General features: G+C 38.2%; 3 protein-coding genes, 3 non-coding genes and 1 pseudogene across 10 annotated transcripts in view; 5 read left to right on the forward strand and 2 right to left on the reverse strand.

Moving 5' to 3' along the window:
- Positions 1–1,193: 1,193 nt before the first annotated feature.
- Positions 1,194–15,800, reverse strand: LOC112696928 (uncharacterized). Its single transcript, XM_072197273.1, is given in 14 exon segments — positions 1,194–1,362; positions 4,282–4,390; positions 10,041–10,109; positions 10,280–10,395; positions 10,479–10,594; positions 10,673–10,734; positions 10,810–10,861; positions 10,962–11,046; positions 11,454–11,565; positions 11,656–11,727; positions 12,046–12,221; positions 12,305–12,355; positions 12,445–12,592; positions 15,330–15,800. Coding segments are annotated over 14 exon segments (1,410 nt in total). The 5' UTR covers positions 15,498–15,800; the 3' UTR covers positions 1,194–1,288.
- LOC112696915 (uncharacterized) lies at positions 9,046–21,339 on the forward strand. Of its 5 annotated transcripts, none has more exons than XM_025749870.3 (17): positions 9,046–9,219; positions 17,101–17,248; positions 17,338–17,388; positions 17,472–17,647; positions 17,966–18,037; positions 18,128–18,239; positions 18,649–18,733; positions 18,834–18,885; positions 18,961–19,022; positions 19,101–19,216; positions 19,300–19,415; positions 19,587–19,655; positions 19,801–19,858; positions 20,088–20,161; positions 20,480–20,567; positions 20,695–20,774; positions 20,936–21,339. In XM_025749870.3, the coding sequence occupies exons 2-17, from the start codon at positions 17,122–17,124 to the stop codon at positions 20,996–20,998; spliced, it is 1,401 nt and encodes a 466-aa protein (XP_025605655.1). In that variant the 5' UTR covers positions 9,046–9,219; positions 17,101–17,121; the 3' UTR covers positions 20,999–21,339. The 5 variants fall into 5 exon arrangements, with proteins under 5 accessions (XP_025605655.1, XP_025605661.1, XP_025605646.1 ...); XM_025749876.3 differs by lacking the exon at positions 9,046–9,219 and adding an exon at positions 16,112–16,661 and having other exon boundaries at positions 20,480–20,528; XM_025749861.3 differs by lacking the exon at positions 9,046–9,219 and adding an exon at positions 16,119–16,661.
- An 11,862-nt stretch (positions 21,340–33,201) lies between these two features.
- LOC112748855 (uncharacterized) lies at positions 33,202–34,476 on the forward strand. The gene has a single exon (XM_025797129.1). The coding sequence runs from the start codon at positions 33,202–33,204 to the stop codon at positions 34,474–34,476; it is 1,275 nt and encodes a 424-aa protein (XP_025652914.1).
- Positions 34,477–38,483: 4,007 nt separating this feature from the next.
- On the forward strand, positions 38,484–40,390 carry LOC112696948 (lysophospholipid acyltransferase 1-like; annotated as a pseudogene).
- A 16,258-nt stretch (positions 40,391–56,648) lies between these two features.
- On the forward strand, positions 56,649–56,756 carry LOC112712944 (small nucleolar RNA R71). The gene has a single exon (XR_003157991.1). It is a non-coding gene; the product is annotated as a small nucleolar RNA R71 (small nucleolar RNA).
- Positions 56,757–64,373: 7,617 nt separating this feature from the next.
- Positions 64,374–64,454, forward strand: TRNAL-AAG (transfer RNA leucine (anticodon AAG)). The gene has a single exon. It is a non-coding gene; the product is annotated as a tRNA-Leu (tRNA).
- A 7,590-nt stretch (positions 64,455–72,044) lies between these two features.
- LOC112714608 (small nucleolar RNA R71) overlaps positions 72,045–72,089 on the reverse strand; it is a 108-nt gene continuing 63 nt past the window's right edge. The window contains exon 1 of the small nucleolar RNA XR_003159308.1: positions 72,045–72,089. This exon is cut by the window's right edge and continues 63 nt beyond it. This is a non-coding gene — a small nucleolar RNA (small nucleolar RNA R71).

Raw genomic sequence — 72,089 nt, forward strand, 5'->3', positions numbered from 1 at the left:
TTCTCCCTTAATCATGCTTTCCAAGATTTGTTTATCTTCTAACAATCACCAATTATTCAATGCATGCATACATGTATCATGAGGTCTTTTCTTTAGGTTGTAATGGGGCTAGGGTCAAGGTAGGATCATATATGGCTAGTGGACTTAGGATTTGAATCTTTGATTAACTTAAACTTTCCCACCTAACCTATATAATGACCTATACAATTAAGTACTAATCTAACTACCCATTCCTCACTTTTTCACATACTCATGCATTTTCTATTCATTTCACAACACTTATGCATTGATTCTTATTGAGCTTCACTTTGGGGCATTTTGTCCCCTTTATTGCTTTTCTTTTTCTTTCTTTTTCTATATACATTTTTTTCTTTTCTTTTCTTTTTTTCTTTTTCACTTTTTCTTTTTCACTTTTATTTCTTTTTCTTTTCATTTTTCTTTTTCTTTCAAACTATATACAAGAATATCAATGCATAAGGTTTATACATTTAATCAATACATGAGTATGTACCCAATTCCCCAATATAAAAATACAAAACACAAACACCCTTTTATCCCAACCAATGTCCCAAAGTTTTTTCACTCTTGAATGACACTCACACTCACTAGCCTAAGCCAATCAAAGATCCAAATAAAGGACATTCATTGTTTTTCGCTTTAAGGCTTGTACTGTGCTAAAATAAGAACAAGTGGGTTAATCATAGGCTCAAATTTGGCTAACAAAGGAAGATAAAAGGTAAGGCCATTTGGGTAAGTGAGCTAATGAAATGATGGCTTCAATCATATAAATGCATGAATACAAGGAATAATAGGACATTAGATTCAAACAAATCAAATATTACAATCATAGAAAGAGAATAATGCACACAAGAAGGACGATAAGTGGTTATAAGATGTAACCACACAGTTAGGCTCAAATCTCACAAGCTTGTGTTCTTAGCTCAAAAACCATGTTCCAAAATAAATTCTTTCAAGCAAGTTCTACAAATTTTCTTTTTCAAATTGGTAGAGTGCCCTAAAACAGTTTCTTGGAAAGAAAATCATCACCCTAACTAAGTAGTCCTAATAAGAAAGAAGTGGTAAAAATATGTACAAATTCTAACTAACATGCAACCTATCATGCAATGCAATAGCTAATCTAACAAAGAAAATAAAAAATTTGGTGTTGAAAAGGAAATTTTTACCCATGGAGATCGGTCGACGACCTCCCCACACTTGAAGATTGCACCGTCCTCGGTGCATGCAAAGAAGAGTAAGGTGGATGGGTTGCTACAATTGATGAGCTCCTTCAAAAGGTTGTGCGGATGACTTGTTTGTTGCCCCATTTAAAAGCTTTTCCTTTCTCCTCTCTTGGTGGCCAACCTAAAAGGGAAGGAATGAAGAACGACAATTAGGCCTACAACAAAGATATCAAAACAAGTAGAATGTAGGCCGGGGCTAATGCCAAATAAGAGTAAGGTTCCCACTACATGTTGCTACGCATGTAAGTGAAAAAAAAACAATATAAGCTAATGGCATATTAACTAATACTCGATGTAAGAGTAAAATCGAAGCATGAAAAGCATATGGCACATCAAGTTCAAATAAGAAGAAGTTGGTCATGAAAGACAAGATAAGGTCATATCAATGCACAAAGACATAAGAGTCATACAAGATGAAGCATTGATTTAAAAGTTTCATCACCCAACAATATCAAATAAGTCAAGAAGCACCAAAATAATGTAAGAAAGTCTCAACAATTGAGTAGGAAAGTTCAACACCATTATTAAAATGGAAAACTTAGAAAATAAAATGAGAACAAGGTAGAAAAAAAACAAAATTAAAATGCAATGAATGAAAATAAGCAAATGCAATAAAAGAAAATGGAGGAAAAGAGAATTTTTTTGTTTTTTTTTGTATTTTATTTATTTATTTATTTATTATTATATTATTATTATTATTATTTTTATTAAAAAAAGATTTTTTTTATTTATATTAAAAGAGAAAAAAATTTTCTAAGAGAGGAAGAAGAAAAAAAATTAGAAAGAAAGAAGAAGAGAAGAGGAAAGAAGGAGAAAGGAGGAAGGAGAAAAGCAGGGAGCAAATCCGCGCGCGCACAGCGCGCTTACGCGTGGATGAGGTTGGGACAATCCGCGCGCGTGCACACAGCGCGCTCACGCGTGGATGCAGCATGGACGATCCGCGAGTGTGCACAGCGCGCTTACGCGTGGATGAGCTTGTGCTCCCAGCACAATGCTGGCACAACGCGCGCACAACTCTCTGGTGTTTGTACCAGAAGTTGCGGAAGTGCAATGTGCGCGCGTGCGCGCCGATGGCCTTTTTTTTTTTTTGCCCAAAAAGCAGAAAAGATGCCCAAGAGCTCCCTATAATGTCCAAAACTCTTCTTTATTCAATCAAATATCAAACAATTCACAAAAATACAATTTAATTTTAAGATTTATTCATCTACTACTAATGAATACAACATACTAACAATCCAATCTTTACAAACAAATCAATATGAAATGAAAATCTACCTACAATGGCAACTCAAATCACTTATTAAACAAAGCTAAAAGAGGATGGAAAGAGTTTACCATGGTGTGGTGTCTCCCACCTAGCACTTTTAGTTTAAGTCCTTAAGTTGGACATTTTGAGGAGCTTATTGTCATGGTGGCTTATGTTTGTACTCATCCTTGAATCTCCAAGGATCTTTGCTTCTCAATTGGTTGACAGAATTTCCAACCATCTTCATCAAGCTTGGGCAAAGTTCTACCCAAGATATGAGTCCCCATAGTTGGTCTTCATGTTGTGATCCGGGATCCCATATCTTATCTTCACACCCATCCGTGAGCTGAATTTCATGATTTTTTTTGTACGATTGGTTGACTTAAATGTGGTCGACACACAGAATTCTCTTTACTCCACCAATGCTTCCTTCTAGACCCATACAAAGTGATTCTTGTCCCAACATCATCCCTATACCTTGAAGCTTTGACCTTGATAAGCTTAACATCGACTTTCCAACCACTACACAACTCATTCTTACTTTAAATTCCACAAAGAGTTCTAAGTTGACCATCATTTTCAATCAAACCATATTCAAGTGAGAAAGTAAAGCTTAGGGATAAGAGTTTTACCCACTTGAATGTTGTGATGGATGGTGACTTGGGAAGGGAGACCTCCCCACACTTAGACAATGCAAGGTCTACTTCCTTGTGCTCTTCTTTGTGTATTTCCACCTCTTTGCGAGCTTCCTCGATTTCAACCTTTTCCCTTTTTCCACTTGGTTTGGTGTTGTCTTCAAGAACTTCATCTTGCCCAATGGGAGGTGATTCAATTTTGGATAGGAATTCATTAATGAATGAATTTATCTCTTGATCAACCTCTTCATATTCTTTAATTTCAATATACACCATGCCATTTTCGTTTTCCTTGGGAGGTTGTGCACACTCTTCTATAGTTTCAACTTCATGTCCAATGGGGGAGGATTCCATTGTAGAGAGAAATTCATCCATGATTGAATCCATCTCTTGATAAGCTTCTTCCAAATCTCCAACGATGATATGCCTTGGAGGTTGCGCACCCTCCTCAACATCAATATCAAGCTTCTCGGAAGAGTTCTCCGTGATGCTGCATTCCCATGGACTTTCAACATCTCCTAAATCTTCAACCACTTCTTCCTATTCTTCAATGATCATAGGCTCCTCCAAATGTTCTAACACAAAATTTGACTCCTCCTTTTCCACCGGATTTTCCAATTTCTCCTTCATGCTTTGCTCTTCTTTTGACATCTCACATGTGGTCACGGGAGTACCTTGAGTGTTCAAACATTGGTGGGCTAAAGTGTGCACCACCTTGGTCAAATTGGTCACAAACTCAAGTGTATCCCGCTTCATGGCTTCTTGCCCTTGAAGTAACGAAGTGAGAGAATCGTCTATTGGGGCTTGGGGTGAGTAAGAAGGTTCATTATTTTGGAGGGAGGGCTCATAATAGGAAGGTGGTTCTTCTTGGTAAGGTTGTGGAGATTGTGTGTATTGAGGTGGTTCATGGTAGTAATCTTGATAGGATTGTAGTGGTTCTAAGGGCTCTTGCTCAAAATGGTCATAAAAGTATGGTATGGATGATTGGTCATATGATGGATATGGATTATAGGAAGGTGCTTGGTATGGAAAGGCTTGTGAGAATGGTTGAGGTTCATGTTGAGGATGAGATTCATAGGCATATGATGGTGGTTGTTGAGTATCACAAGAAGAGTCATCATAGCCATTAAATTGACATGCATTAGGATGGGAATTATACCTATAAGTATCCGGAGGTTGTTGCCAATAGGAGTGATCAATTCCTTGAGGCTCCTCCCATCTTTGAGTGTTCCATCCTTGGTACATGTTAGCATTGAAGTCCACATTTCCTACAATACAATTAGAACCAAACTCAAAGCCAAAGTAAGAATTCATAGTGAGAGAACAAAATAAAACTAACAAAAATTAAGAAACAAACAAAAGATAAACCTATTCACAATATTCACATACGTACAATAACCAATAACATAACACCATTGCAATTCCCCGGCAACGGCGCCATTTTGATGATTAGATTTTTGACGGTTTAGAATTTCACTAATGAAATCTCGTTGTAAAGTATAGTCTCTAAACCAATCAATAATCCTTTCATACAAAAATTTATTTGTCACAAGTACAAACCCCTAAAATCTATAAACCGAAGTATTTAAACCTCGGGTCATTCTCCCTAGGAATTACAATAAAGTGTCTTGTTATTGGTTGTGAGTTATTTTGGGATTTTGGATAAGAAGCATGAAAAGTAAACGGCAATGAAAATAAACTAACAACTATAAAAGGCTCTTGGCAAGGTATGAAAATTAGAAGTCCTATCCTAGTTATCCTCCTCAATTGTGATGAGAATTGTTCATTGCTCCCACTTAGTTAACCTCTAACCATGGAGGAAAGTCAAGTGGATGAATCAATTTGATTCCTCAAGTCCTAATCAACTCCTAAAGGAATGACTAGCTTTAGAGGCATTCAAATCAATTGGCAACCTCTAATTATCAATCAACAAAGGAATTAGATAACTCAAGAGTCACTAATTACTCTACCTAGGCCAAGAGGAACAAAACCTACACTAAAATCCAACCAAGCATTTCATCAAACACTTGGAAGGCATAAAAGAAAAGCATAGTAAATTGAGAACAAGAATAGAATCTAACAACAATTATGGTGATGAGCGGATAATTTGTACACTTTTTGGCATTGTTTTTAGTATGTTTTTAGTATGATCTAGTTAGTTTTTAGTATATTTTTATTAGTTTTTAGTTAAAATTCACTTTTCTGGACTTTACTATGAGTTTGTGTGTTTTTCTGTGATTTCAGGTATTTTCTGGCTGAAATTGAGGGACCTAAGCAAAAATCTGATTCAGAGACTAAAAAGAACTGCAGATTCTGTTGGATTCTGACCTCCCTGCACTCGAGGCGGATTTTCTGGAGCTACAAAATCCCAATTGGCGCGCTCTCAACGGCGTTGGAAAGTAGACATCCTGGGCTTTCCAGCAATATATGATAGTCCATACTTTGCCCAAGATTTGATGGCCCAAACCGGCGTTCAAAGTCACCCTCAGAATTCCCAGCGTTAAACGCCGGAACTGGCACAAGAATGGGAGTTAAACGCCCAAACTGGCACCAAAGCTGGCATTTAACTCCAAGAGGAGTCTCTACACGAAAATGCTTCATTGCTCAGCCCAAGCACACACCAAGTGGGCCTGGTAGTGGATTTTTATGTCATTTACTCATCTCTGTAAACCTTAGGCTACTAGTTCTCTATAAGTAGGACCTTTTACTATTGTATTGAGATATATGGGTAGTTATCTTTGTTCTGATGCTATCTTAGATCATTGGGAGGCTGGCCATTCGGCCATGCCTAGACCTTGTTCTTATGTATTTTCAACGGTGGAGTTTCTACACACCATAGATTAAGGTGTGGAGCTCTGCTGTACCTCGAGTATTAATGCAATTACTATTGTTCTTCTATTCAATTCCGCTTGTTCTTGTTCTAAGATATCACTTGTTCTTCAACTTGATGAATGTGATGATCCGTGACACTCATCATCATTCTCACCTATGAACGTGTGACTGACAACCACCTCCGTTCTACCTTCGATTGGGTGAATATCTCTTGGATTCCTGATACACGATGCATGGTTGATCGCCTGACAACCGAGTGCTCGCCTGACAACCGAGCCAGCCATTCCGTGAGATCAGAGTCTTCGTGGTATAGGCTAGAATTGATGGCGGCATTCAAGAGAATCCGGAAGGTCTAACCTTGTCTGTGGTATTCTGAGTAGGATTCAATGACTGAATGACTGTGACGTGCTTCAAACTCCTGAGGGCGGGGCGTTAGTGATAGACGCAAAAGAATCACTGGATTCTATTCCGGCCTGATCGAGAACCGACAGATGGATAGCCGTGCCGTGACAGGGTGCGTTGAACATTTCCACTGAGAGGATGGGAGGTAGCCACTGACAACGGTGAAACCCTTGCTTAAGCTTGCCATGGAAAGGAGTAGGAAGGATTGGATGAAGACAGTAGGAAAGCAGAGAGACGGAAGAGACCAGCATCTTCATACTCTTATCTGAAATTCCTACCAATGAATTGCATAAGTATCTCTATCTTTATCTTTATGTTCTATGCGTTTATCACCATATTCATTCGAGTCTGCCTGACTAAGATTTACAAGGTGACCATAGCTTGCTTCATACCAACAATCTCTGTGGGATCGACCCTTACTCGCGTAAGGTTTATTACTTGGACGACCCAGTACACTTGCTGGTTAGTTGTGCGAAGTTGTAGTGATCACAATTTCGTCCACCAAGTTTTTGGCGCCGTTGCCGGGGATTGTTCGAGTATGGACAACTGACGGTTCATCTTGTTGCTTAGATTAGGTATTTTTTTCTTCAGAGTTCTCAAGAATGAATTCTAGAGTTTCATGATGATCTGTTGAAGTCTGGCTGGCTGTGAAGCCATGTATAATTTCATTGGACCGAGGTTTCAACTTATCATCACAAGAGCTTGTTGATTTCTATCAATCTTGCTGTTGGAGCAGTGATCTGCTAAGGCTTGGCTGGCCATTGGCCATGTCTAGTGTTTTGGACCGAAGCTTTCTTTGAAAGCTTGGCTGGCTGTGAAGCCATGTCTAATTCCTGGACCGGAGTCTTAGACTAAACATTGCATGATTCCTGGAATTCTAATTAAGAATTTTGATATCTTTATTTTCTTTTTCCACTTAATTTTCGAAAAAAGCACAAAAAATTTACAAAATCATAAAATCCAAAAATTTCTTGTTTGAGTCTAGTGTCTCATATTAAGTTTGGTGTCAATTGCATGTTTCTGTTCTTCTTGCATTCATGCATGTGTCTTCATTAATCTTCAAGTTGTTCTTGATGATTTCATTACTCTGATCTTTAATTCCTCTTGACTTGAGTGTTTATGTGTCTCATATGCATTCTCATTAGTGTCAGTAGTATACAAATTGCTAAGTTTGGTGTCTTGCATGCATTATTATTTGATTTTAGTTGCATTTTGATTATTCCTCATTATTAAAAATCCAAAAATATTTTTAATTTGTGTCTTTTCAAGTCAATAATACAGAGAATTGAAGATTCAGAACATTCAGCAGAGGAATTGCACACAAAAAAAAACTGGGCGTTCAAAACGCCTAGTGAAGAAGGACAGACTGGCGTTTAAACGCCAGCCAGGGTGCCTGGCTGGGCGTTTAACGCCCAAAAGGGTAGTAGTTTGGGCGTTAAACGCCAGAATGTGCACCATTCTGAGCGTTTAACGCCAGGATGGCACAAGAGGGAAGATTTTGTTTTCAAATCAAATTTTTTTTAGTTTTCAAAATCTTTTCAAAATCAAATCTTTTTCAAATCATATCTTTTCAATCAAATCTTTTTCAAAATCAATTTCTTTCTATTTTCAAAGATACTTGCTATCAATTAATGATTTGATTCAACATTTCAAGTATGTTGCCTTTTCTGTTGAGAAAGGTTTAATGTTTGAATCATATCTTTTCTTGATAGCCAAGTCATTAATTTTTAAAATCAAATCTTTTTTTTAAAATATTTTTCAAATCATATTTTCTCAATCACATCTTTTTAAAATCAATCATATCTTCTTAACCACATCTTTTTCAAAATAACTTTCAACAAAGAATTAACAACAATCAAGGAAATCACAATTATCATGAATTACCTCAAATTGCATTATTGGAAGAGGAAATAAAAGAACAACAATCTATCCAAAACAAAATGAAGAATTACAATTATTAAAGCACATAACTAGAAAGAGGAGGAGGAGAAGATTAAGAATTGGTAAAAGAAAAGTGAATCAAAGCATGAATTAAACCTAGATCTAAGAAGAGAGATTAACCTAAACCTAATCCTAATTCTAGAGAGAAGTGAGAGCTTCTCTCTCTAGAAACTAACTCTAAACTAATCCTAATTATGCTATATGATTCCTAGATTCAATAATTGATTAATTGATGCCTTCCCCTCAATCCTTCATCCTTTTATTCCTTTCTCCTAGCAATTGGCGCCAAAAATGGGTTCAGAAACCCTCTCAAATCGCCCGGCACGTGTTGCATTAATGAAGTCATGTGCGGTCATCGACGCATGCGTGCACGGTACGCGTGCGCGTCCCTGGCCGATTCTGCAATGTGCGCGCGAGCGCCTTGTGCGCGTGCACGTGCATGGCTGACTTTGCTTCTTTGACTTTTTATGCTTCTCTCCACTTGCATGCTTCCTTCCTTGCTTCCTTTGATCCATGCCTAGCCTATTTCAATCCTGGAATTACTAGCAAACACATCAAGGCATCTTATGGAATCAAGGATGAATTAGAATGCATCAAAATAAGGCTTAAAAAGCATGTTTTTACACTTAAGCACAAATATGGGAGAGATAACAAAACCATGCTAATTCATAGGCTAAATGTGACAAAAGGTTATCAAAATACTCTAAATTCAATACAAGATAAACCCTAAAAATGGGGTTTATCAGTCGTCTTCGTTCGCGTTCTTCGTCGTTCAAGTTTGCTCGGCGTTCACCATTCGCGTTCACTCGCCGTTTACCGTTCGGGTTCGCATTCGTCTGGAAGCCATGTTGCCTTGCTTCAAACTCTGCAACCAACTCGCGCGCTCCACCTAGCCGCCGAACTGCTCTCTTTTGTTGCCGCCGTGAGTTCCCTAAACCCACCACCAGACAATACACTCACACAACACCAATAATCTGCTTCAAACTCTGCAACTTCTTATTTCTATTACAATAAGTAACTATTTGATTTGGCAGTGGTTTGGATTTTTTTCATAGACTGAATTAAAGTATACAATAGTTATGTTCTCTTCTCTATCACATTGATACTAAGCTTTGAATTCTCTTATTTCGTTTCAAGTTTACCGCACTCAACATGTTTGATGAAATGCTTTAACCATATTTCCGGTTGGTTTTATCAATTCTAGCTTTTAGAAACTTAGTAAGTTGATTTCACGTGAAATTAGAATAATTGGATCTTAGTAATTAGGAAATTTTAGCTGCACAAATAGCACCTTTGTAGAAAACATATTAGCATGATGATTCCACTTGCACTAGTGTTCTTCTGGTAAATTTTAACTGTTAGTGTGAACTTATTAATTTGCTAATTGTTCTGGTGTTCTTATTCTGTTGTTCTTCTGTTATTTTTATTTATTTATTTTTGTTGTGATTTTCTGTTCTTGAACTTGTTAAGTTGATAATTTGCTAAATTGTTGGGCTGCTGTTGTTTTAATTTGCTAATTTGTTAGGTTTCTGTGATTTAATTTGTTGGATTTTCTATTTAGGTCTTGTTCTTGTTTATTTGCTAAATTGTTTAGAAACCTAAAATATAAATACGTCCAGCCAAATAAGTAAAGAAAATTGTGTTATGAGGACTAATGAATAAATATGAATGCATAAGTTCGAAGCCAATATGAAAACCATCAACAAGAATACATGGGGAAAGAATGCCAAATATTAGACAAACCTCCATATCAAGCCTAGGATATGTATAGGTGAACACAATCTCTTCAACACACCTACGCACCCCTTGTGCCTATGGAAACGCAAAGGAAAATAACAACAACAATAAAAATATCAGTTGGTATCTAGTTTGTACAATGAAGCATCTAATTACTCAAGAAAGTCATAGCTGCACATATTTGATGCCATTAACCAATTGCTCCCAAAAAATAGCATGCCTCAATACAAATGAGACTTCCATACCTTATGTTTTTGCAGCAACTGTTTAAGCTGCTCCCATCGAACAATATTAATGTCTTCTTTTGCACTAGAAGACCGCCTACTTTCTTGCCACTTTCCTCGAAGTTCAGAAGCAATAGCTGCAAATACAATTTACTCATTATATGCCAGATGATAGCAGGAAATCCACAAGCATCATCATACAGTGATAGGATAAAAATACATTGATCAGAAATCATCTCTAGGATCTTTTCATATCTCTCCTCGCTAGAAAGTAAATTTTGACTTGTAAGCAGTTTTGTCTCAAAATATTCCTTGAGAACTTCAGTATATGATCTCCTACAGATATGAAATGTTATTTAGGACATTGAATTATGGATTTAGCTAGGAAGGTCAGTTATTCACTATCGAACTTACGCCAGAAAGGGATGCAGAACTTGACCCATCAAGGAAACCTTCTTATAGTTATTTTAATTTCCCTGGAAAGAATATAAATCAAAGATATACTTAATACATGACTCGTAAACTAGATTATTAGTACAAAACTATCATACCTTGTAGACACGAAAATAGTCTGCAACTGCTGCTCTCTGCTCATTAGTCAACCTGTAAGTGTAATGGTAACATTTGAAAATATGATTATGGCCCTTAGTAGCCAAACCAAACCAAAAACAAGTTTTAACTATATAGTGTCTCATGGCCTCACCGTCTTGCCTTTCTATCACAGACCCAACAATGTACACCACGCCGACCACTATATACCCAGAGAATATGTCTAAACCCAAAGTCATCTGAAAGAATAAATCAACACAATAATTAAGCTAGAGTGCATCAGAAGACATTACTTCCAAATAACTATCTGACAGTAGGGGTGCACATCGGTCAGGCCAGGCCGAGTTTAGTTAGACCTGGAACCGGCCCTAATATAGCATTGGGTAAAAAAAGCAAATCCAACAAAATATGCCTCGGGTCTGGGCCGGGTTTCAGGTGAGCTGGGTCTTGAACACCCCTATCTGACAGCACAAAGAATGGTGCATAGACAATAGAGGGATATACAATAGTAGTATACACAAGTAAATGTTAGTAAAGGCCAAAGAGACAACTTTAGTCTCGCACTTTCATTTCAAACAATGTATAAATCACAAATTCTACGCTAGCTTTCAGTCTTTCACAGTATGTATAAAATGCACAAAATTACCTCTTAAGGAAGTATCTATTACTTTGACAGCTACAGTCATTAATGGCCAGCAATTGAGACAAACATCAGCACCTGAGCAGCAGTATCTAACATCATCATAATCTGACATATCCTACACATGATAATTAACCAACAAATGTTAAGAATCCCACAAAGAAGTAGAAAAACTCACAAGTACATTTTAATTTGAAGAGCTTCTTACTATATCAAAAATTAGCTCCCTCTCAACCGGAGTGAGAACATTATCTCCAGCATAAGCATTCCTACGTGCAGGCTGTAATACATTTAAAATAGACATCAGAATTCTTCCAAAAGTATCCTACATTAAAGATTTTAGGTGGGGTATTTATGAGTTGGTGTGCTATATTTATTACTCCCCTATATGTTGCTTATTTCTCTGGTCACAACACCCAACAATTCAGACAATCAGTAATATCATCTTTCTCTCTTTCGTCTAGTTAGTAGTTACTCTATTATTTCCACTGAATAACCATGAATCTTAACACAGACTATTTAGTGAATTCAAAAATATATGCATCAATATCCTTCAGGATTAAGAGAGAATTAAAAGAAACAAGCTTTCATATCTTACGTTGAGGTTGTAGATGGGTCCAATATCTATCTTTAACGGGCACTTGTCTTTGATGGAGTTTTCAAGTTCGGTGGCACTATTGAAGGTATTGTAGCGCACAAATATATCGTTATCTAGGGTGTACGAGAATTCCCTTCGTCCCAAGTAAGATGAATCACAAGCAGGATGCTTCCCATCTACAAATACAAAAACAAAAATATAAAAAAGATTAAAAGAAAAGATTATGACAGTAGACTGGTAGAATGGAATTTAAGCTTACCGTTGCCGTATGACATCCATCTATATAAATCAGCATGAGGAAACAGCTTACCTGAGGTCCAAAATATCAATGAATAAGCATAATTATATAATTATTATGAAATTTTAGGAATAATGAAATAGGAAGAGAAATTAAGTTACTGTAATATATTTTCAGATAACTGGGGTTGAACTCATTAGGAAGGGCCGCGATTTGGCCTTGCTGAGGCAGTTTTGGTTCATCAATGAGCATGTCATCGCTTTCTTTATAAGCTCCTTGGCGAGTCATTTTGCGGCGGTTGTTGGGGATCTGAAATTGAAGTGTGGAGATGTAGAAGACTAAGCGAAAACAGCTTAGAGAGACAGCGGAAATAGCAGATTGGAGCAGATGGCAGGAACCAGGGGTATTTGTGATGCGAATTGGCTCGGTTTTGATAGGAAAAACCATCTGATCCTATCGTACCGAATTTAATTGGATTGGTTTGGTTCAAATTTTTTGGTTTTTAAAACTAGTTTAAAATCCTAACATGTCCAAATCATGTTTGATGTACTAAAAACCTGTTTTTATGCTATTTTTCGCCAATAAAATGAAAAAAAAAACCAATATATGAGAAGTAATAACGTTAAATTTCATAAACTGCAGTCTACAATCATGGTTCTAAAAATCGAACCGGACCGACCGGTTCAACCAGATTAACCGGGAACCGGTCACCTAGCCGATCCGGATAAAGCCAGAAACCGCTTGACAAAAAACCGATAAAAAATCGGTCGAACCTGCGGTTAACCGGTGAACCGGTAGAACCGTCCGGTTTTTTAGCTGGTTTTTGGTTAGAATACTCCATCAAAACGACGCCGTTTTATACTTTATTTTAAAAAAAAACCTAAATGGCTACCCGTCCCCCAAGACCCCCAACCCACTCCCACTCCCCCTCCCACTCCCACTCTCACCCCTCTCGGCGTCTCCTCTTTCAACAGTCAAACTGAAGAAAGCTTGAGATTGAAAGAAGAGGAAGAACCCTAGCCACCCACAGTCACCCAGCCCGTAGCCACCGCAGCCCCCAGAGCCCCGCATTGTTTGTCGTCGCTGAGCCCTTCTCTCCCTTCTCTCTCTCGCGCTCTTTTGTCTCTCTGTCGCTGCTTCGCTGCTCCTCGCCGTGACTTGCAGCTAGCCACTTTACCAGTTGAGTTTACCCTAAATCCCTAATCTCCCTAATCTCCCAAAATCTTCGAAGAATGCTCCACTGCCACTGCCACTCACAACCATAAGCTCGAGGCTGGAGCATCTGCATATGACGGATAACCGATGCCGTGAAGAACACTCCCACTCCCACTGTCACTCACCGTCACAGGTTTTGGGTATCTGGCTTCTGGGTTTCTGGCTTCTGGGTTTCTGGGTTTAGGTCGTGCTGTTTTCTGGCTTCTAGTAGTTCTTCTCTTCAGTTAAGTTCTGTGTTTCTGACTTCTGTTCGCTGTTTTCATTTTTTGTTCTGGGCTTCTATTCTCCTGTTTTTTAATTTTTTAATTTTGTTTTTTATATGATTAATCAAATGTTGAATAAATTTGTTGTATGTTGAATTTGAGAATAAATTTGATGTATGTTGAATTTGAAAATTCTGCTCTGCTCTGTTCTTCAATTTTTTTATCTTTTTAATTTTTTTATCTTTTCAATTTTTTTTATCTTTTGGTGGTACTTATTAATTTTGTTGATTGTTGATTTAATTGTTTAATTGTAGGGATTATGATTTCTTGAGTTTGTTTTTTGAACTTTTGATGCCTAATGTAATTCAAAATTTTTTGTTTTGAACTTTTTGATGCATGTATTGTTGGCTTCTTGATGTGATTAGAAATTTTCTGTAAATCTGTTCATCAATCAATATTTAATTATTGGTTGTATTTAATTTGTGTAAATTTGTGTTTGTAAATTACTAAATTGTAGTTGTTATTAACTAGAAATTTTTATTTTTGAAGATTGTTAAGAGTAGTTAGTTGGATGGCTTCTAATTGGTACTCTTCTAACTGGTGGATAATAATTTCAATACCCGATGACACCAGGTTCTTCTCATAATTCAAAGTAAGAGTACCAAAAGAGTACTAACTAGAAGCCATCCAACTAACTACACTTAACAAAGATAGAACAACTAGATAGTGATCAAGTATTACATATATTAATTTTTAATAATTTTATTTAATATTTAATTAAACCGGTTGAATCTGGTTAAACTCCGGTGGGACCATAAAACCAGTGAACCAATTGTCTTACCGGTTCATTGACCGGTCCGATTCTCGCAACCTTGCATACACCACAGTAACTAACAAAATTCAAAGTTCAACAAATAAAAAACATAGTTCTTGATTTAAACTCAAGTTCAGCAATGACAAAGCAAAAACAAAGGTTTTCATAGTTTCCATTTGAATTTTCCAACCACATTTTAATTATTCCATTCATTCACTTGAAGGTCTTGAAGTTATAACCAAGGTTGCGAGAATCGGACCGGTCATTGAACCGGTTAAGTAACTGGTTTAATGGTTCAATGGTTCAACCGGGGTTAAACCGTAGTTGAACCGGTTTAATTAAATATATAATAAAATTTATTAAAAAATTAACTCTCCCATATGTAAATTTCTGTAAGTCAATCAAGCACTCTCCAAAACATCCAAAACATGTATCCAACCTAAGAATCACAAGCATAATTCAACTAAATCATATGAAGCCATATAGTAAATTCAATACAGAGTTGTGGCATTGTTTTTATTTTGAATCAATAACAGCAAAACAACAATTCACCAAAACAAATACAACAGATTGAATTTAAAAATCAATCTCAGCCGAATTAATAAATTAAACAATTGAATTTATAACTCAATCTCAGTAGAATTAATTCAATTCGAACGGACTGAATTCAAATAAAAATTCAAAACATTAATATCTCAAAATTCAGCAGAATAATCAATATACATCATATGCATGATCAGAATAAATTTCAAATTTCAGAGGGATAGAGTCAGGGAGATAGAAACAGGGAGAGTTAGAGACTGAGACTTGAGACCTGAGAGGCATGAAGGCTTGAAGCAGAGAAGAAGAGACTTGAGACCTTAGACCTGAGAGGGTTGAAGCAGAGACTAGAGACTTGAGACACGATGAAAGGTAGTCGCTTTGACTGCGAGACTCCACGCGAAGAAGAGAAGCAACGACAGTGAGACACAGTTTGGAGCATAGAAGCAGAAACGACGCCAGCGAGGAGGGGAGAAGCAGAAATGACGAGGGGAGAAGCGGCGACAACCCAGGGCGAGGAGCAGAGAAGCAGTGACGACCCACGGCAAGAGCAGCAAAGTTGCGACGACCCACGACGACAGAGAGAGCTCGGACAGAGAGAGCGACAGAGAGAGAAGGGAGAGAAGGGTCCGGTGATGGGTTTGAGCTTAGAAGTGGGATGGTGGGTGGTGGCTGTTCTTCGAATTCGAAGAGAAGAGAGGATTGGGTGGGATTAGGGTTTTCTACTGGTGTGAGAGAGAGACGGAAAAAGGGGTGGGGTGGGGTGCTATCAATTATCAGCAAGGTTCAGAAAACCGGACCGATCATCGAATCGCTCTAGTTCGATTAGTCTAACCATTGTTGTAAGAACCGGACCGGACCGACCGGTTCGACCGGAAAATCGGTGAACCGGACCCATAACCGGTCCGGTTGAGTGATGTAACTGGATAAGGAAGAGAGCTGTTTCGAACCGGGTTGAACCAGCCGGTTTTGATGAAAACCGGAAATTGGCGGTTTCTGGTTAACCGACCGGTTCGAAAATGTTTTTTTTTTTTATTCCTTTTCCAAAGCGAAGTCGTTTTGGTTTATTTTTTAAAAAAAAAAAAAAAAGAAAAGCCCTACGGGCTACCAAAACCCACCCCCACCCCAGTTTCCACTTTCCCCTTTTCCCCCCAACCCTAACGGCGCCTAACCCTATCAGCCCTCCGCGTCACCTCACTCACCCAGCCGCCAGCCGCCCGCTGCCCGCCGTCATCCTCTTCGTCTCACTGCCGGTCTGAACTCTGAAGGAACCAACTCAACCAAGGAAGTAGGAACAGGACAGAGACAGACCCGCGGCTGTTAATCATCGCCGTCGCCGTTGCCGCGCCGTCGCCCTCGCCCTTGCTGCGCCGTCGAACTCGCCCTTGCTGCGCCGTCGAACTCGCCCTTGCTGCGCCGTCGAACTCGCCGTTGTCGCGCCGTCGCCCTCGCTCTTGCTGCGCCGTCGATCTCGCCCTTGCTGCGCCGTCGAACTCGCCGTTGTCGCGCCGTCGCCCTCGCCCTTGCTGCGCCGTCGATCTCGCCCTTGCTGCGCCGTCGAACTCGCCGTTGCCTCGCCCTTCTGCTCTGTGACTCTGTCAAACAGGTTAGCTCCAGTTCTGTAATCTGCTTCTGCTCTGTTCTGCACTTGAAGTTTAATGATTGTTCTGTGAAATGCATTACACCCGCTCTGTTCTGCATTGGTATGACTGCAGTTTATGAAATTTAACGTTGTTACTTCTCATATATTGGTATTTTTTTTTTCATTTTATTGGCTGAAAATAGCATAAAAACAGGTTTTTAGTACATCAAATATGATTTGGACATGTTAGGATTTTAAACTAGTTTTAAAAACCAAAAAATCCGAACCAAAACCAATCCAATTAAATTCGGTACGATAGGATCAGATGGTTTTTCCTATCAAAACCGAGCCAATTCGCATCACAAATACCCCTGGTTCCTGCCATCTGCTCCAATCTGCTATTTCCGCTGTCTCTCTAAGCTGTTTTCGCTTAGTCTTCTACATCTCCACACTTCAATTTCAGATCCCCAACAACCGCCGCAAAATGACTCGCCAAGGAGCTTATAAAGAAAGCGATGACATGCTCATTGATGAACCAAAACTGCCTCAGCAAGGCCAAATCGCGGCCCTTCCTAATGAGTTCAACCCCAGTTATCTGAAAATATATTACAGTAACTTAATTTCTCTTCCTATTTCATTATTCCTAAAATTTCATAATAATTATATAATTATGCTTATTCATTGATATTTTGGACCTCAGGTAAGCTGTTTCCTCATGCTGATTTATATAGATGGATGTCATACGGCAACGGTAAGCTTAAATTCCATTCTACCAGTCTACTGTCATAATCTTTTCTTTTAATCTTTTTTATATTTTTGTTTTTGTATTTGTAGATGGGAAGCATCCTGCTTGTGATTCATCTTACTTGGGACGAAGGGAATTCTCGTACACCCTAGATAACGATATATTTGTGCGCTACAATACCTTCAATAGTGCCACCGAACTTGAAAACTCCATCAAAGACAAGTGCCCGTTAAAGATAGATATTGGACCCATCTACAACCTCAACGTAAGATATGAAAGCTTGTTTCTTTTAATTCTCTCTTAATCCTGAAGGATATTGATGCATATATTTTTGAATTCACTAAATAGTCTGTGTTAAGATTCATGGTTATTCAGTGGAAATAATAGAGTAACTACTAACTAGACGAAAGAGAGAAAGATGATATTACTGATTGTCTGAATTGTTGGGTGTTGTGACCAGAGAAATAAGCAACATATAGGGGAGTAATAAATATAGCACACCAACTCATAAATACCCCACCTAAAATCTTTAATGTAGGATACTTTTGGAAGAATTCTGATGTCTATTTTAAATGTATTACAGCCTGCACGTAGGAATGCTTATGCTGGAGATAATGTTCTCACTCCGGTTGAGAGGGAGCTGATTTTTGATATAGTAAGAAGCTCTTCAAATTAAAATGTACTTGTGAGTTTTTCTACTTCTTTGTGGGATTCTTAACATTTGTTGGTTAATTATCATGTGTAGGATATGTCAGATTATGATGATGTTAGATACTGCTGCTCAGGTGCTGATGTTTGTCTCAATTGCTGGCCATTAATGACTGTAGCCGTCAAAGTAATAGATACTTCCTTAAGAGGTAATTTTGTGCATTTTATACATACTGTGAAAGACTGAAAGCTAGTGTAGAATTTGTGATTTATACATTGTTTGAAATGAAAGTGCGAGACTAAAGTTGTCTCTTTGGCCTTTACTAACATTTACTTGTGTATACTACTATTGTATATCCCTCTATTGTCTATGCACCATTCTTTGTGCTGTCAGATAGGGGTGTTCAAGACCCAGCTCGACCTGAAACCCGGCCCAGACCCGAGGCATATTTTGTTGGGTTTGCTTTTTTTTACCCAGTGCTATATTAGGGCCGGTTCCAGGTCTAACTAAACTCGGCCTGGCCTGACCGATGTGCACCCCTACTGTCAGATAGTTATTTGGAAGTGATGTCTTCTGATGCACTCAAGCTTAATTATTGTGTTGATTTATTCTTTCAGATGACTTTGGGTTTAGACATATTCTCTGGGTATATAGTGGTCGGCGTGGTGTACATTGTTGGGTCTGTGATAGAAAGGCAAGACGGTGAGGCCATGAGACACTATATAGTTAAAACTTGTTTTTGGTTTGGTTTGGCTACTAAGGGCCATAAACATATTTTCAAATGTTACCATTACACTTACAGGTTGACTAATGAGCAGAGAGCAGCAGTTGCGGACTATTTTCGTGTCTACAAGGTATGATAGTTTTGTACTAATAATCTAGTTTACGAGTCATGTATTAAGTATATCTTTGATTTATATTCTTTCCAGGGAAATGAAAATAACTATAAGAAGGTTTCCTTGATGGGTCAAGTTCTGCATCCCTTTCTGGCGTAAGTTCGATAGTGAATAACTGAGCTTCCTAGCTAAATCCATAATTCAATGTCCTGAATAACATTTCATATCTGTAGGAGATCATATACTGAAGTTCTCAAGGAATATTTTGAGACAAAACTGCTTACAAGTCAAAATTTACTTTCTAGCGAGGAGAGATATGAAAAGATCCTAGAGATGATTCCTGATCAATGTATTTTTCTCCTATCACTGTATGATGATGCTTGTGGATTTCCTGCTATCATCTGGCATATAATGAGTAAATTGTATTTGCAGCTATTGCTTCTGAACTTCGAGGAAAGTGGCAAGAAAGTAGGCGGTCTTCTAGTGCAAAAGAAGACATTAATATTGTTCGATGGGAGCAGCTTAAACAGTTGCTGCAAAAACATAAGGTATGGAAGTCTCATTTGTATTGAGGCATGCTGTTTTTTTGGGAGCAATTGGTTAATGGCATCAAATATGTGCAGCTATGACTTTCTTGAGTAATTAGATGCTTCATTGTACAAACTAGATACTAACTGATATTTTTATTGTTGTTGTTGTTTTCCTTTGCGTTTCCATAGGCACAAGTGGTGCGTAGGTGTGTTGAAGAGATTGTGTTCACCTATACATTTCCTAGGCTTGATATGGAGGTTCGTCTAATATTTGGCATTCTTTCCCCATGTATTCTTGTTGATGGTTTTCATATTGGCTTCGAACTTATGCATTCATATTTATTCCTCAGTCCTCATAACACAATTTTCTTTACTTATTTGGCTGGACGTATTTATATTTTAGGTTTCTAAACATATGAACCATTTGCTCAAAGCACCCTTCTGTGTGCACCCAAAAACAGGTATGTTTTCCATATCAACTTTTTCTTGATAGCAAGTTGTTGATTTAAGTGTCTATTGACTCTTAAGTCATATTTTTGTTGTTAATTTGTAATTGCTATAAGAATATTAAAAGAGAAAATTTATCCTCCTTTGTTTCGGGTTAGATAGTGCATCGTCCCTATGAAAATAGGGATAAGTGTGTTAGTTAGTTAGGGCTTATAACATGCCATGGCTATTTCTTCCTTGTAGGCCGTGTTTGTGTCCCCATCAACCCAAATAATTGTGAAGAATTTGATCCCACAACGGTGCCAACCCTTATCCAGGTACAACTACAATGACTATCTTCTTACTTAACTAAAATATGCACACTATAATGGTTATCTTCATCCTTCTGGAAAGGAGGGTTGGATTTATTTTGCCAACTATTTGCCAAACTTGAAATATGAGGAGTATTCTATAAATAGTTGAATACTTGGGAATTGCTGCACTTTAATGTTGTCTCTTCTGGTCCCACCCTTTACTAATGCAATTTACCATGTGGAAGTGGTTGAACTGAAAAAAATGCTTGAACTTATTCACATTACTGATTACTCCATTTGGATGATGTATGTTTAATATTTGTGAAAATTTTAAAATTGCAGCTTTTGGAAGAGCTGAATAGGGAGGGCTTGAGGTCTGATGTTGAAGGAGGTTTGTTTGATACTCTGACAATACTTAGGTTTCTTTCTGGTAGAATTTTTGCATGTCATGGCAATAATTAGTTTTCCATGCATATAATTATTGTTCTATTTTTACATCTTGTTCAAGAATCAAGATTTTCCCAACTAATGGCTTTCGTCACCTTGACTTATGGCAGAATGGAATAAAACTTCACTTGCAAATGCCATCAAGCTCTTTAGGTCATCCTTCCTTCAGCCATTACTGAAAATTTGCAAGGTTTGAATCAGTTCTTCATTCTCTATTAAGTATTACCTATTTCTAGCTTGACAACAATGTGGCACGTTTTAAAATGCTTTTGGAATGTCTGCAAAAATGAGAGAGGAAACGCAAGTTGCATTTTGTTTCTTGTGCATTGCTAACTGTGAAATAATATTCAGGAGGAAATGGAAAGCTCCTATAATGCGAAACTACAGCAGTCGAAGAATCTCCTTAGTTGGTAGTCTCACTTCCATGATTGGCCATGTTCCTTTTGGAAGCCCATTTGAATTTAAATGGGGGTCAAGTCATTCTTGAGAACATGTAAGCTATAACACAAGCATTGATAAATTATGTATAGTCGTTGAATTTCGATATTATTATTTTAGGCTTCATCGGATAGGAGTTAGTATGGGATTGTATTTGGATGCTTCATCATAAGGACGTATGAAAGGGAAGGGAGATTCTGGGTTTCAGGTCTATGTAATGTAATGCATAACTCAATTACAAGTTATAACATAGATGCGTGCATGAGATACTAGTTCCATTTACAAGTTATAACTTATAACACAGATGCTTACATGAACTACTAGTTTCTTTTTCACCATAGTATATGACCTGTAAATGGGTCCTAGACATGCTTTACTATCATCTTAAACTCGAATGAATAATTTATGATGTAGGATTTTGGAAGAATGCGCCATATGCTATATGGATTATTATTTTTGTATAGACATTTAACCTAATTTATATGTGGGAAGTGTTGGATTAAAGACCACACTAATTGCAACAGAAAATAGCTGTTAAAAAAATTTATAAAAATTTTAGATATTAAAAATTGGGATTTTTTAATTTAAATTAGGAAAAACAACCATTTGTATCCATGAACTTTACGAACGCTGACAAAAGTACCCATTAAAGAAGGAAACTAATCTTGTATCCATCAAAGATGGATTCTGTACAATAAAAGTACCCAAATTCTGAATTTATGTTGATTTTTTAATAAAATTTTAAAATTACCCTCATCCTTTATTTTCAACCCCTTCTCTCTTTTTTTCCAAATCTCAAAACACCTTCATTGTCATTACCTTAACCACCTTTTATTCTCTACTACTCTACTAACCACTACCGTCGCCATTTTTCCATGTTGACAATGACAAAGACAACAAGGCAACCAGGCAATCCATCCGTTTCCACGCAACGCTAGATGGAGAAGCTCCGGAAGTGAGACTGAACTGAGATCCAGCGCGCAAGGTCTTGTGGTGCGATTCAACTCCTCCTAGGTCCACTTCAAGCTCATGGACTCCATGAAAAAAGGTACTATATTTACAACAGTACAAATTACAAATTTATTATATAATTAACAAAGTTGAACTTTCTCATTCTCCCAAATCACCACCATCATGTGCAAGATTCCTGTGTTACTCACATGCGACCCCACCAAAGCAATCTTGCCAAAGTTTTAATTTTTAGCATCCAAAGGTGCTTCTCCTTCTGACATTGTATTGAAAGTGATGGAGAAAGGGTGGTGATGGTAATGGCGGTAATAGAGTGTTGATAGGATTTGAGATTGAAAAAGTGATGATGAAAAGTAAAATTAAATGTTAGAGTGAAGTTGTTGTTTATGGCTGTGACAGTGGAGAAGGAGGAAGATGAGGCTGATGGTTGGTGACGGTGGCGGTGATGATGGTGTTGGTGAAGGTGGTAAAATTGATGAAAAGAATAAAGAGAGGGTTGAAATTTGCTGAAAGGGGTATTGAGATTAGGGTTAGAAAAATAGTAATTTTGGATTTTTAGGTATTGAGATTAGGGTTTTTAGGCAATAAAAGTGTTTGAGGTTTGAGAAAGAAGAGAGGAGGCGTTGAAGATAATGGTGAGGGGTAATTCTGTAATTTTATTAAAAAGTCAATATAAATTTAGGATTTGGGTACTTTTGTCGTACGGAATCCATCTTTGATGGATACAACATTAGTTTCCTTCTTTAATGGGTACTTTTGTCAGCATTCGTAAAGTTCATAGGTACAAATGGTTGTTTTTCCTTTAAATTAAATATAGTATTTACGAAAATAAATAAATGTTGAAGTAATTACAAAAATACATTCTCAGTCACATTTCGAATAGAGGGTCTTTATTGAAAATGACCACATCTTAGATGCACAGACCCTATTTTGTGATAGAGTTTTTACGGGTCATATATCTCAGATACAACTGTACTTGCAATGCTATTTTCACTATAAATTCTTAATCGACAAATTTTCGCCCGTCAGGGTCGGTGCATTCGAGATATGCGCGATTGCGTATATAAGTCACAGCATCAGGGAAGAACGTGGATTATAACAATTTTTTTTCCAGATTTGTGAGCTTTTGGACGTGGGAAATCGAGTTCCTTGACAACATATGACCCCCCGACAATATTTTCGCGAAGGAGACATCAATAGATTGAATAATATTTAGCACGTAGCTGGAGCATTGGACTTTGAGGTTGGTAGTTTAACATTTTTTATTGTTAGTAATAAGGCAAGCAATGCATTCGTGAATCGTACCTGGAAGACACTCCTGCAAAGCTTGTAAGAGCACAGGAATCTTGTTATACGACTCTTCCCAGTTGCCATAGATCTTGGCAATTGCTTTCTGCTTTGCCATCCACACCTTTCGATACGAGGGCTTGAAATGGTAACTCTGATGGACAACACTTTGCAACACTAGGATAGACACCAATAGGTCAGTCTTTATCATAGGTAACATGACCTTGCAAATCAAACCACTATTCAGCTGAGCATGCCCTGAGACATGGTAGATTCCAGACAGGTATGTGATCCACCGAACCGACGTACCTCCCTGCAAATTTCGCTCGGATGTCAACATCATGCATAACAAAAAAAACTAACGTATAGAGTCTAATGCATCCAAAATATAACGTAAAATATACGAGTAATTCAAGTTCTGTCGTAATGCCACACGAAGACTCCATGGACAACCATTGGTAAATTGCTTGCATCAACAATGATATTTAAGCCCATCTGACTCCAGAACTCTGTACTTCGCATTTCGTCGAATACTATAGTTCTTCACCGCCATTAGAACTGCTTCTCGGTTCCTGAACCGATGCCCAACTTGGAATTCCACCCCACCGTCCATGTTGTAATCCTCCCCGTTTCCAGGGTTCAAAAGATTGTCCGCCTGCATTGCATCCAAGTTCAACGTCTGATAATGGCTAGGACCATCTGATAGTCGAGGAATGGCCAAAGGGGGAGGCAGCAGAAACCTACCAACACCACCGCTGGGAGTCTCTGGTACAAACTCATCTTCGGACGCTGTATCGCTTGATGACCTGGACCCGGCAACATAGGTTGAATCGCCCTTACTGTTGTCCTCGTCTGCACTACCACAAGGCTGGGCATAGTGGATCGGTACCGCCTTGAGTGGCACAACTTCAGGAGTCGAAAGAGACAGCCCACCACTAACAACTACGTTACGGATCGCAGCATACAACTCCATCACATGTTGTGGGATCAGCCGTGCATGTACGTTGAACATTACCATCACATGCTGATCCCCATCAATCCAAAATAACCAGTTGGTAAATCCACCGTTCGGAAGCACATTCAGAAATCTATATGCAACCTGCCCAACCTCTTTTGTTCCTACTCCTCCCATATTGCTAAGCAAGATTGTGTTTAGCGCATCCAGGCTATCAACCCAGTAAGTGCGCAACATGACAATCTTGTCAGACTCAAAAATTACTCCTTCATCAGCGTGTCTGACTATCCCATTGGGATAAACCACCACAAAGAAGAATTGGTTATTCTCCATCAGAACAAAACGGAGAGAAGAGAAAGAGAAGAATGGTTTGTGAATTGTGAGGAGAGCTATTGAAATGGTCTCTATAAATAAACTTGGTCTACAACATATCTTGGCTGCAGAGACATCTATACCATAATACACATATCCTGGGTGTTGAGACCCTAATTATAATTTTGACTATATCTCGGATGCTGAGGGTGGCATTAGGAAGCTGGGTTTATCTCGGATGCACTGACCCCAACCACGAAACGAGCATATCTCGGATGCACAATACTTGATATATGCTCATGTTCATATCACGGTTACATATGAGATATGACTCGCAGAAACCCTATCACAAAACAAGGTTTGTGCATCCAAGATGTGGTCATTTTCGACAAGGAACCACAGTATCTGAGATGTGACTGTGGATGTATTTTTATAATTATTTCAACGTTTATTTATTTTCATAAATACTATATTTATTTAATTTAAATAAAAAAATCCTTGTGCCATTAGGTTACCCAAACAGTGTTAGGAGCAAAGTTCTGAAATTCGAATCGGTCAGCGAATTGTTCTAGTTACCAGTTTATTTAGTGGTTCAATCAGTTCAACTGTAATTCAATTAAAATAATTGAATTATAATAAAATAATAAATAAATACAAAAAATACGAATACAAATAATTATGTTAAATTATAATCTTTGACTATGATTTTTATAATAATGTGTATTGTAATTATAATCATTTGGTTAATATCTATCTATTAGCAACTTATAATTTTAAACTTGAACTAAATTTATTAAGAATTTTAAGATTTTAATTATTTTAGTTTTTTCTTTCAAACACAATATATATTTAAATATATATTTATTTTAAATTATATGTATTATAATTTATTTATATTAATATTTTAAATAAATATATAACTTATGAGCTTTTGACAGTTGGTCTTGAAATAACTTGCCTCTTTGCAATGATGACATATGACTTTACTTAGATTCTTCTTTTGCTCATTTGAACTTGATTTCTTACACTTGCCTTTACTCCTCATTAGCCTTATCAATTTTTTAGGAAAAAAAATTTCATCATCCGAAATACTATCATTGGAATCATCATCCAATAATTTAATTTTTGATTTTAGGGCCACTCCTTTTTTTTTGTGTCTTGCTTAGTATGTATGGTTTCATATGCTAGAAATTTGCCTCTCAACTCATCATAGGTTAAAGGATTCAAGTTGTTGCTCTCGGCCACCATAGTAGTTTTGGTTTCCCACTCTTTTTTATAGACTTCTAAGGACTTTTCTCATAAGTCTTTGTTCAGTGTGGGTCATACTCATAACATCCAAGCTATTTATGATGATTGAGAATCTCTTAAACATTTCATCAATGGTTTCTTCATCCTTCATGAAAAATATTTTATACTCTTTTCACAGCATATCAATCCTTATTTCTTTGACTTGTTTGGTACCTTCATTTGTGATTTGGAGTTTATCCCAAATCTCCTTTGCCGTCTTGCATCTAGATACCTTCCAATACTCCTCGAAGTTGATAGCATGGTACATCAAGTTAATGGCTTTTGCATTTAACTCCACCTTCTTCTTGTCATCAATATTCCATTCGTCTTTTTCTTTTGGAATCACTACTCCTTCAACACTTGTCTTGGTAGGAACTTAAGGACCATTTACAATGATATTCCATATGTTCTAGTCAATGGATTGAACAAAGATCCGCATCTTTTCCTTTCAATAGGCATAGTTCTTCCCATTAAAAAAAGAAGCCTGTTGTTTGATTGACACTCTGTTAAAGTGTAGACCACTACATAGCATCCAAGTTGTTAGTCATTAGACCTTTCCTCCAAGTTGTAATGTTTGATTCTTGAGACCTAGTTTTTGATACCAATTGAAGGTTCTTGATGGCCTACAGAAGGGGGGGTTGAATCTATGACTTTCTTTTAAACTTAATTAATTGTGCCCAACACCAGAAATTGAAACTTAACTTCTGTTTTGTCTACGAAATGAATTATGCAGAAGATAATTTTATTTTATCTCATAAATCGTGAAAAATAGAATCAGAACATAGAGAAAGAAGATGACACAGTCATGTATCCTGGTTCAGTTGTCTCGTGCAATACAACCTACATCTAGTCTCCACCACAACAGTGGTAAAAGTTTCACTATCATATCAAATATTACATACACCAATTTCCTAAGATTCAACCGAATCCTATCTGAGATAAATCAAGCTTCAACCTAAACTTGATTTGGCCAGACAACTTCCTAGACTCTCAACACACTAAGTGATTACCCAACTTAATAAGGGATACAACTTAGACATCAGAAACAAAACAGAAATACAATCAAAGGGATCTGAAATAAAGGTATCTCTCGCATTCTTTTCTCTTAATGGCTTTTTTTTAAATGCCTCTCTTTTATGCCATTTACTACTTAATATAAATAAAGAAAGATACAACATTAAAATAGAATACTCAATGATAAACCATGAAAGAGATGATGTTTAATAGCGTTGACGCTATAAGATGAACCGGATTTAGCACTTTCTGATGAAACTCTCTATCTTGTCAAAATATTTTTTTAATGTAAAAACACTATCCAAAATGTTGAACTCTTACAGGGAAGCTCTCAATGAAACTCAAATTCTGGTTCTCTCTCCTTGAACAGAAATAAAGATTATTTTCCTATTTATATGAGCTCTGTTTCCTCAGCTAAAGTTTGCTTCACAAGTCAACTCCTTAAATCTTGAACCAACTGAGATCTTACCTCTTTTTTCTTTAATCAACCCCAAAAATCAAGAATTTGAATTCATAAATAAGTAATGTTATGAAGGATGAGTACCGGTAGTTTTATAAATCTTAGATTCTTCAATGAATTTGCCACATTCAAGTCCTTAATCTTATGTTTTAGCTCGAAGAAATTATTTTAATCATTGATTCACAGCAGAAAAAAATAGTCACCACTTTTTTTATATCATTCGAAATGATGGTGAAAAGAAAAAAAAACAACAAATAATTGACTTATATGTTAATAAAAATAAATTACTTTTTTTTTTAATTGTGCTTAATTTGTTTTTTTTGATATTGATTTGACATAGCTTCCTTGATTAGCTTTTTCTTTTTTCCTCTTTGGTATTAAAATGAAAAAATAAAACTTTTTTTTTCTGTGTATTACTTGAAGACACCAAAGTTCCACCATCATCTATTTGCTTCTTCTCTTCCTGAAGACAATAGACTGGACTAGTGGTTTAGTTCATTGTGCTGTGATTTTGGTTTGGGCTGCATACTGATGTTTTTTACTTGAGCCTACATCACTAAATAACACATCAAAAACACACTTGAATTATCAACTCAAATAATACTATATTTATCATCATCAAAATGTTTTTATTTGTTTGTTAAACTCAACGATAATTTAACTTAAGTACTAATTAGCGTCTCATTCGAAAGTTTCTCTTGAAAGTACCTATGCCAAGTGTCAACCAAACCTTGTTGGTCAATTCTAAACCACCCTTAGCCATGCGTGGATTCCTTAGCCACAAGAGACCCAGCCTAACACTAAAGAGTAAACAATTACAGCCATATAAACAGTAATATATTTTTATAACGTGCTAGTTAATATTAACTCTCTTAATATTTCTCATCGAAGTTTTGTAACTTAGAATGAAACGTGTGTGTAACTTTGTGTTACTAATTATACTTAATAATCTTCATATTATCATTATTTCATATTTCTTAATATAATAAATCGTAGAAACTACTAAATAAAATTAAAGTGTGATAACGTACTTATCACAATAGCTTGCGTAGATGTCAACATTCATATCTTCATATATCCATGGGAGGTTTGAATTTTCAGTCACTTGAAAACGAGTGACAAAACCATTTATAAATCACAAAATAATAAAATCAAGAGAAAAAGAAATACAAATTTAAAACAATAAATAAATATATAAGAAGAAGAATATGTCATGGGATATACCAAAAGACCAAGATTTTGTTGCCATTTTTCTATAGGCTAAACAAGGCATCTCTACCCTAGCCTCCACAGGACTAGAATCCTTTTTCAGTGTTTCTCGGTCAGTGGCAGATCCAAAAATTTTATAAGAGGGGACAAATTAAATATAAAATAAATTAAAATATAACATAATAAAAAATCAACAAAATATAAATTATAGTATATAGGTCAAAATTAATAATTATATTATATAAGAATTAACATTCAACTATACATACTTTAAATTTTGGTATTTTTAAATTTGGTCTGTGATATTTCATATAACTAAAATTATCAATTTATCATCTGAAAGTAAATTTTAAAACATTCTCTTTTTTAACCTATACAATCATGTAATCTGTTAAAAATTCATCTTTCATCTTGTTTTAAAATATTATTTTAATAATTTTTATTGTTTAAAAAATTTATTCAATTATTCCTGTTGTCATAGAAAAAGTCAAAATAACTTTTTTATAATTATTACTTTTTACATTGATCTAAAATTATTTTTTTCAATAACTTTTTAATTATTTATATATTTATACGCTTTTTATTATTTTTTAAACCTATTTATTAATTACTACAAATATATTATAATACACAATATAATTTTGTTACGGCCTGGCCCAGACAGCAGACGGCCCGACCCGACCCGTCGACTACACGACCCAAAGGGTCGGGTCTGGGCCATAGGCCCCGGCCGGACACGGGTCTCTAACAGCTCCTCTACAGCTGTGCGGAGGAAGCTTCTGGGAAGGTAGGTCTGCTCATGAAGGACCCACCTCTGACACGGTATATAAGGGGAGGGTCCTACCCCTTCCCCGAGGTACGTCTGATACCACCTTTTCCCTTTTCACCTGCGCACGATACTGACTTGAGCGTTGGAGTGTCATTGCAGGTGACACCCCCTCTCTCCACAACGAGAGCTCGGCAACTCGGCTAGCACACCCCGGCTCTGCGACACGGATCAAGGCGTTCCCACCACTCAGAACCATCACCCGATCTATCCGGTACCCGAAGAACCGAACATTGGCACCGTCTGTGGGGATACCTGAATGGACATCGTGCAGGGTCCGGGGAACCATGGCCGCGCAGCGGCCCGGAGGGTGTAGCCTCCGTCGTTTCTCCACGAGAGTGACACAGGTCCCCCCAGCGACGTACCGAGCCACAACAAAGAACCCGAGAAAGACGCCCCTTCGGGAGAACTGGTAGTGACAGCGCTAGGATAATGCAGGAACTGCGCCATCGGGTGCAGAACCTGGAGCGACAACTAGCGGATCAGGAGCAATATCAACGAACTTCCGACCCAACATACTCCCCATCTCCCGAAAGTCGAGAAAGAGCCTCCCACCGAAGTCGTTCCCGGCACGCCCCCACCTCTAGAACGGAAGTGGAAAGTAGCCGGGAAAACTCACCTAACCCGAGGAGACGACTTGACACAGTCATCTATGCCCGAGGGAAGCAAACGCGCACCACGAGGCGAGAACGTGAGGACGGCGAAGAGAGATCTGGGAGGACACGACGACCCCTTATAATGGGCGCCACCCCATTTCATCGTTCCATCCTCGAAGTCTGGTTGCCAAAGCACTTTGACAAACCAACGGACGTGAGGTATGACGGAACCCAAGACCCATTGGAGCATCTCACGGCCTTTGAAGCTAGGATGAACCTAGAGGGAGTAGGAGACAAAGTAAGATGCCGCGCCTTCCCGGTCACCCTAGCAGGAGCTGCGATCCGGTGGTTCAACAGCTTCCCGCAGGGTTTGGTGACCGGCTTCTCCAACATTAGCCGTGCCTTCCTAGCACAATTCACCACCAGAATCGCGAAGGCAAAGCACACCATCAATCTCCTCGGCGTGACTCAGAGGACCGGCGAGCCGACCAGGAAGTATCTGGACCGGTTCAACGATGAATGCCTGGAAATAGAGGGGCTAACCGACTCCGTGGCTAGTCTTTGCCTGACAAACGGCCTCCTTAATGAGGATTTCCGAAAACATTTGACCACGAAGCCGGTCTGGACGATGCACGAAATCCAAACCGTAGCCAAGGAATACATAAACGACGAGGAAGTCAGCCATGTTGTGGCTGCCAACAAGCGGCAGCCCTTCTACAATCAACCCAGGCAGCACGGTAGCGGAGAAAGACGGAAGGAACACGCCAGAGACGGCGGACCGAGCAAGACATCCAGGTCATTCCCACGAGTCGGGAAATTCACCAATTACATTCCCTCACCGTCCCCATCATGGATGTCTATCAACAGATAGCCGAGAAGGGGATCCTGTCGAAGCCATGACCTCTGAAGGAACGGACAGGGGGAAACAAGAACTTGTATTGTGATTACCACAAAGGCTACGGCCACAAAACACAGGATTGTTTCGACCTGAAAGACGCACTGGAACAAGCGATCAGGGACGGGAAACTGGCCGAGTTCTCCCACCTCATCCGGGAAACCGAGGAGGCGAGATCGTGACTGCAAAGGAGAGGACAAAACTCGCGCGGCAAAGCGACGCCACGAGTCAGAAGATAATAATCATGGCCTTACCATCGTGAACGTGGTAACGGCAAGAGACGCGGCTCTGAGATCGAAGTCGGCGCAGAAGAAGGATGCCAAGGTCCTCGCGGTCTCGTCCTCTAGCACCCCGCTAAATCCGAAGAGGACCCCGCCCATATTGTTCGGACCAGACGAGAAATGGTTCGAGGAGATCTCGGAAAACCCACCAATGGTCATCACGGCCAGGGTGGGAATGGGCCTGGTCAAAAGGATCCTTGTGGACACCGGTTCCGACTCGAACATCATGTTTCGCAACGTGTTCGACGCTTTGGGCCTCCGGGATGCCGACCTGAGAACCCACCAGCACGGTGTGGTAGGCCTAGGCGACCACTTCATCAAGCCTGACGGAGTAGTGACCCTACCTGTGTCCGTAGGGTCAGGCCAAGAGAGAAGATCGGTAATGGCGGAGTTCGTGGTCCTCCGAGACTTGACGGCCTACAACATCATCATGGGGAGGAAGACCATCAATGACCTCGAGGCAGCGATCAGCACGAGAATGTTGGTGATGAAGTTCATCATGGATAGAGGGGCTGTGGGATCCATTAGAGGGGACCTAGAAACGGCAGTCGCTTGCGACAACGCCAGCCTCTCCCTGAGAAAGAAGTCTAAAGAAGCGTCAGGAGTGTTCCTCGCCGGCCTAGATGTTAGAGTCGACGACAACCCTAGACCCGAGCCAGAAGAAGATCTGGAAAGGTTTAGGGTCAGAGACTTTGAGGAAAAGTTCACGTTCGTAAACAGGAACCTCCCACATGAATTGAAGGAACCCTTGGTGGAAATGATCAGGGCCAATGGTGATCTGTTCGCTTGGATGCCAGCCGATATGCCGGGGATAGACCCCCAATTCATGTCACACTGCTTGGCCGTAAAGGCGGAAGCCCGGCCAGTGGCTCAAAAGAGAAGGAAGATGTCACAGGAAAGAGCGGAGAAGGTGGTCAGGCAGACGGCCAGTCTCCTCGAAGCGGGGTTCATCCGGGAACTGGAATACTCAACGTGGCTGTCGAACGTAGTCCTGGTAAAAAGCACAACGGGAGATGGAGGATGTATGTAGATTATTCCGATATCAACAAAGCATGCCCCAAAGACTGCTACCCCTCCCCAACATTGACGCGCTCGTCGATGCAGCGGCGGGTTACCGATATCTGAGCTTTATGGATGCCTACTCCGACTACAATCAGATACCGATGCACCGGCCCGATGAGGATAAAACAGCATTCATAACACCGGGAGGAATCTATTGCTATAAGGTGATGCCATTTGGCCTGAAAAACGCGGGGGCCACATACCAAAGGCTAATGAACAAAATATTTGACAGTCTCATAGGCAAGATGGTGGAAGTCTACGTGGATGATATCTTGGCAAAGACTACACAGCCTGACGACCTCCTGAGCGACTTGGGAAGTGTCTTCGCATCCCTCCGACAACACGGCATGAGGCTCAACCCGCTCAAGTGCGCCTTTGCCATGGAGGCCGGAAAATTCCTAGGATTTATGATAACCCAAAGGGGAGTGGAACCCAACCCTGAAAAATGTCAAGCGATACTCCAAATGAAGAGCCCGGGATGTGTCAAAAACGTCTAGAGGCTGGCAGGAAGGCTTACCGCGTTGTCCCGCTTCCTTGGAGCGTCGGCATCGAAGACCCTACCATTCTTCAACCTGATGAGAAAAGGAATAGCGTTTGAATGGACTCCTGCATGTGAGGAAGCATTCAACCACTTCAAGGAGATCTTGGCAACACCCTCAGTACTCGGGAAGCCCAAGGCCAGAGAACCCCCTATACCTATACCTGGCCATAACGGGGGAAGCCCTTGCAGCGGTTCTGGTGGGGGAAGAAGGAAAAACTCAACAACCAGTCTACTTCGTGAGCAGAGCGCTGCAAGGAGCGGAGGTCAGGTACAGCAAACTGGAGAAATTAGCACTGGCACTCCTGACCTCTTCCCGTAGACTGAGACAATACTTCCAGGGCCACCAGATTGTCGTGAGAACGGACCAAGGAATCCGACAAGTACTCCAAAAACCCGATTTGGCGGGGAGAATGATGACTTGGTCCATTGAACTCTCCCAATATGATTTACGATACGAACCCCGACATGCGATTAAGGCACAAGCGATGGCAGACTTCCTGGTAGAAGTGACAGGAGACCCAGCCGAAGAAATGGGCATACGGTGGAGGCTCATTGTAGACGGGGCCTCCAACCAAGCGTCCGGAGGTGCCGGGATCATTTTGGAAAGGCCATCCGGGGTCATATACGAACAATCGATCAAGTTCGAGTTCCCCGTATCGAACAACCAAGCAGAGTACGAAGCCCTCTTGGGAGGCTTAGCCCTAGCCAAGGAGGTCGGGGCAATGAGGCTGGAAATATGTAGCGACTCACAGGTCGTTACCTCACAAGTGATTAGAAGCTACCAAGCCAGAGATTCGTTGTTACAAAAATACTTAGAGAAGGTCAGAGAGTTGAGCAAGCTATTCGAGGAGGTCACGATCCAACACGTTCCAAGGGAAAGGAACACACGGGCAGACCTCCTATCCAAGTTGGCAAGCACGAAACCAGGATTCGGCAACCGGTCTCTCATCCAGGGCATGGCGAAGGAGCCAACAGTCGCCCTCCACTTGACAAGGCTAAGCCCCTCCTGGTTGGATCCCATCGCTAACTTCCTGGAAAGCGACAAACTCCCTGATGACGAAAAAGAAGCTAAAGTATTGAGAAGAGAGGTAGCCAAATACGCGATCATTCAGGGACAGCTGTTTAAAAAAGGACTCAGCCAACCCCTATTAAAGTGCCTACATCCCGACCAGACGGACTATGTACTCAGAGAAGTCCATGAAGGGTGTTGCGGCCATCATATCAGGGGCAAAGCCCTAGCGAGGAAGCTTATCCGAGCCGGATACTACTGGCCATCAATGATGGAAGATTCCAGAGAATTCGTGAGAAAGTGCATCAAGTGCAAAGAGAACGCCAACTTTAACAGAGCACCGGCCTCCGAGTTATGCTTGCTAACGTCCTCCCGACCCTTCTCACAGTGGGGAATCGACCTCTTAGGACCTTTTCCGGTTGGTCCGGGGCAAGTCAAATATCTCATCGTTGCCATTGATTACTACACCAAATGGGTAGAAGCCGAACCACTGGCCAGCATAACCTCATCCAATTGCAGAAAGTTCATGTGGAGGCAGGTGATAACCCGATTTGGCATTCCGAAAGTCGTCATCTCAGACAATGGGACGCAGTTCATTGACAAGAAGTTTGCAGAATTCCTCTCCGGTCTGGGCATAAAGCAGAAATTCTCCTCGGTAGAGCATCCTCAGACGAATGGGCAAGTCGAGTCCGTGAATAAGATCATCTTGTTGGGTCTTAAGAAGCGACTGGATAATAAAAAAGCTGCATAGGTCGACGAACTCGCCTCGGTCCTCTGGTCTTACCGAACAACCGAACAGTCATCCATGTGAGAAACACCCTTTCGCTTGACGTACGGGGTGGACGCGATGATACCCGTGGAGATCGGCGAACCGAGCCCACGGGTACTTCTGAAGGGAGTGGAAGAAGCAGTAGAGAAGGACCTAGCGGATGAAGCCAGGTAGAAGGCCCACCTGTCCGAAATAGCGCTGAAGCAGAGAATGGCCCTGCGCTACAACGCCAAAGTATTAAGGAGGGAATTTGAAGAGAATGACCTCGTCTGCGACGCAACGACATCGGGCTGTCGGCTCAAGGGGAAGGCAAACTGGCGGCAAACTGGGAAGGTCCCTACAGAGTCAAGGAAGTGATTGGAAGGGGTGCCTACAAACTAGAGAAGCTCGACGGTAAAGAGGTCCCGAGAACTTGGAATGCAGGTAACTTGCGAAGATTCTATTCCTAGCTCAAACACGCCGATCTGGCGACTTAACGAGCTCAGTAATTTATTTATTCATCTTTGACTAATACTCATCATGACAATAGACTTGCTTAGTTACCGGTTAACATTTACTTGTCAAAATTACCTCTTCATTGACCTCTCTTCATTTTGCATAACAAGTTCCACATAGCACATGTTAAATGGAACCACGATTCGGCACCCCGGGACTGATCACCCCGGGAGCCAACCAAACTTAGGCCACGACAAATGGCCACGACAACGCTAAAGGCCACGACCCGGCTTCACCAAATTACCAACACAACGGTTAATCAAATGCAATCGACAACGTAATACCGACAAAGCGATGACAAAATAAAACGAAGATCTACCAGATAATCGAATAAAGTCGACTAAGCGACAAATGTAGCACAACAAACTAGTTCAACAATATTTACAAACAAAAATAAAATCGTACACAAAATCACTTCTTGGGCATGTCAACAATCTTGCCATCCTTGATGGTCTTAAAGACGCCAATTATCGAGGTATCGAAGTCAGGAGCTATGATCTTCACCTGAGCCTTAAGAGCTTTTTCAGTCATCATGATTGCACTCTTTCCCTGCTTTACGACCTCCTTGTACTTCCCCTACCATGCAGCAGCCTCAATCCAAGCAGCCTCGGCCAAAGAAACGGCCTCATCACGTTCCCTTTCCAAGACGACCACCCGACCTTGAGCGGAACTCACCTGGCCCTCTAAGGTCATCTCTCGCTCAATCAGTCGGGAAACGGTGGCGTCGGAAGCCTGTAATTTCTCCTCAACTATCAAGGTCTTTTCCTCGGCATCTTGGAGCTCCTCAGTAACTTGGGAAAGTTGCTCCCGAAGGTTTTGACTTCAACCTTGAACTCATTGTTGGCCTGAACAGCAGTATCGAGCTTCCTCCGCATCGCCTGAATCCCCGACCACTCGAATTCGGCTTTCCGAGCAATCGCCGCACCACGAAGAAGGGGGTCCGATACATCCACCTTGCTTGCCCAGAGAAGTTGGCCCCATGAAAGTAGTCCTCGGTGCCCGGAAGAAGCTGAGAGTCTATGAAATTCCCAGCGTCGAAATTTCTCTCCATCATAGTAAGAGCTCCCTCAGGACTAGAGGACGACCTCTTTCTCTTCGGGTTGCCCACGACTCTCATATCAACCTGAAACTGCAGACTGGGGGTCGAGTCGTCATTAACATCATTGGCCTCATCTCGGAGGGGAGACACATGGGCGCCCTCAAGATTTTGGACCGGCACCTCGGCAATATGAGGATGAGGCGACTTCTCACTTTCGTTTTGCTCACGAGAAGCCTCCTGATCCTCGTGGGTCGCCTCACCCTCGCTATCGTCGGCAAGAAAACTCTTGTAAAGATCTTCAAGGCCAGTCACCTCGGCAGACATCCCCACTACAACACAGAAGGAAATCGGTTAGTCTCAAGCTCGGTAAAGCAAATCGAAGCCAAAGGTCAAAAAGAAAATGCAAGTTATAACTACTCACAGACATAACCCCTGGCGACCTCCCAGTCACCCATCAGTAAATGAGGGTTCACGTGATTCTTCCCAAAAATGGCGAACAACACGTCGGCAATCTTTTTATCCACATCGGACATGTTCTTATGGGTCACCTTGATAAGAGAATTAGACCCCGTCCCGAAACTCCAATACGTCGGGATGAGGCGTTGCCCTTCCAACGACAGCCAGAAGGGATGGTGACCTTTGATAGGATGCACTTTGAAATACTTGTCCTTAAACTCATGATAGGAGTCCTCGAACAAGCCAAAGATCCTCCGGCCCTGGGCAGAACGGAAGGACATGAATCCTTTCTTTGCTTTCCCTTGATTGGAGGGGTTTGTAAGGTTGAAGAGAAAAAGAAAAACATCTACAGAAACCGGCAGCTCTAAGAATTCGCACACCATCTCAAAACAGCAAATGGAAGCCCAGCTATTCGGATGCAGCTGCGACGGTGCCACGGATATCCGACCAAGAAGTGCCATTTGAAAGGGAGAGAAGGGGAGGCGAACCCCCAGCTGGGTGGACATGGCCTTGTAGAACCAGATCCAGTCGGGTATCCGGGGAGAGTTAAGGTTAAGTTCGTACAACCGCTCGTGAGAGGCAGGAACGAAAACATCGTAGTTAACCTCCTCGTCAGTTCCCCCACACAAGTACTCGTCTTGGCAGAATTTGGTCAACTCCTCCTCGCCCATCTGATTCGGAGAGTCCTTTACGTCGGAAGTCACCCAAGCGTAGGGGTCATAATCCACGGTAGAGGCGGAAGCTCGAGAAATGACACGAGGCATACCTACAGTGGGGTACCACTCAGTTAGTCTAGGAGGTCGGGAGTCCGGAAAAAACCCAGGAACTACATTTAGCCTAACCAAATAACTAAGATCAAGCATGGTTAAAGCAGAATTTAAGAAAAAAGTCAAAAACCTAGGAAGACAACACCCTGGAATGGCAACCCCCCTAACGCACCTATTTGACACTACACTCAAACATGCAAATCAAACAAGCAGCATGCATATAGAAGAATTATCAATCGGGACAAAGCAAACAGAAAGCAAAGAAAAAGGAGAAGAGTGCTTACCTGGTAGGAAGCAGAGAATGATGGATGCTCGAAAACGCGAAGATCACAGTAAAAAATTCAAAAAGGAAGAAGTAAAATACAAAGAAATCAAGAAGGAGAATGAATAAGGAAATGGAATGAAAGCGAAACGTCCAAATGGGGGGGATTAAGAAACTGTTTTGGAGCGCGAAAGGCAGGGGCAGAAGAGTCTTTGCTCACAGGGTTCAAAACAACCCATTATGAACATTAAATGCCCAACACGAAGAACGAGGCGACAAAGGGCTATCCCCAACAACGAACTGACACGCGCATAGGAAGCACGTCCCATCTACGAGCGGCCGACTTGGCGACATCGCTTGAGAAAAAACTTAACGCGCCAACAACGGCGTTCACGACCATTGTAAGCGCATGGGGGCACTGTTACGGCCTGGCCTAGACAGCAGACGGCCCGACCCGACCCGTCGACTACACGACCCAAAGGGTCGGGTCTGGGCCATAGCCCCCGCCTGGACACGCGTCTCTAATAGCTCCTCTACAGTTGTGCGGAGGAAGCTTCTGGGAAGGTGGGTCTGCTCATGAGGGACCCACCTCTGACACGGTATATAAAGGGAGGGTCCTACCCCTCTCCCGAGGTACGTCTGATACCACCTTTCCCCTTTTTACCTGCGCACGATACTGACTTGAGCGTTGGAGTGTCATTGCAGGTGACACCCCCTCTCTCTACAACGAGAGCTCGGCAACTTGGCTAGCACACCCCGGCTCCGCAACACAGATCAAGGCGTCCCCACCACTCAGAACCATCACCCGATCTGTTCGGTACCCGAAGAACCGAACAAATTTATACATATTAGGTTACTAACTTGTAAATTTTTTTTAGTATGTAACATAAAAATATATTTAATCTATAATATATATATATATATTAATTATATAGTAATAATAAATTAATAGTGCTAACATTTAAAAAAAAATTGGGGGGATCATGGCCAACTTAGGCCCCCCTTGGATCCGGCACTGTGACCTCAGTGGCCCATCTCCAAAACACAGCTGAGAAACAGTTATATATGCAAAGAGAAAGGTAATTAGAATCTCTAACATTGATTATTGGGGTAAGAATTTGATGAGGTCCTTTCTTTTCATAGAAAGCCTCATTACTATAGAGTTAATTAAACAAATTACTTATGAGGATAGTAGTGGAAGGAAGAATAGTACAAGAAACAAAACCGATGGCCTTGATTACTAGTAATAGAAATTAGTAACAGATAGTGATGATTTTAGTCCTAATCTTTTTTCCATTATTGTGCAGATTTGGAGCAAAGAAGCGAAAAGGCCATCACCATCACCATATGGAGCAACCATTCGGGCCCTTATCCAAGCTGATTTCTGCATGGCCTTGTATTTGTACCTAGTCCCTTATTTTCTTCTGTCCAGGTTTACAGAGCCTATATACCAAGAATGGGCATTCTGGAAAAAGTTTGGTTACCAATATATGTCCGGCTTCACGGCACGTTGGAAGTATTATTTCATTTGGTCGGTTTCAGAAGCTTCTATTATCATCTCTGGTCTTGGTTGGTGAATTCGTCTCCACCAAAGCCAAGATGGGATCGAGCAAAGAATGTGGATATTTTAGGTGTTGAGTTTGCAAAAAGTTCTGTTGTGATTCCAACTGTGTGGAATATTCAAGTCAGCACATGGCTTCGTCATTGTGAGTTTCTTATTATTGAGTTTTGCATTCTTTTTCTTCAAGTAGATCAAAGCCAATCTTTCAAAAGTTTGGCATGAAACTTGATTTAGGTAGGTCTTAGGCTTAGATCGCATAGTTACAACTTGCAAATTCTGAACATCATTAATTTTTTTTCTTCTCTTAGCCTGTAAGTCAAGCTAGATTCAGAATATGAAATTGTGAAAATCTTATTATGCTATCGTTTGTATTTCGCGCTAGATGTTTATGAGCGGCTTGTTCAGAGTGGTAAGAAACCCGGATTCTTTCAGTTACTTGCTACACAGACCATCAGTGCTATTTGGCATGTGAGTAAAACTTACACTGCATCTTGATTGATTTTTTTCCCAGTTACTTGCATTGCAAGTTAAGTCCTTTGCTTTGTTGTGCTGGTAAGTTGTATTGTTGAATCTACGCTTTATAACATTCTGGCTTTATTATTGCAGGGGGTGTATCCTGGATACATCATCTTCTTTGTTCAGTCGGCGTTAATGATTGCTGGTTCAAGAGGTAATACATTAGAATAAGCTAGTACGCTTTTCTCTTATTTTTTAACATGTCATGATGTGTTTCTTTTAAAACAGCCATTTACAGATGGCAGCACGCGACGGCCCCATCAATGGCAAACGCATTCGTGTTTTTGAATTTTGCTTATACACTTGTCGTTATAAATTACTCTAGCATCGGTTTCTTGGTTAGTTTCTCCCTCCCTCTCCAACCCTTCAGTTTAGTCGCTTATACTTCACAGTTTTAACTCATTCAAATTTGGTGTTTTAATAGTGTTCTATTGTTTCTCTGAATTTTGAATAGGTGCTAAACCTGCACGAAACTCTTGCCGCATTCGGACGTGTGTATTATATTGGAACTATTCTTCCCATTTTAATGATTCTTCTTGGTAAAGTAATCAAACTCAAGAGGCCTGCAAGATCCAAAGCTCAAAAAGAGCAATGGGGTAGACATTGCAATTCAATCTTCATGAAGTTTTTGATATGGGATTAGAATAGTGTGAGAGTCTGAGAGAATGCATTTCAATCTTCCATGGGTTCCTACCCTAGTTGGCATTCAATGTTTTGTAACATCTGCTTTTTATTCTTCACAATTTGGTATTTAATTGTATTTTTAAAAGCTGTTATTGAAGAAAATAATGATTCAAACATCTTGAATTTCTGTAATCTCTATGCTTGTTAACTCCTGACTCCTTAGAAGTTAGAATTACTTCAAGGTGTTCTATTTTTCAAATCTCAGCTGCAGATAAAAACTTGAACTCTCGTATAACTTTTTGTAGTGCGAGGAACTCCGATCCATTGTAACATACCATAATTATGTCTACATCTATATGCATATGTAAACCTCACTTGAAAATTGTATTTAATGTAAAATGTAATGCATCATTACACAAGTAATAAGAGTACACCTATTCTCATTGTTGTTCATTAAACAATCATAATTATACACTTAATTTCTATTCCGTTAATTTTCCAATTGAGTACACCACTGAGGCGAACAAAAACAATGCTGAAAGATGCCAAAGACAAAAGAATCTCTGAAAATAAAAGATTAATTAAGTTTAATTTGACAAAAACCATCAAACATCAACGGATTATGTTTCTAATAGAAAACATGTGAGTTACTTGATAGAAGAGTTTAGACTTTAGAGTTTATATGACAAACTTAATCCATTAAAAATTATGTGACGTTATTAATTAAAATAATATTTGACATGTTAAAAATTAAAAAATTAGTCTATAGTATTTAATGTTGTAAATCACGTAAAAAAATAAAATTACACAAAAAGTGTAAAGAGATTGAAACTTAAATTAGTTATAAAAAAAATATAAAAATCACTATTAACTTATAAATTTTTTAATGTGTCCTAAGAATATATTTTAAAAATATTATAAAAGATTTTTACTAAAAGTTATTAAAATATAATTGTTTTTATGAATTTTCAATGCATTAAATACATAAAAAACTTAAATAAATTTTATTATTATACAATTAAAATATATCCTTAATATAGTTAAATCCTTAATCATTCTCTAGAACTTGTAGGATAAAAAATATACGTGATTATATCCAACCGACATCGTGTATAATAAACAAGGTTGCGAGAACTGGACCGGTTAATGAACCGGTAAAACAATTGGTTTACTGGTTTAATGGTCTGACCGGAGTTTAACCGGGGTTCAACTAGTTTAATTAAATATTAAATAAAATTATTAAAAATTAATATATGTAATACTTGATCACTATCTAGTTGTTCTATCTTTGTTAAGAGTAGTTAGTTGGATGGCTTCTAATTAGTACTCTTTTGGTACTCTTACTTTGAATTATGAGAAGAACCTTACTTTGAATTATGAGAAGAACCTGGTGTCATCGGGTATTGGAATTATTATCCACCAGTTAGAAGAGTACCAATTAGAAGCCATCCAACTAACTACTCTTAACAATCTTCAAAAATAAAAATTTCTAGTTAGTAACAACTACAATTTAGTAATTTACAAACACAAATTTACACAAATTAAATACAACCAATAATTAAATATTGATTGTTGAACAGATTTACAGAAAATTTCTAATCACATCAAGAAGCTAACAGTACATGCATCAAAAAGTTCAAAACAAAAAATTTCGAATTACATTAGGCATCAAAAGTTCAAAAAACAAACTCAAGAAATCATAATCCCTACAATTAAACAATTAAATCAACAATCAACAAAATTAGTAAGTACCACCAAAAGATAAAAAAAAATTGAAAAGATAAAAAAAATTGAAGAACAGAGCAGAGCAGAATTTTCAAATTCAACATACATCAAATTTATTCTCAAATTCAACATATAACAAATTTATTCAACATTTGATTAATCATATTAAAAACAAAATTAAAAAATTAAAAAATAGAAGAACAGAAGCCCATAACAAAAAATAAAAACAGCGAACAGAAGTCAGAAACCCAGAAATTAACTGAAGAGAAGAACTACCAGAAGCCAAAAAATAGCACGACCTAAACCCAGAAACCCAGAAGCCAGATACCCAAAACCCGCGACGGTGAGTGACAGTGGGAGTGTTCTTCACGGCGTCGGTTATCCGTCATATGCAGAAGCTCCAGCCTCGAGCTTATGGTTGGGAGTGGCAGTGGCAGTGGAGTGTTCTTCGAAGATTTTGGAAGATTAGGGAGATTAGGGATTTAGGGTAAACTCAACTGGAAAAGTGGCTAGCTGCAAGTCACGGCGAGGAGCAGCGAAACAGCGACAGAGAGACAAAAGAGCGCGAGAGAGAAGGGAGAGAAGGATTCAGCGATGACAAACGATGCGGGGCTCTGGGGTCTGCGGTGGCTACGGGCTGGGTGACTGTGGGTGGCTAGGGTTCTTCCTCTTCTTTCAATCTCAAGCTTTCTTCAGTTTGACTGTTGAGAGAGGAGACGCCGAGAGGGGTGAGAGTGGGAGTGGGTTGGGGGTCTTGGGGGACGGGTAGCCATTTAGGTTTTTTTTTTAAATAAAGTATAAAACGGCGTCGTTTTGATGGAGTATTCTAACCAAAAACCAGCTAAAAAACTGGACGGTTCTACTAGTTCACCGGTTAACCGCCAGTTCGACTGGTTTTTTACTGGTTTTTTGTCAAACAGTTCCTAGCTTTACCCGGATCAGCTAGTGACTGGTTTCCGTTTAATCTGGTTGAACCGACCGATCCGGTTCGGTTTTTAGAACCATAATAATAAAGATGCAATGATTCAGATGGTGAGTCTTGAACACTTTATTTAATTATATATATATATATATATATATATATGTGTGTGTGTAAAAACCAAATAAAATAAAAATAGTCTTTTTAAAGAACAGAATGTACCCAATTAGGCTTGAGTTAAATTATATAAAAACAATTAGTTAAGTAACTAATAAATCTAAAACCAAATAAGTATAGTAACCAGTACTATTTCTAATAATTCATTTCCACTATGTTACGTGTATACTAAAATTAGTTATCAAAGTCAATTACTAATATAAAATACATGTTGGAATAATACACATTGAAATAAATTAAAGCTACATATGTATTTATATATAGATACATTGGTAGCTGATTTTAATAGCTGATTTTAGTGTACGAATAGTATTTTTGGATTTATTTATATACTTTGTTGTTAGTGAAGTATCAGCTGAGAGGTGGATGCCGTGTATCCAAGAATCACGATGCTCAATGATGGAATACAACAACTAACTTGAACTTTTAAAGTGAGTATGAGAGAATGAGTAAGATGCATATGTAAACAAAGATGTGAAGATGAATTGAATTCGTATAGAATGAATATGATTCTGCATAATTACATTAGTGATAGAATTTGTTACGGCCTGGCCCAAATGGAATATGGGCTGACCCGACCCATGAACCACCCGACCCGAACGGTTGGGTGCGAGACGTCCAAATACCGACTCGGACACGCGTCTTGGACAGCTCTCTACTACAGCTGTATAAGGAAGTTTCGAGGAAGGTGGGTTCTATCCTTGTGGGACCCACTTCTGACACGGTATATGTGGGGAGGGTCCTACCCCTCCCCCCAAAGTACGTCACATACCATTCTCACGCCTTTCGTCTACACACTTGACTGACTAGAGCGTCGGAGCATCTTTGCAGGTGACACCCGCTTCTCCACACGAAGTGCTCGGGACGTCGTCTACTCCAACCCAGTAACCCGGAACCAGGCGAGAGCCCCCTCTCATCAATCGGAATACTAACCCAAACTGTCCGATACCCGACCTACCATACATTGGTGTCGTTTGTGGGGACTCGCCCAGATGGACGTCATACTGGGTTCCACAAAACCAGGCCACGGGGCCGAGCGGAGAGGGGAAGCCTCGGTAGCTTCCTCCCGGGAGCGAACGAAATCCCCTCCATGATGAACCGAGCCGTCTTCACGATCACAAGAGAGGCGCCCCTTCGGGGGAACTGGCGACAACAGCGCCTACTTCATTATATTATACATTTGTGACATTTTATTTCATTCAGAGCATTTATTTTTTAATAAAAATAATTTCTTAATTTCTGGCGATGTTAAATTTCTGCTAACAATTTTGTTAACAAGAGTCTCCTAATTATGGCTTAATTGTGCCAAAAAAAATTTAGGGTTTATAAAATTAACATTACTCTGGATACATCTGACGGTAACCATTAACATAATCTCGCCAAATCCATTGAAAAAACCGATGAAAAATTCGTAGCTAATTAGTGTCGGACAAAATAAATCCGACAGTAAGCAGTTTTCGGCAATGTTTGTACCATAAACCCAAGGATGACGATAAATTCGACGGTACTTAACGTTTTTTTTATAGTAAAATTTTTATCTTAATTTTATTACACAATGTAATTCTTTTTTAATCTTACTTTTTTTAATTTAAATTTAAATTTATTTATTTTATACATTTACATATTAAATAACTTAAGACATTTTATTTTTTCATAATTTATTTTTTAATTATTGATATTAGATTTATAATTTTTAAAAATAAAAATATAAAAATAATTTTTTAAACTCAATAAAAAATGACTGAACAATTACAGTAGTGTCTATTAAACCGTTAGTATAAATTTATTATATTTCGTCACATGTTTTTCTTGGATTTAAGTGATTCCTTTTTAGGTTATACTTTACAATTTATTATTACATTGTTTAGTGTGTTTAATTTCATTAAACGTCATTATTGATGACTAGGATCAAGCGTCAAAATTAAAAATTTTCAACTGACAAATTTTCGAACAACCATTAACGTTATACTAAATTTTTTTTAAATAAATTAAAAAATTAATTATATAAAATAAATTAGATAATTTATTGATGACCAAGACGTTAATAATGAGCACTAATTGGCGTTAAAGTGGTGCGAAACTTTACCAACAATTATCTATGATATAGCCGTTGATAAAATTAATGTCCGAAAAATATCATTAAAATTTTAATTGTAACGACGAAATACCCTAATTGTTGACGTTAGGTTGTTGGTAACTCGATCGCGTGATACGCTGTCATAACGGCCGTCGTCGATAACATGCACCTTTGTAATAGTGAAAAATATGATTTCATTCTGTCCTCTATTTAATACAACATTTGAAAGGAAAAAATCAAGACTCTCGTTCTAATTTTTATATTGATTGAGTTTAGAGATTTTTTTTCTACTTTCTTGCATTTACTTGTATTGTATAATTCATATTGGTAGTTAGTGACATCACCATATAAATATATGACTTTACTATTTGTGTAAAATTTTAGAAATAATTTTTAAAGATTATAATTTATTATTTTTATCTGCATATTCAACTTTTGATAGTAATTTTTATTTATTTATGAATAATTATTTTTCATTTTAATATACATATATATACAATAAAAATTATTACATATTTTTAGGATGGCTTAATTATATTTATATGTTCATTGTTTTTAATGAATTGTCATCGAAAAAATTAATGTTTATGATAGTCTAAATATAAGAAAGTAAAAAATATAAGATATTAGTACTTTGAGTTCTTCGAAGTACGAATCTTGAAGTAAATATGATTATGATTATTGGACCTAGTTATATCTTGAATTAATATTTTGAGTCATTGCTAAATAAATACAATATTATTTAATATTATAATCATTTAGTATATATAAAAGTTGGATACAGTTACGAGAAATTTTTTTAATTCAAATTAGAAAACTTTTGTAATTATCTCTTTCTTATTTTTTAGGTTTAATTATTATTTATTAATGTAATAAAAAATAATAATAAGTTACATTCACATAATTAAAATAGATCATATTAATACATACATGACATTATATATATAGGACTATTATGCATGATAAATAATTTTTTAGTATTTTGTAATAATCATATAGTTAATTTATGTATAAATTATCTAATTTTTATAACATATGATCTATTGTATAATTTTTTTCTTTTTGTATGGGTATATTAAGAAATTTAAGAAATAAGATGTTATTTATATTAGAGAAATACTAGAGGGCCATTAGAATTTATTATTTTTAACCATCAATTGGACATCAATATTTAAAAGTGTAACCTAAGTGTGGGATAAAATATATTATTAGATTACTAAATTAAAAGCATTAGGTTGATGGCTAAAAGTGATGACACAAAATAATAAATTCTGATGATCTTCTAGTATTTTTCTTAATATTATTTTTGCATACGAAATAAATAACTTAAGTTATTATCTAGGATAATAAACATAATAATACCAATAATAAACTGATATTTTTTTATAAAAGAACAATAATAAAAATTATTAACTAAATTAATTACATAATAAAAAATATAAATAATTTTGTAACTAATAAAAAAATTACTATTTTCACATACTATTCATTTTACAAAAAAATTTAATAAATTAATTATTAATAAATTACAAATCAAATATTATTATTTACATATAAAAAAATATATTATCAATTATTTTAAAATAAATTAATTTATATTCATACTAAATAATATTTATTTAAAATTATAATTTAAATTCATGTGCGAGGCATCGAGAACAAAACTAGTTTTCCCGCCTAAAGAGGGGTTGTTTCAGCCGGGAATGCTTAATTGTTTTAAGGGTAAAGTATATTTTTTGTCCTTGGAGTTTATTAAAAGTTTCAAAATTACCCCTAAGTTTTAATTGGTTTCAATTTTATCCTTAATGTTTTCGATTTGCATCAATTTTATCCTTATCTTCAAATTTTTTGGTCAAACTATGGTCAGCAATATTTTTTTTCAATAACACCCCCCAAACCCTATTATCTTTCATCATCATCAAGAACAATAGCTACCCAACACTTCCGCCGCCATTTGCACCCCAATTCCGGCCACCGCAAGTGATGTATATCAAATTCTCTTACTCTCTTCCATGAAGAAGACTCCATTACAAGACCCATCATTCCACCACCGATCCCTAACCATGGCTCCAACCAACAAGAATAATGAAGCATTTGAAATCAAATCCATCAACATTTAAGAAGAAGAAGAAGCAAAATAAAAAATGGGCAACAGCAACATCAACAACAACAAAACACAACAACAGCTCCATGCAACAACAGATCAAAACTCCATAACAAACAAGAGGTACATGTCCTTTCTGATTCTCAATTATTTTCTCCTCTTTGTGGGTACCGTATCTTCAAACATGCTCTCAAAGATTTTAACAAAAAGATTTTACCTTTATCGATCTTTGTTGGAATCATATTGGAAATCAACAACCTTCTCTTCTCATGGGGGGGTTTGTATCTTTCAGTTTCTAAGTGTTGAAGGTAAGGTCTCATGGAAGTTGTTGGAGTCAAGTCAGAGATGTTTGAGCTTCTTTAGAGCTCCGATGGTGATCGAAATCTCACTGATAAAGTCACTATAGGACAAATTGATGAGATGGTGTTGAGATTTGGAGAAGTTCATTGAAATGTCGCCAGAAAATGTCGCTGGAGAGGAGGTTGTGAGCGAGGTTGAGTAGCTGGAGGTTGGCGAGGTTGAGTCCCTAGAGGTTGGTGAGGTTGAGGAGCGGCGTAGAAAGGTGGCTAGAGAGGGAGGGAGTTGTTCTGGAGGTAGACTACACGACGGAGGAGACCGTCGGAGAGGAAGTGAGGGATGGGGCTATTCCTGAGTGAGTTTGGGGATAATGATGAAAGAGAAGAGGGTTTGGAGGGTGTTATTGGAAAAAAATAATGTTGACCATAGTTTGACTAAAAAATTTGAAGATAAGGATAAAATTGATGCAAATCGAAAACATTAAGGATAAAATTGAAATAAATTAAAATTTAAGGGTATTTTTGAAACTTTTAATAAACTTCAGGGACAAAAAATATACTTTACCCTTGTTTTAAAAAAGGGGATAAACGTCGTCGTTTAATGCCAAAACTCAAAACCCTAATTTTACTCCTCACTCGTCCCTCTCACACCCAACATCTCTCTCAGTCTCTGAAACACTCTCATCTTCACTCGCACCACCCACAGGCCAATACTCACACGAAGCAGCCAGCAACTCGGCTCAGTCATTCCGTCGCCGGGTCTCGTCATGGTTCGTGTGTCGCCACCTTCTTGGCCTCGTTATCACCGGCTCAGTCAAGCAGAAGTAGAAGCAGCCAGCAACTCGCCCCTGGTTCAGACGTCATCGTCTTCTTGCTTCTTGGCCTCGCCGTCGCTGCCTTTTCGCCGGTCTCGTAGCCGAGTCGCCGTCGTTAGTTGCCTTTCCCTGTTCCCTCTTTTTCAATTTTCCCTTGTCCTTGTCAACCCTAGTTCATAGCTTCTTGCCTTCTTCTTTAACTAATTAATTAATTTGCCATTTTGCTGTAAATCATCACTGAATTTAAATCATGTTTCTAATAAAATTATACAGTACTGTTAGTCTGTTAATATCATAATTAGAAAAACAGATGGAGTCCTGTAGAATGAAATAAATAATCATTGTCGTCTTAGTTAGTTTGTATGTCAAAAATTTCTGTGAAAATATATTAGTTAGTCTTGTAGAAGAAAGTTAGGCAACATGCCTCTTGGAGTTCAACACTTGAATTTCTGTGAAAATATAGAATTTGGAATTTAAACCAGGAGAGGTAAATGAGGATACCTCTAGTTTTGGTATGACTTGAAATTTGATAATTTTGAAATAAGCATTGCTTTGTTAGAAATCCAGTGAGTTAGTGAATTTGTTTTATGCAGTGACTTTGAGATTTGTTTCCTGATGTCTTTGGTAAGACTTTGTTTTGATGCTCTTTATTTTTTCTCTACCCATGCTTGGGTGTTCTAGGAGCGTACAACTATGGAGAAAAATATTAGTTTTTAAGTTGGACTTGGTTTATGGATTGTGTTATCTCATGAAGAAACAGACACCAACTTTGTGATCACCCATTAGACTTGATTTTTGGATTGTGTTATCTTTTACTCTCTTGTTTATTTAAGTTGAGAAAGTATTTTGTAATAGTGACTAGTTTATTATTTATTTTTGCATTATTAATTATGTTTAGAATTGATACTTGATTGTTATTAATGTGTTTGTGAATTTTAGATATAGCATTAACTATTATCTTGTGTATTTTGGTGCAGATATAGAATATGCACACAAACTGTTTACTTGTTTTCCTCTGTGAAAGGAGAAGGAACTTAACTTTTTTTTCATGGATTTTTAATAAATGGTTTTGTGATTCTTCCTCTTTTAGAGTTTCAATTCAATTGTTCTATTTTACTTTAACATTAGCATATGTTGAATGGTACTATTGATGGTGTGATTATTATTTTATCAAAAGATTGATTAGTTGTTTTTCTTTTGTTTGGGATGATTAAGCATTAGCTTTAATTGTGTTAGCTTCTACCAAGTAGTTAAGTGTTGATATCTCTTTGGCTGTTATTTCTTTTTTTTTTGAGATAAATTTTTTTATTCAATGGACTAGGGTTGACAATGAATTCTTTATGGACAATATATACACCATTTAGCTAAACTATAGAATTTTGATCAATGTGTCTCTCTCAAGCTGCTTGCCTTTTTTATTGATTAATATTGTGCTTATTTGTTGTGTGATGTTGGCTATGTTATGTGTACATTCCTTTCTTTTTTTTGTAATTTAAGTATTGTTCTATTTTTTTGGAAATTTCTACAATTTGATAATAATGTAGAAATTATAGCAAAATGGCAAATTAATTAATTAGTTAAAGAAGAAGGCAAGAAGTTGTGAACTAGAGTTGACAGGGACAAGGGAAAATTGAAAAAGAGGGAATAGGGAAAGGCGACTAACCACGGCGACTCGGCTACGAGACGGCGAGAAGGCAGTGACGGCGAGGCCAAGAAGCAAGAAGACGATGACGTCTGAACCAGGGGCGAGTTGCTGGCTGCTTCTGCTTCTGCTTGATTGAGCCGGCAATAACGAGGCCAAGAAGGTGGCGACACACGAACCACGACGAGACCCGACGACGGAATGATTGAGCCGAGTTGCTGGCTGCTTCGCGTGGGTATTGGCTTGTGGGTGGTGCGAGTGAAGACGAGAGTGTTTTAGAGGCTAAGAGGGATGTTGAGTGTGAGAGGGACGAGTGAGGAGTAAAATTAGGGTTTGGAGTTTTGGCATTAAACGATGTCGTTTATCCCCTTTTTCAAAACAATTAAGCATCCCCGGCTGGAACAACCCCTCTTTAGACGGGAAAACTAGTTTTATTCTCGATGCCTCGCAATGTTCTGAAAACCGGACCGGACCGACCGGTTCAACTGGGTTAATTGGGAACCGATCATCTAGCTGGTCCGGTCCATCTCCAAAATTGTCCTTAAAAAAAACGGTAAAAAATCGGTCAAACCGATAGTTAACTGTTGAACCGACTGAACCAGTTGGGTTTTTGCTATGGTCATCTTGTAAATCTCAGTCAGGAAGACTCAAATGGTTATGGAGGATAACATAGAATATAAAATAAGGATAGAGATACTTATGTAATTCATTGGTGAGAATTTCAGATAAGCGTATGGAGATGCTTTGTCCCTTCCGTCTCTCTACTTTCCTACTGTCTTCATCCAATCCTTCTTACTCTTTTCCATGGCAAGCTGTATGTTGGGCATCACCGTTGTCAGTGGCTACAGTCCCATCATCTCAGTGAAAATGTTCAACGCGCTCTGTCACAGCACGGCTATTCAGCTGTCGGTTCTCGATCATGTCGAAATAGAATCCATTGATTCTTTTGCATCTGTCACTAACGCCCCACAATCGCGAGTTTGAAGCTCGTCACAGTCATTCAATCATTGAATCCTACTCAGAATACCACAGACAAGGTTTAGACCTTCCGGATTCTCTTGAATGCCGCCATCAATTCTAGCTTATACCACGAAGATTCCGATTAAGGGATCTAAGAGATATCCACTCAATCTAAGGTAGAACGGAGGTGGTTATCAGGCACACGTTCATAGGTGAGAATGATGATGAGTGTCACGGATCATCACATTCATCAAGTTGAGGAACAAGTGATATCTTAGAACAAGAATAAGCTAAATTGAATAGAAGAACAATAGTAATTGCATTAATACTCGAGGTACAGCAGAGCTCCACACCTTAATCTATGGTGTGTAGAAACTCCACCGTTGAAAATACATAAGCACAAGGTCTAGGCATGGCCGAATGGCCAGCCTCCCATAATTTAAGAACTAGGCTTCCAAAGATCTGATCTAAGATCTAAAGTGATCAAAAGATGAAAATACAATAGCAAAAGGTCCTATTTGTAGAGAACTAGTAACTTAGGGTTTACAAAGATGAGTAAATGACATAAAAATCCACTTCCGGGCCCACTTGGTGTGTGCTTGGGCTGAGCATTGAAGCTTTCATGTGTAGAGACTTTTCTTGGAGTTAAACGCCAGCTTTTGTGCCAGTTTGGGCGTTTAACTCCCATTCTTGTGCCAGTTCCGGCGTTTTACGCCAGAATTCTTGAGCTGACTTGAAACACCTGTTTGGGCCATCAAATCTCGGGCAAAGTATGGACTATTGTACATTGCTGGAAATCCCATGATGTCTACTTTCCAACGCAATTGAGAGCGCGCCAATTCGGCTTCTGTAGCTCCAGAAAATCCACTTCGAGTGCAGGGAGGTCAGAATCCAACAGCATCTGTAGTCTTTTTTAGCCTCTGAATCAGATTTTTGCTCAGGTCCCTCAATTTCAGCCAGAAAATACCTGAAATCACAGAAAAACACACAAACTCATAGTAAAGTCCAGAAAAGTGAATTTTAGCTAAAAACTAATAAAAAAATAATAAAAACTAACTAAAACATACTAAAAACATACTAAAAACAATGCCAAAAATCGTATAAATTATCCGCTCATCACAACACCAAACTTAAATTGTTGCTTGTCCCCAAGCAACTGAAAATCAAATAAGATAAAAAGAAGAGAATATGCAATGAATTCCAAAAATATCCATGAAGATCAGTAAAATTAAATGAGCGGGGCTTTTAGCTTTTTGCCTCTGAACAATTTTGGCATCTCACTCTATCCTTTGAAATTCAGAATGATTGGCTTCTATAGGAGCTCAGAATCCAGATAGTGTTATTGATTCTCCTAGTTAAGTATGATGATTCTTGAACACAGCTACTTTATGAGTCTTGGCCGTGGCCCAAAGCACTCTGTCTTCCAGTATTACTACCGGACACATACATGCCACAGACACATAACTGGGTGAACCTTTTCAGATTGTGACTCAGCTTTGCTAGAGTCCCCAATTAGAGGTGTCCAGGGTTCTTAAGCACACTCTTTTTGCCTTGGATCATGACTTTATTTTTTTCTTTTTCTTCTTTTTTTTTTCTTTCTCTTTTTTTTTTCGTTTTTCTCCTTTTTTCTCTTTTTTTTGTATTCACTGCTTTTTCTTGCTTCAAGAATCATTTTTATGATTTTTCAGATCCTCAGTAACATGTCTCCTTTTTCATCATTCTTTCAAGAGCCAACATTCATGAACAACAAATTCAAAAGACATATGCACTGTTCAAGCATACATTCAGAAGTCAAAGTATTGCCACCACATCAAAATAATTAATCTGTTATAAAATTCAAAATTCATGCAATTCTTCTCTTTTTCAATTAAGAACATTTTTCATTCAAGAAAGGTGATGGATTCATAGGACATTCATAACTTTAAGGCATAGACACTAAGACACTAATGATCATAAGACACAAACATAAATAAAACATAAAGCATAAAATTCGAAAAAGACAGAAAAATAAAGAACAAGGAGATTAAAGAACGGGTCCACCTTAGTGATGGCGGCTTGTTCTTCCTCTTGAAGATCTTATGGAGTGCTTGAGCTCCTCAATGTCTCTTTCTTGTCTTTGTTGCTCCTCTCTCATGATTCTTTGATATTCTCTAATTTCATGGAGGAGGATGGAATGTTCTTGGTGCTCCACCCTTAGTTGTCCCATGTTGGAACTTAATTCTCCTAGGGAGGTGTTGATTTGCTCCCAATAATTTTGTGGAGGAAAGTGCATCCCTTGAGGTATCTCAGGGATTTCATGATGAGTGGGATCTCTTGTTTGCTCCATCCTTCTCTTAGTGATGGGCTTGTCCTCATCAATGAGGATGTCTCCCTCTATGTCAATTCCAACTGAATAACAGAGGTGACAAATGAGATGAGGAAATGCTAACCTTGCTAAGGTAGAGGACTTGTCCGCCACCTTATAAAGTTCTTGGGATATAACCTCATGAACTTCTACTTCCTCTCCAATCATGATGCTATGAATCATGATAGCCCGGTCTATAGTAACTTCGGACCGGTTGCTAGTGGGAATGATTGAGCGTTGGATAAACTCCAACCATCCCCTAGCCACGGGCTTGAGGTCATGCCTTCTCAGTTGAACCGGCTTCCCTCTTGAATCTCTCTTCCATTGAGCGCCCTCTTCACAAATGTCTATGAGGACTTGGTCCAATCTTTGATCAAAGTTGACCCTTCTAGTGTAAGGGTGTTCATCTCCTTGCATCATGGGCAAGTTGAATGGCAACCTTACATTTTCTGGACTAAAATCTAAGCATTTCCCCCGAGCCATTGTAAGCCAATTCTTTGGGTTCGGGTTCATACTTTGATCATGGTTCTTGGTGATCCATGCATTAGCATAGAACTCTTGAACCATTAAGATTCTGACTTGTTGAATGGGGTTGGTAAGAACTTCCCAACCTCTTCTTTGGATCTCCGGATATTCACTTTTTTTGAGTTTGAAAGGGACCTCGGGGATCTCCTTCTTCATGGCCACAACTTCATAGAAGTGGTCTTGATGCACCCTTGAGATGAATCTCTCCATCTCCCATGACTCGAAGGTGGAAGCTTTTGCCTTCCCTTTCCTCTTTCTAGAGGTTTCTCCGGCCTTAGATGCCATAAATGGTTATGGAAAAACAAAAAGCAATGCTTTTACCACACCAAACTTAGAAGGTTTGCTCGTCCTCGAGCAAAAGAAGAAAGAAGAGAGTAGAAGAAGAAGAAATAGAGGAGATGGATGTGGCTTTGTGTTTCGGCCAAAGGGGAGAAGTAGTGTTTAGGTTGTGTGGAAATGAAGGAGTGAAGGAGGTTTTATATAGGGGTGGAGAGAGGGTGTATTGTTCGGCCATGTATGGGTGGGTTTGGTAGGGAAAGTGGTTTGAATTTGAATGGTGAGGTAGGTGGGGTTTTATGAAGGATGGATGTGAGTGGTGAAGAGAATGGTAGGATTTGATAGGTGAGGGGTTTTTGGGGAAGAGGTGTTGAGGTGATTGGTGAATGAGTGAAGAAGAGAGAGAGTGGTGGTGTAGGTGGGGATCCTGTGGGGTCCACAGATCCTGAGGTGTCAAGGAAGATTCATCCCTGTACCAAGTGACGAGCAAAATTGCTCTTTCTGCCAATCCTGGCATTAAACGCCGGGCTGGTGCCCATTTCTGGCATTTAACGCCAACTTCTTGCCCCTTCCTGGCGTTTAACGCCAGTCTGGTGCCCCTTTCTGGCGTTAAACGCCCAGAATAGTGCCAGACTGGGCATTAAACGCCCATTTGCTGCCCTTACTGGTGTTTAAACGCCAACAAGGTTTTCCTCCAGGGTGTGCTATTTTTCTTTCTGTTTTTCATTCTGTTTTTGCTTTTTCAATTGATTTTGTGACTTCCCATGATCATCAACCTATAGAAAACATAAAATAACAAAAGAAAATAGGTAAATATAACATTGGGTTGCCTTCCAACAAGCGCTTCTTTAATGTCAGTAGCTTGACAGTGGGCCCTTATGGAGCCTCACAGATACTCAGAGCAATGTTGGAACCTCCCAACACCAAACTTAGAGTTTGAATGTGGGGGTTCAACACCAAATTTAGAAGTTGGTTGTGGCCTCCCAACACCAAACTTAGAGTTTGACTGTGGGGGCTCTGTTTGACTCTGTTTTGAGAGAAGCTCTTCATGCTTCCTCTCCATGGTAACAGAGGGATATCCTTGAGCCTTAAACATAAGGGATTCTTCATTCACTTGAATGATCAATTCTCCTCTGTCAACATCAATCACAACCTTTGCTGTGGCTAGGAAGGGTCTGCCAAGGATGATGGATTCATCCATGCACTTCCCAGTCTCTAGGACTATGAAATCAGCAGGGATGTAATGGTTTTCAATCTTTACCAGAACATCCTTTACAAGTCCATAAGCTTGTTTCTTGAATTGTCTGCCATCTCTAGTGAGATTCTTGCAGCTTGTACCTCAAAGATCCCTAGCTTCTCCATTACAGAGAGAGGCATGAGGTTTATGCTTGACCCTAGGTCACACAGGGCCTTCTCAAAGGTCATGGTGCCTATGGCACAAGGTATTGAGAACTTCCCAGGGTCCTGTCTCTTTTGAGGTAATCTCTGCCTAGTCAAGTCATCCAGTTCTTTGGTAAGCAAAGGGGGTTCATCCTCCCAAGTCTCATTACCAAATAACTTGTCATTTAGCTTCATGATTGCTCCAAGGTATTTATCAACGTGCTCTTCAGTGACATATTCGTCCTCTTCAGAGGAAGAATACTCATCAGAGCTCATGAATGGCAGAAGTAAATCCAATGGAATCTCTATGGTCTCAGTGTGAGCCTCAGATTCCCATGGTTCCTCATCATGGAACTCATTGGAGGTCAGTGGACGTCCATTGAGGTCTTCCTCAGTGGCGCTCACTGCCTCTTCTTCCTCTCTAATTTCGGCCATGTTGATGGCCTTGCACTCTCCTTTTGGATTCTTTTCTGTATTGCTTGGAAGAGTACTAGGAGGGAGTTCAGTAACTTTCTTACTCAGCTGACCCACTTGTGCCTCCAAGTTTCTAATGGAGGACCTTGTTTCAGTCATGAAACTTTGAGTGGTTTTGATTAGATCAGAGACCATGGTTGCTAAGTCAGAGTGGCTCTGCTTAGAATTCTCTGTCTGTTGCTGAGAAGATGATGGAAAAGGCTTGCCATTGCTAAACCTATTTCTTCCACCATTATTGTTGTTGAAACCTTGTTGAGGTCTCTGTTGATCCTTCCATGAGAGATTTGGATGATTTCTCCATGAAGGATTATAGGTGTTTCCATAGGGTTCTCCCATGTAATTCACCTCTTCCATTGAAGGGTTCTCAGGATCATAAGCTTCTTCTTCAGATGAAGCGTCCTTAGTACTGTCTGGTGCAGCTTGCATTCCAGACAGATTTTGAGAAATCATATTGACTTGCCGAGTCAATATTTTGTTCTGAGCTAATATGGCATTCAGAGTATCAATCTCAAGAACTCCTTTCTTCTGATTCGTCCCATTGTTCACAGGATTCCTTTCAGAAGTGTACATAAATTGGTTATTTGCAACCATTTCAATGAGTTCTTGAGCTTCTGCAGGCGTCTTCTTCAGATGAAGAGATCCTCCAGCAGATCTGTCCAATGACATCTTGGACAGTTCAGACATACCATCATAGAAAATACCTATGATGCTCCATTCAGAAAGCATGTTAGAGGGACACTTTCTGATCAATTGTTTGTATCTTTCCCAAGCTTCATAGAGGGATTCACCTTCCTTCTGTCTGAAGGTTTGGACTTCCACTCTAAGCTTACTCAATTTTTGAGGTGGAAAGAACTTTGCCAAGAAGGCATTGACTAGCTTTTCCCAAGAGTTCAGGCTTTCTTTGGGTTGTGAGTCCAACCATATCCTAGCTCTGTCTCTTACAGCAAAAGGGAATAACATAAGTCTGTAGACCTCAGGGTCAACCCCATTAGTTTTGACAGTGTCACAGATTTGCAAGAATTCAGCTAAAAACTGATGAGGATCTTCCAATGGAAGTCCATGGAACTTGCAATTCTGTTGCATTACAGAAACTAATTGAGGCTTAAGCTCAAAGTTGTTTGCTCCAATGGGAGGGATAGAGATGCTTCTCCCATAGAAGTCAGGAGTAGGTGCAGTAAAGTCACCCAGCACCTTCCTTGCATTGTTGGCATTGTTGTTGTTTTCGGCTGCCATGGGTTCTTCTTCTTTGAAGATTTCTATTAGGTCCTCTATAGAGAGTTGTGCTTTAGCTTCTCTTAGCTTTCGCTTCAAGGTCCTTTCAGGTTCAGGGTCAGCCTCAACAAGAATATTTTTGTCTTTGCTCCTGCTCATATGAAAGAGAAGAGAACAAGAAAATATGGAATCCTCTATGTCACAGTATAGAGATTCCTTGAGGTGTCAGAGGAAAAGAAAAATAGAACGAAGAGGTAGAAGAATTCGAACTTATCAAGAAGGATAGAGTTCGAATTGTGCATTGAGGAGTAGTGTTAGTCCATAAATAGAAGGATGTGAGAAGAGGGGAAGAGATTTTCGAAAATTCAAGTGAATTAATTAAAAAAATTTTGAAAAATAGTATTTGATTTTCGAAAACTAAGATTGGGAAAGAAATTAAGTGATTTTTGAAAAAGATTTTGAAATTAGAAATCAAAAAGATATGATTGAAAACTATTTTGAAAAAGATGTGATTAAAAAGATATGATTGAAAAGATATAGTTTTAAAAAGATATGATTGAGAAGATATGATTTGAAAAACAATTTAAAAAGATTTGATTTTGAAAATTAATGACTTGGCTAACAAGAAAGATATGATTCAGATATTAAACCTTTCTCAACAGAAAAGGCAACATACTTGAAATGTTGAATCAAATCATTAATTGTTAGCAAGTATTTTTTTTTTAAATGGAAAGAAATTGATTTTGAAAACATATGATTAAAAAGATATAATTTGAAAAAGATTTGATTTTGAAAATTTTGAAAACATGAAAAAATATTTGAATTAAAAACAAAATCTTCCCTCTTGTGCCATCCTGGCGTTAAAAAAAACCGCCCAGAATGGTATACATTCTGGCTTTTAACGCCCAAAACACTACCCTTTTGGGCGTTAAACACCCAGCCAGGTACCCTGGCTGGCCTTTAAACGCCAGTTTTCCTTCCTCACTGGGCGTTTTGAACGCCCAGCTTTTTCTGTGTAATTCCTCTGCTGTATGTTCTGAATCTTCAATTCTCTGTACTATTGACTTGAAAAGACACAAATTAAAAATTTTTTGAATTTTTTAATGATGAGGAATAATCAAAATGCAACTAAGATCAAATAAACAATACATGCAAGACACCAAACTTAGAAGTTTGTATACTATTGACACTAACAAATTGAGAATGCATATGAGAAACAACAAAATACTCAAGACAAGAGAATTTAAAGATCAAAACAAGGAAGTCATCAAGAACAACTTGAAGATTAATGAAGACACATGCATGAATTCAAAAAATGCAAGAAGAACAGAAACATGCAATTGACACCAAACTTAAAATGAGACATTAGACTCAAACAAGAAATATTTTTGGTTTTTTATGATTTTGTAATTTTTTTGGTTTTTTCGAAAATTATGTGGAAAAAGAAAATGAAGGATTCAAAAATTTAATGAGAATTCCAGGAATCATGCAATGTTAGTCTAAAGCTTTAGTCTAAAGAAATTAGACATGGCTAGCCAAGCTTCAGCAGGACATTACATTCAAGAGCTAAATTGATGAAAATCAATCAGCTTTGGTGATGATGAAAACATCACCTTGAAACTCTAGAATTCATTCTTAAAAATTCTGAAAAAAAATACCTAATCTAAGCAACAAGATGAACCGTTAGTTGTCCAAACTCAAACAATCCCCGGCAACGGCGCCAAAATCTTGGTGTTGTTGCCGGATCAAACCTTGGCACTGTTATTGCAGGGAACAAATGCGAAATTGTAGTTAGGACATTTAATTCCTCGGCAACGGCGCCAAAAACTTGGTGCACGAAATTGTGATCATCAATGGCGCCATCAACATGGTACGCTCAATTGCAATCTCAACTCTTTATCACAACTTCACACAACTAACCAGCAAGTGCACTGGGTCATCCAAGTAATAAACCTTACGCGAGTAAGGGTCGATCCCACGGAGATTGTTGGTATGAAGTAAGCTATGGTCATCTTGTAAATCTCAGTCAGGCAGACTCAAATGGTTATGGAGGATAACATAGAATATAAAATAAGGATAGAGATACTTATGTAATTCATTGGTGAGAATTTCAGATAAGCGTATGGAGATGCTTTGTCCCTTCCGTCTCTCTGCTTTCCTACTGTCTTCATCCAATCCTTCTTACTCTTTTCCATGGCAAGCTGTATGTTGGGCATCACCGTTGTCAGTGGCTACAGTCCCGTCATCTCAGTGAAAATGTTCAACGCGCTCTGTCACAGCACGGCTATTTAGCTATCGGTTCTCGATCATGTCGGAATAGAATCCATTGATTCTTTTGCGTCTGTCACTAACGCCCCACAATCGCGAGTTTGAAGCTCGTCACAGTCATTCAATCATTGAATCCTACTCAGAATACCACAGACAAGGTTTAGACCTTCCGGATTCTCTTGAATGCCGCAATCAATTCTAGCTTATACCACGAAGATTCCGATTAAGGGATCCAAGAGATATCCACTCAATCTAAGGTAGAACGGAGGTGGTTGTCAGGCACACGTTCATAGGTGAGAATGATGATGAGTGTCACGAATCATCACATTCATCAAGTTGAGGAACAAGTGATATCTTAGAACAAGAATAAGCTGAATTGAATAGAAGAACAATAGTAATTGCATTAATACTCGAGGTATAGCAGAGCTCCACACCTTAATCTATGGTGTGTAGAAACTCCACCGTTGAAAATACATAAGAACAAGGTCTAGGAATGGCCAAATGGCCATCCTCCCATAATCTAAGAACTAGACGTCCAAAGATCTGATCTAAGATCTAAAGTGATCAAAAGATGAAAGTACAATAGCAAAAGGTCCTATTTGTAGAGAACTAGTAACTTAGGGTTTACAAAGATGAGTAAATGACATAAAAATCCACTTCCGGGCCCACTTGGTGTGTGCTTGGGCTGAGCATTGAAGCTTTCATGTGTAGAGACTTTTCTTGGAGTTAAACGCTAGCTTTTGTGCCAGTTTGGGCGTTTAACTCCCATTCTTGTGCCAGTTCTGGCGTTTTACGCCACAATTCTTGAGCTGACTTGAAACACCTGTTTGGGCCATCAAATCTCGAGCAAAGTATGGACTATTATACATTGCTGGAAAGCCCAGGATGTCTACTTTCCAACGCAGTTGAGAGCGCGCCAATTGAGCTTCTGTAGCTCCAGAAAATCCACTTCGAGTGCAGAGAGGTCAGAATCCAATAGCATCTGCAGTCCTTTTTAGCCTCTGAATCAGATTTTTGCTCAGGTCCCTCAATTTCAGCCAAAAAATACCTGAAATCACAGAAAAACACACAAACTCATAGTAAAGCCCAGAAAAGTGAATTTTAGCTAAAAACTAATAAAAATATAATAAAAACTAACTAAAACATACTAAAAACATACTAAAAACAATGCCAAAAAGCATATAAATTATCCGCTCATTAGTAACCCCCCTAACGCACCTATTTGACACTACACTCAAACATGAAAATCAAACAAGCAGCATGCATATGGAAGACTTATCAATCGGGACAAAGCAAACAGAAAGCAAAGAAAAAGGAGAAGAGTGATTACCTGGTTAAGTGTGATAAACGGGTAGGAAGCAGAGAATGATGGACGCTCGAAAACGTGAAGATCACAGTAAAAAATTAAAAAAGGAAGAAGTAAAATACAAAGAAATCAAGAAGGAGAATGAATAAGAAAATGGAACGAAAGCGAAACGTCCAAATGGGGGGATTAAGAAACTGTTTTGGAGCGCGAAAGGCAGGGGCAGAAGAGTCTTTGCTCACAGGGTTCAAAACAACCCATTATGAACATTAAATGCCCAACACGAAGAACGAGGCGACAAACGGCTATCCCCAACAACGAACTGACACGCGCATAGGAAGCACGTCCCATCTACGAGCGGCCGACTTGGCGACATCGCTTGAGAAAAAACTTAACGCGCCAACAACGGCATTCACGACCATTGTAAGCGCATGGGGGCACTGTTACGGCCTGGCCCAGACAGCAGACGGCCCGACCCGACCCGACCCGTCGACTACACGACCCAAAGGGTCGGGTCTGGGCCATAGCCCCCGTCCGGACACGCGTCTCTAACAGCTCCTCTACAGTTGTGCAGAGGAAGCTTTTGGGAAGGTGGGTCTGCTCATGAGGGACCCACCTCTGACACGGTATATAAGGGGAGGGTCCTACCCCTCCCCCGAGATACGTCTAATACCACCTTTCCTTTTTTTACCTGCGCACGATACTTACTTGAGCGTTGGAGTGTCATTGCAGGTGACACCCCCTCTCTCCACAACGAGAGTTCGGCAACTCGGCTAGCACACCCCGGCTCCGCGACACGGATCAAGGTGTCCCCACCACTCAGAACCATCACCCGATCTGTTCGGTACTCGAAGAACCGAACAAATTTATACATATTAAGTCACTAACTTGTAAATTTTTTTTAGTATGTAACATATAAAAATATATTTAATCTATAATATATAATATATATATATATATATTAATTATATAATAATAATAAATTAATAGTGCTAACTTTTTAAAAAAAAAATTGGGAGGATCATGGCCAACTTAGGCCCCTCTTGGATCCGCCACTGTGACCTCGGTGGCCCATCTCCAAAACACAGCTGAGAAACAGTTATATATGCAAAGAGAAAGCTAATTAGAATCTCTAACATTGATTATTGGGGTAAAAATTTGATGAGGTCCTTTCTTTTCATAGAAAGCCTCATTATTATAGCTTCCATGGAATGAGTTCAAAGCATATCCTTTAGCATATGCTGCTTCTTTGGTTCATATATAAATGCTTCTTGTAGCTGTGTCACTTGCATCAAGAAGCCGGCTGTGTTTAAAGAACTACTAAGCAAATCGGCTGCGGGGCAACTCTCCTTTGGCAAAATTCATCATTAGACAATGAGTCATGGAGTTTTTGCCAAAGGAGAGTTGCTTTGCAACTGATTATCTCGCTTAATTATTGGAATCTTTGTGACATCCGGATTATAGATGTGAGCAAAGGTTAGCATCGATCCCAATCCAAAGTCCTATAAATGCACATATAGTTTCTGCTTTGTTAATTTCTTAGTTATTGGTGAGTAAGTATATATGGGTGTTTGTGTTCAAATGCGTGTTTATTGCAGTGACATTATATATGTACGAAGCTAATAGTTCTAACTGATGAGATATTTACTGTTACAGAATGTGCCATGAATTATTTATACGTACCAAGAAAATAAGATAGAAGACAACAAAGTATATTAAGATGACGGATGAAATTGGAGTTGGAAAATGCATCAAAGAAGACATTGTTACGTTGTGGATATATTCTATTCCACTTTCATTTGTTTTGTTTTAGTAAAATTTGTTTTGGTTTTAGATGTTCATTTGAATATTAAAAAAAGTTAATTAATGTTAGCTTATAATAGTTAGTTCCTAATTAGACTCAATTATTTAATATACTAGTATCCATGTCTACCTAAATTAAATTTGTTGTATCTAAATAATTCTTGTTTAACGCATTTGAATTTGAAGGCAAGCGAACATCCGATGAGGAGAATGTTGTACTTGCCTCCTCTCTTGACTTTTAAGTTTATCTCTCTACATTCTAGCTAGGATTATTTTGAAACTATAAGATCCAAATCAAACAGTTTTTTTTTAATTCCCAAACACATCCATAATATTTAGCTTTTTACCTATTTTATTGCGAATCACATCCTTATTTTATTACTTCCCTTCAAGGTCCAGCTTGTAATATTTTATGACGAATGAATGATATCAGCCTTTGATAAATAAAATAAAATAAAATAAACATATTTGTTTTTCTGTAAATTATTTGAAATTGATGTAGTTAGGGTTTAAATGTAAGGTCTAAATTCTTTTTGATGAGAATTTTGATGTCTTTTCTAGTAAGACAAAACTATCCAAAGTTTTTGAGTGTGAATATGAAAATGGTATTTACAAGATATTCTGATGTTTAAATTAAAAAAAATTTTTGAACAGATTTTTGTTTGAATTAAAGTTAAAAAATATACGTGTATAATGGAGTATTTTTTATAGTTGGAGTGATGGTCTAATTATCACTTTGTAACTCTACACCTATAAGGATGGATAATTATTTCTCTTATGTTTATAGTTTGTTGTGTTTCCATATTTTAAATAGTAGGCAAGAATTTAGACACGCACGTTGGTGCAGTTGGGATCCTTTTCTCATCCCCAAGTCAGGTCGGAAAAGTGATCAAGGGACCATACTTTCACTTAAGTCAAACAATCTGGTCATGTGGATCTTCTAGGCTCTTTTGAATTTTGTAGATTAGACTTTTATTTTGAACCGGACTCTAATATTGAACCACGGTATGAACACTACTTGCATATACTGATATGTATATATCTCAAATCTTTAAGAATTATTTAAAAAACTATTACCGTTGGTTAGTATTACAAATCTCCATGGTTTTAGTTTCTTTGCGTAGCCTTTCTCCAAATATTCTTTTTTATAGAATAAATATGTATAGCAATAACCAACTTGAGTCTTGGTTTGTATATGCAGTAATTCATTAACTAACGACAAACGTTTAAATAGAGATAATAAAAATATTTAACTAAAAAATTTTAGATTCAAATTTTTGAAATATAAAAATATATTTTCTATATATAAATTATATATAATGAAAACTATTTTATTTTAACAAAAATTCGTACACTAAATTTCTTTCATATTTCTTTTATATATATATATATATATATATATATATATATATATATATATATATATATATAATGTTCTTTTTTTTTTCTTTTTTTGGGACGAAACTTTTTAAATTAAAGTGAGATATTAGTTAAAAGTGAGAAAGTAAAGATCTATTAATAATAATTATCATTACATTAAAATAATAAAATTCACATACGATGTAAATTATAAAATCAATAATAATTAAATTTTTATTTTTTTTTACTTTAGAGATTTTTTTATTTATCGGTAAATAATAGTCAAGCAATCAAGTTTGAACATGTCATTTGAGTTAACTTAATTATTTCATGCTTTAGTAACAAACTACTATACTACTACTCAAATCAAGGAGTCGACAAGTTGACTAACAAAATTCAGTTTAACATGATCATCTATGGAAGTTTTGTAGACATTTCTTCTTACAAAATGCTTTTAGCTATTTAGTTAAAAAAAACATGTGAATTATAGGGCATCAAAAGTTGAGATGGCCGAGTTGGTCTAAGGCACCAGATTAAGGTTCTGGTCCGAAAGGGTGTGGGTTTAAATCCCACTCTCAACATTTTCTTTCATTTTTGTTTTCTATGGTTAATGGTTTATAGCAACTTCTTTCGGCTATTCAAGTACATCTCAGTTATTAGTATTACAAGGAATCATATAACAAGCAATAGTAATATGGATAGAAATAATTAAAATTGACACACAAAATTAACAGCCATTAGTTTGCATTAGAACTTATTTGCCCATAAGGGGATTTTTTAAATAAATAAAATAATATTTTATTTATTGAAATAAATAATTTGTAGCATTTTTACCAAAATACATAATATGTCATATTTTTTTTACAATGTAAACAAATTAATGCTATACGTATTTTGCTTATATTATAAATAAAATAAGGCATAAAACGGAGAACGTGTATATTTCGTTTACAGTGTAAACGAAATATGTGTAGTGTTAATTCGTTTACATTGTAAACAAGATATGTGATTAATTATGACGTGTACAGTGTAAACGAGATACTTAACGACAAATTTTCAGCAGTTATAAAAGGATGTGCAACCAATATTCTTCACAAATATTTCACTACTTATCTACCTTTTTCTTCCGAAAATAAACCAAAATGTCCAGTAGTAGTGGATATTTGGTTGTAAGCGTGTATTCCAATTGCCATATGAGAAACAGTGATAATGGAGTGATATTTGAGTGTGAGAATCCCATTCTGTTACATACCCGACGAGTAAGTTCTTTGTCACAGTTGAAGAGTCTGATATTGAGTAGCGTCGGTGGTGGCGGGAGAAAAGAGATTGGAAGGGTGGGGTATAGGATGCTAGCACCAATGGAAAATGGAGTTTTTCGGTTTTATCTGTTTTGGTTCTATGGCGATGAGCATGTGCGCCTGATGTTTGACATTCGTGGGAGAATCATGGCGGAACAAGTGATAGAACTTTATGTGGAGGTTGGTGATGTCGGTGGTGGTGGATATGGGCAGTCAGACTTTGTGCAGGATGACCCACATCTCGCACCACCACCGATACACGTGGCTAGTCAGTGGAAGGCATGGACGTTGACGGTGAGGACTCAGCCGAGGAGTATGTTGCGGATAGCAATGAGAGCAGTTCTTCTAAAGATGATGACGAGGAGGAGTTTGTACCGGAGGCCCCGCACCCAATTTCGGCTTTGTCATCCGTCCCTAGTCACTATCATACATTGGATCTAGACGTGATGCAAGACAAAAATCCATTTTCCAACACGGGTGAAGACGATTATAACTTAGATGGTGGTGTGGAGTTTTGGGTTGGCCAAAGATTCAAAAAAAGAGATGTAGTGCTGCAGGGTGTCAAGAATTACAGCATTCACAAAAGTGCTGAGTACCGAGTTCTAGAGTTGGATCGATTGAAGTACCATGTGCATTGCCAACAATATGAATTAAGCTGCCCTTGGCGTCTGCGTGTTTCTCTCCGACAGAATCTCAGATATTGGTACGTTCAAGTTTAATTGTGTTCTGTATTCTCAATTATCATTATTATGCTTGTTGTACATGTCAATCATGGTTGTTCTATTATGTTAAGGAGTGCATAGGATGGGGGGGGGGAGCAACATGTATTTAGCCCCCACCATGTCTCAGTATCACTGCCAGTTGGATAGTAGTCTCATCTGCCGTGTCATCCTGTCGTTGATACAATCCAGCCCATCCATCGGCATCTCTGTCCTACAAGGCGCAGTTAGGCAAAGTTATCACTTCAAACCGTCGTACAGAAAGGTATGGATGGTGAAGTAAAAGGCAATTGCGTAGATATATAGTGATTGGGAGGAGTCATACAATAAGGTGCCTAGGTTGCTACAAGCACTCCAAAGTTGTTGTCCCGAAACGATATGTGACATTTGTTGTACCGTACTATGATGGGCACCTCATTGTGTGTGATTGCAGCATGTTTGATAAGGTATTTTGGGCATTCTCTGCCTGTGTGGAGGTTTTTGTTCATTGCAAGTCGTTCGTCTCCATCGATGGCATGCACTTGTATGGCAAATATGTTGGTGTTTTGCTTATTGCGGTGGCACAAGACGATAACAGTAATATCCTTCTTATAGCCTTTGCAATTGTTGAGTCTGAGATGATGGAGTCGTGGTCTTTCTTCTTTACTAATCTGAAGTAACACGTCACCCTACAGGAAATCCTGTTGATTATTTTTGATAGATTTCAGGCAATCAAGGCTGTACTGAGAGCAGACGATAGTGGTTGGCATCCTCCTAGAGCGTTTTCATGCTTACTGTGTCTGGTACATGGCGATGAACTTCATATCTTGTTTCAAGTCTGCCGAAGGAAAGAGGTATCTAATAAATGCTGCTTACAATCCAAGCAAAGCTGGGCATGAGTGGTACATGGATACATTGAGGGATTTGTCACGGGAGATGACGGATTGGGCTGGTAGGTTCAATAAAGGGATCTGGCTCCAACGATGCAATAGCGGTCGCTGATTTGGGCATATGACGACAAACCTCTTCGAGTGCATGAATGTTGTGCTCAAGGGTACAGCAGCTATCTACCGATTTCAACCATTCTGTGATGCACCTACAAGAGGTTGCAGCAGTTGTTCGTCAAGAAGGGACAGAAGGCACATGGACAATTAAGTTTACAAAAAAATTTTAATAACCATATTTTAATAACTAAAATAATAAAAATATGCTTAATAACCTACATTAAAAAACAATTCTAAATAAATATTTAACTACCAAATTCATGTCAAAGTATGCCTAACATCATACTGTATCATTTAAACCATTCCTAACAATATATTCATATGCCTAACATCTACTGCATACTACTTCTATAAAAGTACCCTAACTATGGAAACACATCTATGTTTTAACTTAAACATAAAACAAAAAACAACACCAACCTCAAAGTCGATTGCCCCCGCAATATACTGTTTCGCGTTCAGTCGGTTAATGTCCACATCGTGATTATCAGCGCGCGCCATAATCTTAAAGTAAGTCGTAAATTTGATTAGAGAAGGGTAAAAGTGGAAGAAAAGTTGAAGAAATGGATGGTTTAAGATATAAACAGCCGCTGTGGACAAATGCATATATATAGGCGTCGTCCAGTCTTATTTCGTTTACAGTAATACTACACGTATTTTGTTTACACTGTAAATGAAATAAGAGCATTACACACCATGTGTACAAACGTGATACGACCACATTATTTTGTGCCTTATTTTGTTTACAGAATAAACGAAATAAGATATAAGATGTATTTTATAAAAATATTATAAATTCTCTATTTCGATAAATAAAATATTTATTTTATTTAAAAAATCCATTAAAAAGGTCATTTGAAAATTTTTTATGGGAAAAAGTCATTTGAAGTGGTTACATGCACTAAAATGTTATGAGCTGCTAGGTGAACTAATCATCCTTGATAGTAGAATAATGGGCCATTATTATGGACAAAAACAACAAATAAAAAATGGATCATATTAATCAATTTGAGCTGATCGAGTAGTCAATTCACTTGTCCGTTTAAGCAAGTGTCGAGAGTTCGAATCTATGACGAATTAGTCATTTGACCTGTTAAATTGAAAAATACTGTGGACAAAAAAAAATTAGATCATATCATTAACAAGTGGTTTTAGAGATTTTTTTTTGGGTGTCCAAATGTCTTTAGAGTTACTTATAATAGAAATGTTTAAAAAAATAAAAAAAAAAGAAATTAGAAAGTTCTTTTTTTATTTTTCAATAAAAAGTTGTTATATCAAAATCTTAACAAGTGTCTTTAAGATTCATTTGGAAAATTCTAAAAAAAAATATGTAAGCGGAAAAGAAAATACATTTACAATTTATCAAATTTTGAAAAATACATTAAGTTAGTTCTTTGAGAATTTGTGCAATATAATAAGTTTTTTTATGGAAAGGCTTTTCTTTTCTTTTTGGATAAACTAATTTCTTATGTAAGTAAACGGAGGTTATAGAGTGTCTCACAAAAGTTAATAGCCATTACTTTGGTTAGAACTTGAATTTGTTTTTCCATATTAAAAATGTCATCCGCTGCTGCTTATTTTTCTTCTGTTTTGATATGAAAAAGTCATCTGAAGTATTTAATTTGCCCTTAAATGTTGTGAGATGTTAGGTGAATGATGAGTGGATAATTTATACGCTTTTTAGTACTATTTTTAGGTAGTTTTTAGTATGTTTTAGTTATTTTTTATTAGTTTTTAATTAAAAATCACATTTCTAGACTTTATTATGAGTTTGTGTGTTTTTCTATGATTTCAGGTATTTTTTGGCTGAAATTGAGGGATTTGAGCAAAAATCTGATTCAGAGGCTGAAAAAGGACTGCAGATGCTGTTGGATTCTGACCCTCCTGCACGCGAAATAGATTTTCTCGAGCTATAGAAGCCCAATTGGTGCACTCTCAATTGCGTTGGAAAGTAGACATCTTGGGCTTTCCAGCAATATATAATAATTCATACTTTGCTCGAGATTTGATGGCCCAAATTGGCGTCAAAAGGCCGGTCAGAGACCCTTTTCTGGCGTTAAACGCCAGAACTGACACAAAAGCTGGAGTTAAACGCCCAAACTGGCACCAGAACTGGCGTGTAACTCCAAGAGAAGCCTATGCACGTGAAAGCTTCAATGCTCAGCCCAAACACACACCAAGTGGGCCCAGAAGTGGATTTCTGCATCATTTACTTATTTCTGTAAACCCTAGGCTACTAGTTCATTATAAATAGGACCTTTTGCTATTGTATTTACATCCTTGGAAATTATCTCTGGACGCTTAGTTCTTAAACCATGGAGGCTGGCCATTCGGCCATGCCTAGACCTTGTTCTTATGTATTTTCAATGGTGGAGTTTCTACACACCATAGATTAAGGTGTGGAGCTCTGCTGTTCCTCGAGTATTAATGCAAAGTACTATTTTTCTTCTATTTAATTCAATCTTATTCTTGTTCTAAGATATTCATTCGCACCCAAGAACATGATGAATGTGATGATTATGTGACACTCATCACCATTCTCACTTATGAACGCGTGCCTGACAAACACTTCCGTTCTACATGAAAACAAGCTTGAATGCATATCTCTTGGATATCTAATACAGGGGACCGAGTCCGATATATTAAAGTCTTCGTGGTATAAGTTAGAATCAATTGGCAGCATTCTTGAGATCCAGAAATTCTAAACCTTGTCTGTGGTATTCCGAGTAGGATCTGGGATGGGATGACTGTGACGAGCTTCAAACTCGCGAGTGTTGGGCGTAATGACAGACGCAAAAGGATCAATGGATCCTATTCCGACATGAGTGAGAACCGACAGATGATTAGCGTGCGGTGACAGTGCATTTTGGACCATTTTTACTGAGAGAACGGACGGTAGCCATTGACAACGGTGATCCCCCAACATATAGCTTGCCATGGAAAGGAGTATGAAAGATTGGATGAAGGCAATAGGAAAGCAAAAGGGTCAGAAGGAACAAAGCATCTCCATACGCTTATCTGAAATCCCTACCAATGAATTGCATAAGTATCTCTATCCTATTTTATTTTTTATTTATCTTTTAATTATCAAATCTTCATAACTATTTGAATCCGCCTGACTGAGATTTACAAGATGACCATAGCTTGCTTCAAGCCGACAATCTCCGTGGGATCGACCCTTACTCACGTAAGGTATTACTTGGACGACCCAGTGCACTTGCTGGTCAGTTGCATGGAGTTGTGTGAAAAGTGTGTGATCACGATTTCGTGTACCAAGTTTTTGGCGCCGTTGCCGGGGATTGTTCGAGTTTGGACAACTGACAGTTCATCGTGTTGCTCAAATTAGGTGATTTTATTTTATTTTTAAAGCTTTTTATTTTCAAAAAATTTTCAAAAAAAATATACATACTTTTCTTCAGAATTTTTAAGAATGAATTCTAGAGTTTCATAATGATCTGCTAAAGCTTGACTGTCCATGTCTAATGTTTTTGACCAAAGCTTTCACCGAAAGCTTGGCTGGCTAGTAAGCCATGTCTAATTCCTGGACCGGAGTTTTAGACTAACCTTGCACGATTCCTGGAATTTCCATTAAGAATTTTGAATTCTTTATTTTCTTTTTCCAAATAATTTTTGAAAAATACAAAAAAAATTTCTAAAATCATAAAAACCAAAAAATTTTATGTTTCTTGTTTGAGTCTAGTGTCACATTTTAAGTTTGGTGTCAATTGCATGCTTCTATTTTTCTTGCATTTTTCAAAAATATATGCATTATGTTCTTCATTGATCTTCAAGTTGTTCTTGATGAATTTCTTGGTTCTGATCTTTAAATTCTCTTGTTTTGTGTCTTTTGTTGTTTTTCATATGCATTCTCAATTTGTAGTGTCTCCATTATGAAAAATTTATAAGTTTAGTGTCTTGCATGCATTGTTTATTTGATCTTAGTTTTTCATGATTAATTTCATTTTGTTGTTCTCTCCCATCATAAAAAAAAATCAAAAAAACTTTCAAAATGATATTTTTTCAAGTCAATAAAACAGGAAAATGAAGGTTTAGAACATCAAAGCAGAAGAATTACAGAGAAAAAGCTGGGCGTTCAAAACGCCCAGTGAGGAAGGAAATCTGGCGTTTAAACACCAACCAGGGTACCTGGCTGGGCGTTAAACACCCAAAAAGGTAGTATTTTGGGCGTTAAACACCAGAATGGATACCATTCTGGGCGTTTAACGCCAGGATGGCACAGGAGGGGAGATTTTGTTTTTAATTCAAATCTTTTTCAAATTTTCATCATTTTTCAAAATTAAATCTTTTTCAAATCATATTTTTTTTTCAATCATATCTTTTTCAAAATCAAATCTTTTTAAATTGTTCAGTCATATTTTTTTTAAATCATATCTTCTCAATCATATCTTCTTAAAGACTAATACTCCTCCTCTATTCGGACTCTCTCTCTCTCTCTCTCTCTCTCTCTCTCTCTCTCTCTCTCTCTCTCTCTCTCTCTCTCTCTCTCTCTAAGTTCGAATTCTCCTTCTCTACCTCCTCCTTCTGTTCTTTCTTTCTTCTGACACCTCAAGGAATCTCTATACTGTGACATAGAGAATTCCATACTTTCTTGTTCTCTTCTCTTTCATATGAGCAGGAGCAAAGACAAAGACATTCTTGTTGAAGCTGATCTTGAACCTGAAAGGACCTTGAAGAAAAAGCTAAGAGAAGCTAAAGCACAACTCTCCGGAGAGGACCTCACATAAATTTTTGAAAAAGAAAAAGACATGGCAGCCGAAAATAACAACAATGCCAACAATGCAAGGAAGATGCTTGGTGACTTCATTGCACCTTCTTCTGACTTCTGTGGGAGAAGCATCTCTATTCCTACCATTGGAGCAAACAACTTTGAGCTTAATCCTCAATTAGTTTCTCTAATGCAGCTGAATTGCAAGTATCATGGACTTCCATTGGAAGATCCTCATTAGTTTTTAGCTGAATTCTTGCAAATTTGTGACACTGTTAAGACCCATGGGGTTGACCCCGAGGTCTACAGACTTCTGCTCTTCCCTTTTGCTATAAGAGACAGAGCTAGGACATGGTTGGACTCACAACCTAAAGAAAGCATGAACTCTTAGAAAAAGCTGGTCAATGCCTTCTTGACAAAGTTCTTTCCACCTCAAAAATTGAGTAAGCTTAGAGTGGAAGTCCAGACCTTTAGACAGAAGGAAGGCGAA

The sequence above is a fragment of the Arachis hypogaea genome, chromosome 1, assembly GCF_003086295.3.
Source record: "Arachis hypogaea cultivar Tifrunner chromosome 1, arahy.Tifrunner.gnm2.J5K5, whole genome shotgun sequence".
Lineage (NCBI taxonomy): Eukaryota > Viridiplantae > Streptophyta > Magnoliopsida > Fabales > Fabaceae > Arachis > Arachis hypogaea.

Coding starts and splice junctions, on each gene's coding strand:
- LOC112696915 (XM_072197060.1), top strand. CDS start 16,963: ATGGTTTTTCCTATCAAAACCGAGCCAATTCGCATCACAAATACCCCT. Junction 17,249..17,337: donor TTATCTGAAAATATATTACA/GTAACTTAATTT, acceptor TTTGGACCTCAG/GTAAGCTGTTTCCTCATGCT. Junction 17,389..17,471: donor ATGGATGTCATACGGCAACG/GTAAGCTTAAAT, acceptor TTGTATTTGTAG/ATGGGAAGCATCCTGCTTGT.
- LOC112748855 (XM_025797129.1), top strand. CDS start 33,202: ATGGCAGACTTCCTGGTAGAAGTGACAGGAGACCCAGCCGAAGAAATG.